Raw genomic sequence first — 71930 nt, forward strand, 5'->3', positions numbered from 1 at the left:
ACATGTAAATGCCCATGTGTGCAAGTGGATTGGTGGGCACTTGTGAATGCATGCAAGCATTAAGAAAGTTGATTTTAGCATAGACACGAGACAAAGTACAAAAGTGAATAGATTTAACTTATTTGATCCTATTAGGCACGTAGAGTTACAAAGTGGGAAAATAGAGCACAATGAAATATCAAAGGCAAATTCAAGGTTAAGCATGTAAATTTGTAGCATTGGTTGTTCTCTACGTCACTAGTAGTAACCAAATCTAATTTATACTACTATGGATTACCACCAATAAATAAGTCTTGGTCTCTTAACCAGACTACCAAGGGTCCTAACCAACCTACTAGGGGTAAAAGCATGAGTAAAAGAAGCCTTCATGTGATGCTTATTATCTCTTGGTCGAGGTGTGTATGCTCAGGTGTCTCTTTGCTTGGCAAAATTTCTCAAACTATGTGTTAGGGAATTGTGTAAATAGATAAGGCACAGTAGCGCTAGGTCTATTCTACATAGTACATGAGGGCATTGGGGCCTTTACTTCCCTTCAACACCAAGTTGGAGGAATGAGAATACATCTTATTTCTCAGAGATTGACAAATGACCGTATAAAATGTTCTTTACAATGTTTAGTTTTGTAGGCATTTTCATTCCAAAAAATTACAAGTACATTAAACCTATGTTTTTCATGTCCTTGCCTATCGAAAGGAAAGGTGATAAAATAATGTCTTAAGTGGTCTATTTGACAATGTAAAAAACTTGAGTAGCTACTGGAAATCCTTTATACAAGATTGAAAGTTTAAAAAAGAGAACACTTTTTTAGCATCCATTGGTTAAACTTTCCTTGTATGCTAAGGGACATGTTCTTTCTAAAGTATAATCTCTAAAAACAAATGATGGAAGAAATACGAAACATGGTGGTGCATTTGTTAGCAATTCCAACTAGGCCTCAACTATATTATATAAATTAGTCATACCCATACCCATATGGAAGAAATATGGGAGTGAACATGGTGGTGCATTTGTTGGCAATCCCAACTAGATCTCAACTATTCCAACTAGACTAGGTCTCAACTATGTTATATAAATTAGTCAGACCCATACCCATATAGCAACATTATATGCAACAATATGACAAATATATGCCTACCTTCTATCAAGCATTTCCCACTTCAACTCTCTGTATAATAATAGATAGTATATTTTTATCTACTTAATAGAGTAGTGTGTAAAGGTGTTTGGTGCCATAAGTTGAGCCTTCTCATGGAGATTCTAGCCTACCAATGGTTATCATGTTTCAAAACTATAGTAGAATAAAGCTACTCTTCGCATAAATTACTTTAGTGTTACCAACAAGGCACACAAGAGGATCTCAAAGCCCTCAAAGTTGAAGGGTACAATAAAATTTCATTTCGAAAGGCAATTCTTAATAGTAACTTCTTACTTGTATCTAACGGTGTAATAATCACATGTACTTTGAATCACAATAACTTGGCCTTTTGCATGTAGCTTATGCCATTTTATATTCAAGTTAATTTTACAATGTTAAAGTTTTGCATGTAGCTTACCCATTTTATATTCAAGTTCATTTAACAACATTAATGTATCTCTACACTTTTGACATAAAACTGTGTTACACTTAACCAAATGACAATGCAAGATATACTAAATGCTAACAAGAAAATTCTAGATGTATACGCCTTGCTTTCTGTATTCAATTAGAATGCTAGTAGCTTAGCATCAAAGAATAGGTGCTTGAATACATAAAATAATCGATGTCTTGTATCATGCTTAGTTTGACACCATTATTAAAGGCTATCCTTGTTCAATCTTGTACAATGCTTCACTTAACCTAAATGGTTACCTAAATGGTTTGAGATTTAGTGGCTCTTGGATTGGTGTGGTGCTACAATGCATAATAAGGAGGAATTATGAAACGAGGAGATGGTGGGGCCAAATTTAATGCAAATGAACTACCTTATACTCTCGTAGTGTTGCAAGAATTACATATCCTCCATGGATTTTTCATAGATTATGATTCAATACCTTATACTATTGAGCTCTCGTAGTGTTGTAAGAATTACATATCCTCCATGGATTTTTCATAGATTATGATGGAGACAAAAAAAGCCCCTGTCAACATGGAAATCAGAGGAATGCAAGACGCATGGAGATATATGCCACATGGCTTCAGCCATAATTTAACTGATCAATCAAGACATTAAAACTTACCAACACGGATGTTAAGAGCCATCCATCTACTTTTTTCATTTGAAGCATAGCCATGAGTGTGAGGGAAAACGTTGGAGTTAAAACTATATTGATCAAAAACCTATTTTTAAAGATCTCATTTCCACTTCTCCCCTTCTTCAATGCAAGACATGCACCAAAGTAGACTCTCTCATGGTAAGTAGCAAAGTCTTCTAGATTTCAAATATTTTCTTCTCTTTAGACCATCTAAAATTTTAATGTACATACACTCAACTATTGCAATGACATTTATTTTACTAGATTGTAATATACTAGATTCATCCCATATCTCACAGCATCATTGAAGCGAGGACTTACAAAGAGTGTCATGAGACGAACTTCTATTATAACAAAAAACCCTTGTATGTGCAATTTACTATTGTGCAAAGTCCCCTTGCTAAAGAGTAAATGGAGTTATTGTTCACCACATTTACATCTTGAGAAACTTCATGGTTTGTGAAGTAGCATTTGTGCTCTAAGATACACCATTATGGATTGTTATTATTAATAATAATATACAATTGATGATTCTCTTTATGTAAAATGTTGATTTCTGTTGCTACATTTTTATTGTCCATCTTGCACTTGAACTTTTACAATGCTTGATTGATCGAGCTAAGACGAATTCTTGAGTGCATCATATAAGCATTGATTGAGGCGTCCACTTGATATATATGTTTTGATTATTCCTTTATGGTCATGATTTGGTGATTTTGGTCTAAGGTTAAGATTTTGCTTTAACTTGCCAAAGCAAGAGCTCACATGGCCATGTTTACTTGATTGTGGGAAAAAGCCTCAATAAATTTTTTTCCACCCAAGTTTTATTTTTGAGAGCTCCCATATAAAATATACACTGAATTTGTCCCTAGGGCGGTAGCCTAATGGATAAGACTTTAGCCTAATGGATAAGACTTTGGACTTTCTTACGGAAGGTCCTGAGTTTAAATCCTTTTAGGGACACCTTATACTAAGGGTGTGTTCACGTGCAGGTGGGCATGTAGGCTGCCATCCGCACACCTTAGGCCGTCATCGTTTGATCATCACGGCGCTTGCTTCCACTCTCCCCTCTTTGGTGATCTTGCAAATGACAACGGTGTGCAATGCTTGTCCTTCAAGCTTGCGTTTTGGATCAGGGACAATGGTTGCCATGGACATGAAAGATCGCGACTCAACTTGCGACACCCAGATTGAGTGACTAACTTGTGGGGTTCGTCCCGTGGCTTGTCCACCATTGCCTACAAAGTGGCCAATATTTGGAAGGGTGGTACTCCCTTATGGTAGTGTGGTGAGTAGTATGGTGTGTGTAGTCGGGTGAAATTCAAATGTTGGCAACCAAGATGCGCCTCTTTTTTTGAGAAAGCTTGAAATATATTAAAACGAAGGGAATCTATAAAAAAAACCTTATGTTCACAATTTTTGGGCGATTTTTGTTTGAAATATTTATATATATTACTATAACTGCTTTTATCAATTTTTGGACGATTTTTCAAAGTTCTGAGTATTTCTTATAATTATCCTGCAAGTGTTGCATTGGAGGGTGGATTATAGCAAAGTTAAGATGGACGCTGCATGCCCTTACATAACTCACTGACGTGAGTTGTGTACTTAAAAAAAAGAAGGAAAAAGCAAAAAATACAGGTGATTGGGCAAACCATTGTTAAACAGAAGGCATTTGGTGAAGCTTAAACATCCTCTCAAAGTTGACAAAATGATCGTTGTCTCTCGGAACTGCAAAGGGGATCAAAGGGTCATTTCAATTGATGATACTGCTAATAAGCAACGCATGCAAACTGTATAAATAAATAAATGAATGAATAAAAAAATTTAAATATATGTACATGTACTAATCAAGCGGTTTGGGACGCTGGGTTGTAAGTTGTCATCAACGCATAGAACCGTTGAACATAAATTAAATTATTATTTCCAACAGATCCTTCGGACTTCCAAATTATTCACCCGTACACTGGAGTGATTAAAAATCGTTTAACTATACGTAAAGTGTTGAAAAGTCAGGTGAGAGAGTTATGTGTCTTTTTGGTAAAATATATATATACATGCAATATTATTCGATGTTTTAATAAAAATTCCTTCCATGTTTTTAATAATTTTGGGGGGAAATCGAAAGCGGGCGCTAAATTCATTTGAAATGAGAATGCAAAATTTGGAATGTGGGGTGCCCAAAAAAGCATTAAAAGCATTTGCAGAGAGAGCTATTCGTGCAGGCCCATGATGCCGCCCATCATCCTTTCACAATTTTGGAACCACACGCAGGCGGCCAGATTCCAGAATGTCCCCCCGGCCGCCCCTTTTTTTAATGGGGGGTTTTTTTGTGGTGCCCCCCCCCCCTCCTCAGAATTTGTACCCATTCATCACCCACCAAATTTATAAAATTAATTGGGCGGGAAACATAACTTAATTGGTAATATAATGTACTTGTGGCTATGAATCTATCCATCCAATTATTATTTTTGGAGCCAATCTAGACAATTGCTAGCAGCGGTTTGACGTGGCCGCAGTCATTCGACCTCCCTATGCTATCTGAGTGGATGCACCTCACCTCACCCTTCCACTGGGCTTCCACCACCCAAGGGGACTGGACCAATGTGATCTCGCCTTGACGTTGGCGCTCCGGCTTATGGAGAAGAGACCAAGGCCTTCTCCAACCAAGAGTCACACCAAAATTCAAATATTGCAATCAATAAACTCACCCAAGCAGGGAACTCCGAGTTCAATCAAGCATGGGAAGAAATAGAAGAAGAGATGAGGATCATCAACCAGAGGAATGAATCAGTAGTAGAAAAAATTTCAGAACTTGTAGTATTTAAAAGTTCTATGTAATCGATTAGGTTTTGTTTTTTTAAAAATATTATCAGTCATGCCTTTAAAAAAGAAAAAGCATTTCTCACTCGTTATCTGTCCCTATTATTCGCATCTCATTATTATTATTCGAATGAGTTAAATTTTAGAGTGGTTTAAATGCTCAATTTTCTCTCTCTTAATTTCTCCAAATACAAATTTTACATGATTTTTTTTTGGTAGAGGGATAAAAATGGATGCGACAATTTCAATGAGATCGATGGATGGTGAAATTTCAAATCTTTTTGCTGTTTCATAGAGATAAGTTTGGATTCGATGATGTCAATGGGATTGATGTGATACTTCGAAATTGCATTCTAGAGGATGGGATTAAAAAGATCAAAAATTTTTTTTACGGCGGATTTACACCTCATTCTCTCTGTCTCTCTCTCAACAGCGGCTTGAAGGCGTGGGCGATTTATCTGCTGCCACAGAAGCACCCATCAGCCATAGCTGTAAATGTGATGATTGGTCATGCTGTGAAGCAGGTAGAGTTCATGTGGGCGATTTTTACAGCAAGCGCCTGCCCAATTGGCAATCAGACATAGCTGCGGACTGTAGAGATCTGAGATGTGGGCAATGTTTTCACTATAGCAGAAGCATCCAGTAATGGCTACACTCTTCAGTCTGCAGGCTCTTCTTCACCATGGAATTTTTAACTTGCCGGCTATGGAATGATGAAAATCTCTCTCTCTCTCTCTCTCTCACACACTCTCTCTCTCTCTCTCTCTCTACATTTCATTGTTGTACCGTCAATAAGCAACAAAAGCACACTGCTTTTTGGGCAGGTGCCAGTCTTCCCTCCTCTCTCCTCTCTCTATCTCTTCGCCTCCTCTGTTTCTCTCTGGAGTCATGTTAGGAGAAAAAGCCCACTGCTTTCCCGTGCTCTTTGATTGCCTAGGCCTTGAAGGCAACCTATAGAGCCTGCTGCCTATCCACCACATCGAGCCCTTCATTGTCACCTCCTCCTTTTCTATGATTTTCGTAAATTATGCCCGAATTCAAAAAGAAATTTTTTAAAAAAGGGTCACTGTTTTTTTTCCCTCCCGCCGACAGCGCCATGAATCGAATCAATACAATAACAATCAAAATCCGCATGCATAGGGCCACCTTCTCTTAACCTTCCACCCACCCCCCCACACACACACAGTGACACACTCCTCTTCCAAAACACACACACCACGCACACGTACTCTGTCATGTCATTTTTCGCAAAACAGTCTGATCATAACCCCCCGTTATCGCTCCTCAATTCAATTCACCAAATTCCATTCCAGGGTTCTCTTGAATGCACTTCATTTTTGAACTCCACTTAGCCTCCGTAGTAGAAACATTCTCAGCTCCAGCATTTGAACTTTGAAGCATTGAGCTAGCAATGCTTCGTGTAGGGTAGTCACGTACTGGTAATAATGAATTGCACATGAATCCTTTGCTCTCATGAAGCTTTAATGGCGATCTCCACCTAGTCGTCAGTGTAACAATCTCTTCTTCATATAGCATTTGTATGCCCAGCGCCCACCCACCATTTTTTAAAACTAGGAATGCAGTGAGTGAGTGTGTTCAGCCCTTTCGAAGCTTCAATGGCGTCTTCTTCTTCTTCTTCTTTGAGTAGTAGAAGGTCAGGTTCCCCTTTTGGGTTTTACAAGGCCGCCTCTGTCGACGGCACACTTCCCAGCTTGTCGCATTTCAACGCCTCGTTTTCATCGACGCCCTCCGATTTCTCAGCAGGAGGAGGAGGCGGCCGGACGCCCACCGTAGCCCGGACTCCAACCCCCTCCACCTCCACTTTCAAGTTCAATTTCGGCAGCCCATCTGTAGTAATCGCCTCTGCTCCTCCTCCTCCTCCTCCTCCTCCTCCTCCTCCTCCTCCTGATGGTGCGATGGAATCCCCCCTCCAACAACAAGAGGCAGCAGAACCCAAGGAGTGCGTCTCCGTCACAGTCCGTTTCAGGCCCTTGAGGTATTCTTTTACCAAGGTTTAATTAATTCAGTAGAGGTTTTGGCAACAAATACACAGCTGCAATTTGATTCTCCAACATTAATTAATTTAGTTGGATTTTTTTCAACAAACACACATCACTTGCGGCTGCAAATCTGATTCTCCAACATTATTAATTTGTCACACGATCTGGGTTTGATTAAATGGAGATTTCGAGAGAAAATCTCGACTATCTATCTATCTATATACATATATGTATATATATATATATATTTTGTTTTGAATGCCCCCTTTGGCTAATAACCTTGCAGTTTGAGGGAGATTCAGAAGGGCGATGAAGTGGCTTGGTACGCAGACGGCGATGCGATTGTCCGCAGCGAATACAATCCGACAGCCGCCTATGCTTTCGGTGAGTTGGTTTTAGCTCTGGCCGCACAAATTAATCGATGGGTCGTTAGCATTAATGAATATAATCATGACCCAATTTTGCATTACGAGTGCTTCCAGCCTGTGGGATTTTAGCTCTCTTCAACACGTCTGGTTCTCTCTAATCCATTCCCGGGGCGCTAACACCCGTGGATAAGAGTCTTAATCCATTCCCGGGGCACTAACACCCACGGTTAAGAGTCTTAACTGGGTGTCAAATTAACATGTCAAATGGTCTGCCTGGCTATTGCCTAGGGTTGGATCTCGGGTAATTCAAGCAAGTGTGGACTTCAGGAAGCTCGCATAGCCCCCCTTAATCGCACAGGATACGGCAGGTGCAACGATCACCCATAGGGTTGCTTCACCATCTAATCACGGTTAGGCTCAGGTTCTAGAACGATCATCCCATGCCTTATGCCTTATACCTTTATCACCCATAGGCTTGCTCCCTCTCTAATCAGGGTCAAGCTCAGATTCTAGAATGATCATCCCATGCCTTGTACCTTTTGTTGCAAACACAGGTGTGGATTTGTAAGTCAGGTGGCTTGATTCCTCAAAGTCTGGCTCGAAGGTTTAAGCAAATGGGAGAAGATATACGTCAAGCTGGCTTGCCTAATCTCATATTACTTGAACCAGAACGGGGCTTGGTCACTACTCCCCCTGTCTACAACAGATCGTAGCCACATAGCAATTGTATAAGGCGATACATGTCCACATGCCATTCAAGGCATTGTAAAAAATGGATATTCAAATGGAGCTATCTTTGAGTGTACCACAAACATGCCTTGGGGTAATGCTAACTCTAGTCTTCAAATTTTTGTACCCTTGTAATCTGGGGGAGTGTGATTTGAGGGGGGGGAGGAGCCTAATGTGTCAAGGCTACCATAAGGCTTAAGTGACACTTAAAAAAGTCTTGAATCTGGCCACTTTTAAGAACTCGTGGAAGGCAAACAAGCCAAGTTTGCTTATGAATGCTCAAATTGGTTCAACTGACAAGCCACACGTTTCATATATCATTGATTGAGACATAATAGAAATTGAGGGCTACAATCAAGTCTACTGCATTTATCCCTTGCGCATTAGTTACTTAAACTATTGGCTTGGTGATTTGCAGACAGAGTATTTGGCCCTGCCACAACAACTAGAGGTGTATATGATGTTGCTGCTCGAAATGTTGTACAAGGTGCCATGGAAGGCATCAATGGTACGGAGTTCAATTTTAGCTGATTGAATGCTAAGCCAAGGGTTTCAACTATTCACTGGTGTTAGGCCCTAATCAATCAAAACCTCCATGCATGTATAAAAGTTTAAGCGTTTAAATTGATATCTTGTTTCAGGCACGGTTTTTGCTTATGGAGTCACAAGCAGTGGGAAGACACATACCATGCATGTAATCAGAATTTCTGCTTGAGCTTCCAGGCCATATTATTTAAATCAAATAGTAGATGGAATGGAGCTTCTGATTAGCAAGTCATTTTGCTTACAGTTTTTACTCTCCATATTACTTTAGATGGGCTGTAGGTACCTTGATTCTCATTGGGCTCTTTTTTATAGAAGAGGGTCCAGACGTGTCAAAACGATAGTTCCAATATTCCTGTTATTTTGATGACAGGGGGACCATAAATCTCCAGGAGTCATACCACTAGCAGTGAAGGATGTTTTCAGCATTATCCAAGAAGTATGTGCTCTCGAAACCATGGTTTTCTTTTGTGGTCCAAAAGCAAATAAATTTGCCCTCACTAGTTTTATCTCCCTAAATGATGGACTGTTTGGTGTACAGACTCCAGATCGAGAGTATCTTCTTCGTTTATCCTATTTAGAAATATATAACGAGGTTAGCTTCTCAAGAGTACACACCTCTATCTCGATCCAAGTATTAGTCACAACAGTATCTAATTCCTTTCACAAGGGCTGTGTTCTCTTTTAACATGCCTTGCGACAGGTTATCAATGACTTGTTAGACCCAGCTGGACAAAATCTTCGGATAAGGGAGGATGCCCAGGTATTTGGTTCCTCTTTGCCTGGTCAAATGAGAAAGCAAAATTATTATTGATTATTCTGATCACTAGGGTTTGGGTCATTTCACAGTGTCACTTTTAAGCAACTGACAGTAGTATTTGTGTAGGGTACCTATGTGGAGGGTATCAAAGAAGAAGTTGTTCTTTCTCCGGCACATGCTTTGTCACTGATTGCAGCTGGAGAAGGTAAATTAATGGAGTTGAAAGATAGAAAGGAGAAAAGGAATGAACTCTCCCCTCTGCTATGTTATCTTTTGGTCTTCTCTGTATGACATGCTTGCTCTTGATTTCAATTATCAACAACATTCTGTGTTGTGAAGCTTTTTACAAAGGGTTTGTTTCTTTTGTTAGAACACCGGCATGTGGGTTCGAATAATTTCAACTTGCTCAGCAGTCGGAGTCATACAGTCTTTACCCTGGTAAGTTGTGACGGTCATTTGGAAGCTTGGTTTGTCCGTATTGGTCATCATGAAAAGTGATCAGCTTATTAATAGCCACTTGTGCAGACAGTTGAGAGCAGCTCAAGAGTATCAGATCAGTATGACGATGGTGATGAAGTCACACTGTCCCAGCTGGTACACTGCATTGGAAAGCAAATAATGATCTCTACTTGTCTGTTTGTAGGTGCATTGGATTTTTATTTGAGACTCATTATGCCATGTGCAGAACTTGATTGACCTTGCAGGGTCTGAGAGTTCAAAAACAGAGACTACTGGACAGAGAAGAAAAGAAGGGTCCTATATCAACAAAAGCTTATTAACTCTTGGAACTGTGAGCTGGCTTCAATCCATCATTCACTGAAGACACAGCATTCCATACTTGTTTTTTATGGTAGTTTTAGTGAGCTAAATATATACACTATTTGATCTGTTGTTGCTACAGGTCATAGGGAAACTAAGTGAGGGAAAAGCTTCACATGTACCTTATCGTGACTCTAAACTAACTCGGTTGCTGCAATCCTCTTTGGGTGGTCATGGGCGAGTTTCGGTAATAAGAATTTGGAATTTTGCATTATAGAGAAGGTTGTTTAAAAGTGTGCTGAGCTTTAGTTAATAATCCAATGTCTGTACAGTTGATATGTACACTTACCCCGGCATCCAGCAACATGGAGGAGACACATAACACCTTAAAGTTTGCACACAGAGCAAAGCGTGTGACCATACAGGCTATTCCTAATCGGGTGAGACTTTTGATTTTTTCCATTGCAGTCAACATGTAGTTATATTTCTCAAGTAGCAAAGGAGTGACATATGTAGATGCTCGTACGGGGGTGTTCTTGTTGTGCTCTCCCATAAAAATCCTTGAGTACATGTATCACTATAACCTAAAGAACAAAAGGGCCCATGGCACTCACTCTTGCGGCTGATCTCCATTGGTTGGTGGCAAGGCCACCAAGTAGAGAGCCAAATAAAGGAAGATACTTGTGTCCTCGTAAGAATGCCACAACCTCCTCCAAAAAGTCCTTTGAATGTCTAGTGATTCATCTTGTACAGTGAAAAAGACTAGTGCATCATCCTCCCACGGAGTGGGGAGGTCCATAACCTCTAGAGGTACACTTTATCCCCTATGCAGAACCCAACAAGAAGTCACAAATGAAGCAGTGGCCAGCAGCACTTGGTTGACCACCAAGGCTCTAGATGCCACATCAAGCTTCCTGTTTCTCCAATGCTGAAGTTTGCTTTTAATAGCTCATGCGTACAGGTACAAACTATTGTGCTGGTTGGGAGATGTCAATGCCAACCTGGCAGCCAAGGTATTTGGCAGTGCATCCTCTCTCAATCCAAGCGAACATTGAACCCCACATCCAAACCAAAATTTGTTTGCAGAGAATCACTGATCCAAAATCCCATAGAATTGTGCCAGTTAACGGTGGCTCTTGTTGCCAAACAAAACACCTCTAAAGCTGTTTGAAAGGCACACACACATGCATGTGAGGCCTCCAAAAACATCGCAGTGTCATTTGCTAGCTCCGAGTCCAATAACACTTCCTTTGTATGAAGAGGCAATCTGAGGCCCCAGACTCTTGGGGTAGCCCGAATGAACTCATTGAAAGAGTGCACAGAGCAGAAGCATACAAGCACTAGAGTGTGCTGAGAGAGAGAGAGAAAGAAAGAAAGAAAGAAAGATATATTAACGTCTAGGAGAGGCTAAAGTCGGGCCTATGAGACAAAAAATAATACAACTGTGTTCTTCCGGTCATCGGAAGAAAAGAAAGAAAAGAAAAAGTGTGCATGTGTCTGGATACAACTGTGAATCATCATGGATCGGTGGAGCCCATATACAAACAATATAAGGGGGGGTGGGGATGTGGATGGAGTGCTAAGGCAAGATGCATCTCTATATGCTGAAGGGGTAGTACAAGCATGCTATGCAGATCTATGTCTAACTCCATCCAGTGCCATAAGAGGGATATAAGATATCATACATCGCCGATGCTGAGGCTGTGAATGGCGTGAGCATGTACCCTGAGTCTGAATGAAAGCGAGCTAGCCTCTCCTGTGTCTCCATCTAGTGTCTCATTCGGATAGCTGCTCTCGGTGACGGAGTCGGGGTGCTCTATGTCCAGTCTGTCTAGGTCTCCTCTTGGCTCTCAATTCCTCTGCTCTCTGTGCGGTCACCCCACGTGGTACATCAGCTGGCACTGGCATAGCTCTCTGGAAGAAATTTGTGAGCTGGGACTGTCTCCCACCCCTAGTGGGAGCGGGTGTCTGGAGGAGTCTCTCTCGAGAACTATGAAGCTCTAGTAGTAGTCTGGCTGTCGTTGGTCCGAGGCTGTCTGCTCTGAGTCCGTGCATTGAAGTCCCCCATCAAGAAGACTTCTCCCAGTGTCGAATAGTGTAAGATCTCCTCAGATAAAAAGACAGAGTACGGAGACTCACTAGCCTCTTCTCCACCCGGCTCCTCGGTGTTGGCAAACCGCGACCCCTTCGGAGGAAAGTAGCACAGAGCGGTATAAATCCATCTGGTCTCCGAGAGGCGTAAGCTAATCCACATGTATCTCGCCTCCGAGTCTCGTGCTACGACTCGAACATGCTCATGTAACCCATGTCTGAAAAGCACTGCAATACCTCCTGAACCTCGGGAGGTAGCCTGTCTCATCCCCTGTCGGTGAGCTGACTCCCACTGATAACCCTCAACCCGTGGTAAGCCCCGGCTCTCATGTGTCTCTGTCATTAAGATGATATCCCGGCCCTCCATCACCTCCTCAAGTCTCCCTGGATGTGTCCATAGGACTCCATTACAGTTCCAGATTGCTATGTGTATCTCTTTGTCTTCATGTTGTTTCCTCCGTGTCTCATAGACCAGATGGCGCTATTCGACCCTCTTCCCATCAATGTAGATGTGACCATCCCTATAATAAGCCTTCTTCCCTTCTTTGCGTGCCGCCTTGATCTTCGGCATGCATAATCTTCTGTGCTCCAGTTGCATCCATGTGAGGTCATCATCGAAGTAGATGGGGTCCCCTGGCAAGCTCCTCAAGATAGCCCGTCTTCTCATAAAGCTCATCCTACTCTCCTCGTCCGGGAACCGTAGCACTAAGGCCTTGTCTTTGGTGGAGTCCTTTGGGGTTGTTCTCCATACTCTAGTGAATGGGAGCGGCTCATCCTCCTTTAGTCCTAGCTTGGTACATAGGTTCTGCCCGTCGATCTCGGGCATGGAGGTAGTGCTCTCTGGTATCCCTGTGACTCGGATGTTGAGGCGCCGGATCCGTCGCATCTTCTCTTCATCAAGAGTAGACTGCATCATGTGTACATCTTCTTGTACCTCCTTCTTGATGTTCTTCTTCATCACTTGTATATCTTCTTGCACCTCCTTTTTGATGTTCGTCTTCATCACTTGTACCCATCCTTCGCGGGCCGCTTCCATTTTCCCCTCGATTGTGTGGGTGAGGGTTTTGGTGATCTCTTCTTTGATTGCCTCTTTGTCCACCTCAAGAGTCTCTCCTTCCTCCCGTGGACGATCGCGTAAGGATGCCACTTCGCCCTTCAAAAGGTTGATTTCCTCCTGCATGGCGAGCTTTTCCTTCTCCCACTCCTCTTGCATGGTAAGCTTCTCTTCCTTCCATATTTCCGCTTCGGCCTCCAGCTTCCCCATGCGCGTCAATAAGTCCTTCTTGATGGCGGTGATGGTGCTGTCCAATGTCTTCTTCTGGTCCTTGATAAGATCCCTAAGGATATGATCAAGCTGGCTGATTTTATCATCTACAGACCCTCCCATTGTAGAGGGAGGGAATGTTTGAAAGGAGCAGGTAAATATGTGGGGGGGAGAGAGAGAGAGAGAGAGAGAGAGAGAGAGAGAGAGAGAGAGAGAGAGAGAGAGAGAGAGAGAGAGAGAGAGAGAGAAATGAAATGAAAATGAAATGAAATGATATATTAACGTCTTCAAAAGGCCAAAATGACCTATGAGACCAAAAAGGTTACAACAATTGGTGGATCTGATACAATGTCTGTGTAAGGAAAGCTAAAAACAATTAAACAACTAACTGAAACTGAAACAACTATGAGGAAAAGTATGGTACCAGGAGCTCCTAATGGATAACATGTGGGAGGAAAACTCCAGCAACAAAGGTAAGCATCATACACATCACTATCCAAAGATGTCTCTCATCGGTCGATGGCGGATATCCTCAATGTCCTCCATGGTGAGTACTCTGACTGGACGTCTCCCATGCCGTGCTAGTATGGTCTTGATCCTCTGTTGTAGTCTCCGCCGGTGTCGAGATGGACCTCTCATCTTGGGGCGCCTGGACCGCCCCAGCTCTATAGCCCGATCAATCAGTGTACCTCTGGTGCGGCTGTACTCTGGGGCTAGTTGCAATGCCTGCTGACCTGACTGCTCAATCTCTGGTCGAAAGAAGTCTGTAATCTGCCTCTGTAGGTGTCTCTGCCTCTCTGATCCCCTCCCTCTCAGGAGACCCTCTCAGAGAGAGAGAGAGAGAGAGAGAGAGAGATGAAGCAACTATGCTGAATATACTGCAATGAAACAGTCCTAAGCAAGAGACATAAGAAGTCTCATAAGTGAGGGATACAAAAGGAAGACTAGACAATGAAAAATGAGGGAGGCAAGCCCACCTATTTATAGGTAAATAGGGATGGCCGACTAGACACCTAGAGCTGGCCGACTGGACAAATGGAGCTGGCCGATTGGACATGAAGTACGCGACTCGGGAAAAGTGCCAGAAAAATAGGGTGGCTAGCCCACAACCAAGGGCCATGAAAAGGGACCAAAAGGGGACTCCAAATATGAGCAAAAATTGGGGATGATTGTGCTAACACCCCCTTTCAGCACCAGATGTTGGACAAGAAGCCGAAGATGAGGAGCCAAGGAAGCTTGAGAAACCGGCTTGGTGAACAAATCTGTTGCATTCTCTGTTGAAGGACAATACTCCAAACGCAAATCTCTAGCAAGAACCCATTCACAAACATAGTGATATTGTATCTCAATGTGTTTTGTATGAGCATGAAACATAGGGTTCTTGGTGATGGCGATGCAGCTATGATTGTCACACCAAAGAAGAGTAGATCCAGTAGGAGGAAAGCCAAGTTCTCCCAATAATCTCCGCAACCAAATCGCCTCACATGCAACATAACAAACTTCACGATACTCTGCGTTTGTAGAGGAAAGTGCCACAGTAGGTTGCTTTTAATTGCTCCATAAAATGGCTCTAGACCCAAGTGAAAAACACAACCAATGGTCAAACGTTGAGTATCTCGATCTCTAGCCTAATATGAATCAGATCATCCAAGAAGAGTGCACCCTTGGCCATAGAAGATGCCAAAGTCCAAAGTACCATGCAAGTACCGAAGAACTTTGAGAGCACACCGCCAATGCTGCTGACGGAGTTTGGATGTAAAGGAACTCAATAAGCTGATTGTGAAACAAATGTCCAATTAGGAGTAGGTCAATCAAACCAAACAATCGACGAGAACTCGATACTGTCCTTGATCAATCCTTGGAGAAGCATCAAGAAGAGAAAGCTTCTCACTAGTATCCATAGGAGAAGATATTGATATGCATCCAGTCATCTGAAACCTATCAAGTATCTCCCGTGTGTACTTCTGTTGAGAGAAGAAAATACCCTTAGGTCTGCCAAATCTCAAAGCCAAGAAAATAAAGCAAAAGACCAAGATGCGTCGTCTCAAACTCTATCACTAAAGCATCCATAATTGAACGGATCCTCACAAAATAAGAACTTGTAAAGATGAGGTAACATAGACCACAATGATAACAATCAACCCCCTCTCAAGGAGGATATAAAGGTTCGAATCTGCATGAGAACGACATAGGTCAAGCTTTTGAAAGAACTAATCAATCTGCTAGTACCAAGCCCGCGGAACCTGCTTCAGACCATATACAACTTTCTTCAACTGGTACACTTGATCTTGTTTGCCTCGAATCACAAATCTCGACGGTTGATCAACATACACTTGTGTAAGCTCTCCAATCAAGAAAGCCGACTTGACGTCCATTTGGAATACGGACCATCTATGATGTCTTGCAAGAGCAAGAATGGTGCGAATGGTAGTCATCCAGGCCGTCGGAGCGAAGGTCTCATCAAAGTCAACTCCAAAGCATTGAGCATAACCCTTGGCAACCAACCTCACGTCCAAGTTGCCATCAACTTGGAACTTTGTTTTGAGGATCCAACGCACACCAATTACCTTACATTGTAGTGGCCTAGGCACCAAAGTCCAAGTGCCATTCTTTTCAATAGCATCCAGCTTTGCCTGCATAGCACGACGCCAAGGCTCATGTGAAATAGCCTCGTTCATAGAAGTGGGATCAAAAGGACCACGAGTAATAGAGGACATAAGAGCATAGTTAACAAACATGTTGCCCTCATGAATTTGTTTCCCTAAAATGTTGGAAGATCGCTTGAGAGAACCAAGCGGAGGAGCAAAAGGAATCACGAACTGACTGAAAATACTATCCAGGCACAGATGTGCTCGAACTCATTGGAGGAGGAGCAGAGTCATCATCATTTGAGTGAGAATCCACAGCTGGAGGTGTAACAGAAGCAGGGAGAGGAGGAGGACGAGGCGGAGAAAGAGGAAGCTCACCACTCCCCTCAGAGGATGTAGGAGTCTCGTCGAACACCACATCATGGCTAACAACTTTGTCGACTTGTTGATCATGTAGACGATATGCCTTGGACATAGAACTGTATCCGAGGAAAGTCATGCGTTGAGACTTCGAGTCTAACTTGGAGCGATGCTCCTTAGGCACATATACATATGCCGAACAACCAAATACTCAGAAATGAACAACAGAGGGCTTTTCACCATGGAAAGTCTCATATGGAGTTTTATCTGGAAGAGCAGTTGTAGGAGACATGTTTTGAATGTAGACAACAGTAGAAGCCACCTCAGGCCAGAAATGTTGAGGTAATGAAGAATGCTCAAGCATAGCGTGGGCCATCTCCATGATGGTCCTATTCTTCCTCTCTACAACTCCATTTTGTGAAGGAGTATATGTTGTAATAAGCTGTCTCCGAATGCCATGATCCTTGCAATATTGTTGAAACTCTTGGGATGTAAACTCACCCCTTCTGTCGGTCCTGACCAAAGAACTGGTCTCTTTTTTCACCTCAACCCTCCAATCACAAACATGTTTTAAGTCTCATCCTTGGACTTAAAAAAAAAGATCCAAGTTTATTTGGAGAAGTCATTCACCATCACGAGCATGTACAACGCCTTACTCAAATACGCGGTACTCATAGCACCACATAAGTCTGCATGAACAAGAGCAAGTGATGTTGAAGATATGTGTGTCACCTCCTTTGGAAAGACGGCTCGATGTTGCTTCCCTTGTAAACAAGAGGAACAAACAGAAGATGGAGCCTTGATGGTCGGTAAACCCTCAACCAACCCATCCTTCGAAGCTCGTTGTAGAAGTTGATAGCTCAAATGGCCAAACCGAGCATGCCAAAGAGTTGAAGAAGAATCGGAAGAAAGCAAAGCAATCAACTTGTACAAACCACCATCTTGGACTCCTGAGTTAAGATGCTACCAATCTCCTTATTACGAATGGTAATCTCATAACGAGAGAAGATCACCTCCACACCATGAGCTGTAAGAGCACTCATTGACAATAGGTTAAATGCCAAATTTGGAATGTACAGAACGTTAGAGAAGTACTTCTTGTCCTCAGAGGAGCGGAAGATGGGGATGGTGCCAAGTCCATGAACCGGCATAGAAGAAGAATCACCCAGTGTGATCTCGCCTATCTTGATAGTAAAGTCCTCGAACCAATCTCGATGGGGTGTCATGTGAGTAGTAGGACCGCTATCCACAATCCACGACCACGACTGAGAAATCACAAGAGCAAGTACATGACGAGTACTTGCTAATAGAAGAATACCATCATCCTTCTTGGTTTGAGACACCGTTGTAGAGGTAGAGTTCTTTGCTTCTTCATCTTGCTTCTTGTGACATTGGGGCGATTTTGTCACATGCATCACGTACTTGGATTTCTGAGTTGGACTATGCCCGATGTGTTTCACGTCAGTTGGTTAAAGCCATATGCAGGTCCTATTCCTTCAGAAGTCAAAGATGAAGCGGAACTAGATATTGTTGATGAAGCGGAAGTTATGGTTCCAGAACAGATCCTTTTGCATCGTTTCAAGCATGGCTCAGGCCGAAGACTAAGATAGTTCCTCACGAAGTTTCAAGACCGAGGTACCCATGAAGCGGTATGGCTTGACAAAGAGTTTTTTCAAGACTATCCGGCGTTATTGACAGATTATTTGGAGGCTATCCAGCTTCCGTCAAGCTAAGCAGAAGGGGATGTCACGTGCATCCCGCACTTGGATGTCACGTAGACATATCTGTACAGAAGGTGTAGGACCTGGGATGGTGAACTGGTCCCATGTGAGCCCAGTCCGAGACGAGTCAGCCAAGGATCCATCTCAATCGTCCGAGGTTAGGTGTGCATTGTCCTGCACAGGCGTCCAAGGTCAGGTGTGCACTGTCCTTCACATGAAACAGTGCCAGTCCGCGTTGTGAGTCTTCCTTTGGAATGATGTTAGTGATTCTGTGTATCTGGTATGGTACCGGATGCCAGATCACTGTGTAGTTAGTTAGGGTTTGCTTTTAGAACAAGGGGTCAGCCCATAGGGCTACCCCAAGTCTTAGTGTGGGCATGGGGATGGTGTGAAACCACCCCCATGGGGGCCAGGAAGGCCCTGGCTGAACCCACCAGCCATGGAGGGCTATAGGAAAGCCCCAAGGGCAGACTAGGGGAAAGCATACAGGCTGTACAGCTTGGCTATGGCTGTAAGGGTAGCCCATACAGGCTGCCCGGTCCCCAAACAGCCTAAAGACTATGCCCCAGCCCCTAAGGAATCATGCGCATAAAGCCCAGCCAATAAGGGAAGAAAAGCGTAGCTTTTATTGAATTTTGCTAGCATTTAATGCTAATATTCAGTCGTGGGACAGAACTAGAACTGGCCGCCTGGATTAATGTGGCCGACTGCTCATCCTGGAGTAGTATAAGTAGATGAGCCACAATCCCACAGACCAAGAGCCAAGGCAAACAAGGGCTAGACAAGCCAAGGAGTTGCTAAAGCAAAGGGGTGAAGGACTGCAAGTCAAGGGTAGAGATTTCTCAGCCAAGAAAGGTCAAGATTTCTATATTTTCTTTTCAGATTCACATCATTCTAATAAAGCAAATACACCATCCATGGTGGGGGACCTACAGAGGGTATTTGGGACCCAATACTGTGTCCTCTCCATCTCTCTCTCTCTCTCTCTCTCTCTCTCTCTCTCTCTCTCTCTCTCTATTTTCTGCACATCTTCATTCAATTTTGTGTGTTAGTTCCGTCGTGAAAAGTGTGCTGATTTCTGAGCATTGAAGTTACTGATCTTCTTCGAAGCTTCCGCATGTTACAGTGGTATCAGAGCCTACTTCAAGTGCAAAGATTCAGCAAAGAAACCAGAATTTTTTCTCGCTCGTGTGGTTGGTTTTTAGACGCCGGTGGACTCCCCCTTTCGGAGTGACTCTTGTCCCTCGAAGGACGGTTGGTTTTCAGCCTTCGGAAGCCTCCGGAAGCCTTCGGACATCTCCCACACACATAGTGTTTTATATTGTGCTCTGGAAAGGAAGTGCATTTTCTTGCTATGGCGAGCTTCAACGACGAGAGAGACCAAGAACCATGGGACCAGAGTGCACCAGGCAGCCTAGCTAGGGCACCAGGCTTGAGTGTTATAGATATGTTCCAGCAATGATGCGAGCAATCGCAGACTAGACAACCAAGTTGGACGAGCAAAAGGCGCAGATCTTGGCTCTAGAAGAGCGTACTTGTTCTCCAACGTCGCGTTTTCCATCTCCTTCCTCTTCTTCCGTATCCTAGATTCCAAATCCTCGACACAGGGACCCTCTCGCGGGGTCACAGCCGCAGCCGCAGCGGAGCTCTTTGCTTGAGTTGTAGATGCATGCATTGGAGACCCGACAACGTGAAGACGAAGCCATGTGACGGGTGGAGCACGAGCGTTACCTAGCAACTTTGGATGCCAGATTGACACCGGCGGTGCCCTCAAATCATTTTCTTGAGAAAATGAACTTCAGTAAGTACAATGGTAAACTCGATCCCACAACTCTCTATTCATGGTTGCATCAATTTGAAGCTTACTTTGCCGCAGTTAGAAAAACAGATACTGACAGAGTGATCTTATCCAGTTGGTACTTGGAAGGTGAGGCCATTTCTTGGTGGACTCAGTGGGCTCATGCCCACACCAGATTAGGTATGGTTGCTTATGTGTGGGACGAGTTTGTCCGTGACCTTAAGCAACGGTTTCTACCGCCCCACTACCTTGAGCGACTCTAAGACGAGTTCAAGGGAGCGCGTCAGAACGCGCAACCAATTCTTCAGTTTACCAATAGAATTTCAACTTTATGTTTGCAATTAGGATTATCTGATACAGACAAGAAAGGGCAGTTTTTGTATGGCCTTGATACTCAAATCTAATGGGAGGTGCGTATGTTTAGGCTAGCCACCTTCGAAGACGCACTCTCGCTTGCGCAAAGTGCAGAAATGAAGCATAATGGTGGCAAGTCCAAGACTTCCCAGCCGGCTTCTCCCAAGGCTATCGCCTCGGGGAGCAAAAGCCAGAACCAGATGGGGTCTTCCCCAGGATAGAGCTCGGGATCCTCTGGCTCCAAGAACTCAAACAGTGCGTCTAAGCTTACTCCAGACCATAAAGCGGAGGCAGGCAAGACAAGTGGCAAATTGATTGCTGAGGAGCTTTCTCAGTACAAGAAGGAGGGTAGATGTTTCTTTTGTCATACAAAAGGACATACTTCTCGAGATTGTCCTAAGAAGTCTCCAAAGCTCATCGCCAATGCCTCCACAGCTTTCGTGGTGAGCTCAGCTCCCACATAGACCCCAATGGCTACCCCTAGTTCTCCAAACCCCGGTGCTTCAGTTGGAGTAATTATTAGCCAGGATAAGCAGAAGGGCACCCATGACCAGGAGTATGAGCGCAACGAATTGCTCAAGTTCTTTGGCTACATAGGTGGCCAGAGAGTCATTGCCTTGTTTGACAGTGGTAGCACGAAGGATGTGGTCATGGAACAAGCCGCTAGGCGTGTCCATTTCGACCTGACTTCGGTGGACAAACAGGTTGAGGGTTTTAGCACAGGCATGACAACGAGCGTCAAGTATGAAGCTCTAGGTGCTAAGTTAGTTATTCAGGGCATAGAACTTGTGCATGATTTTATGGTTGCCCCTCTTGTAGGAGCAGACATAATTTTGGGCATTCAGTGATTTCACAAGTTTCTTCCTGATGTCAAGTGGAACAAGCACACGTTCCAGGTCAATCGTAATGTGTTGAACGCCCCAGTGACCATTAAGTGTGAGCCAGGAATTCCAAACTTTTCGCTCTCATAAGCCACTTGCAGGCTAAGTGAGCAGTCAGGAAAGGCGCACATTGTGCAATGATTTACATCCAGACAGCCAGATGGTGGCCAGTGCTTTCGAGAAGTACTCGGCTCTCCATGAAAAGTTCTAGAAGATTTTTCTTCGGGACAGTCTCCCTCCCCATCTCCTCTCGTCCAGACCAGAGGACCACAAGATTGACCTCCTTTCACGCTTGGAACCCCCGAGCAAGTTTTCGTATCGCCTTTCGAAGACAATGGAATCGGAGTTGACCGCTAACTCCGAGAATTGTTGCAATCTGGCTTCATCTGCCCCAGCGTATCACCATTTGCAGTCTCGATCTTATTTGTCAAGAAGAAAGATGGGTCTTTCCGTTTGTGTGTCGATTATCGTGCACTCAACAAGCTGACTATGAAGAGCAGATTCCCGATGCCTCGAATAGATTATATTCTCGAGAGACTGAATGGAGCAAAGGTGTTCTCGAAACTTGATTTAAAGAGTGGGTACCACCAGGTGCGGATTGTGGAGGGGGACATTCCCAAGATCGCCTTCTGTGTACAGACTATGAATTTGTGGTCATGCCATTTGGCTTGACGAATGCCCTAGCTACATTTAACCGCATGATGATGCGTGTTTTCCGGGATTTGATTGGAAAGTGTGTGTTTATATTTTTGGACGACATATTGGTATTTTCACCTACGGTTGAGCAGCATGACATTGATGTGGAGAAAGTTCTGAAGTTGCTGGAAAGCAACGAGCTCTACGTCAATGAGAAGAAGTCGGAATTTTATCTGTTCCAATTGCATTACTTGGGATACATAATTATTGCCGAAGGCATTCGACTTGATCCGGCTAAAGTGGCCGAGATTGTCAATTGGGAAATATCTCAGACAGCCTATGACATCAGATCCTTTGTGGGTATATGCCAAGCATACTCCACCCACATAAACAAGTTTTTTGATCTCTTGACGGATCTCACCGATTTGCTAAAGGGTGTGAAGACACGAAGGCAAAAGATTCGAATGACTCCACGAGCTTTAGAGGCATTCAAGAACCTCAAGTTGGCTTTATCAAAAGCACCTTCTTTAGCACTTGCCTCGTGGGATGAGCCATTTCATTGTGCGAGTAATATTGCAATTGGTGGTGTGTTACAGCAGAATGGTCATCCAATAGCTTACATGTCTCGTAAGTTATTGCCCGCAGAGAAAAATTACTCAGTCTCCACGATCGTGAACTCCTAGCAATTATACAGGCCTTGAAACATTGAAAACATTTTCTTTATGGGCGTGACTTTGAGGTTCGCAGACCATCAGGCATTACGCTGGATTCAGACAATGCCAAGTGCACAGTGGAGTGATCGACAACACCGCTGGAGTCAAATATTCCAGCAATTCGGTGGTATGATTGAGTACCTTCTAGGAAAGGCCAATCCAGTGGCCGATGCTTTGAGCCAAGAAGGGACAAGTGACTATGATTCAAACCACTAGACTCGATCTTATTGGTACAGGGCTAGATGACATGAAGCACATAAACGCGGATTTTGAGGAATTCGGTACACAGTGGGAACAAGCATTGGATGCCATAGGACCATGCCACTTTTTGATGCGCGATGGTTGGCTTTTCTACAAAGGCCGACTCTGTGTCATGAAGTCGTTCAGGGCAGCTCTTCTCCATGATGCCCATGATGCCATTACTGGTGGTCATAGGAGCATGAATTTGACTCTAGGAAAATTAGAACGGCAATATATTATTGGCCAAAGATGAGGCGAGATGTGTTTACATATGTACAACGCTTTGATATTTGTCAAAAGGTGAAAGCTCCTCGCGGAAAGAAGATAGGGTAATTACAATCCTTGCCAATTCTTGAGCGTCCTTTTCAAGACATTTCAATGGACTTTGTCACGAATCCACCTCCTAGTCCGAGTAAGCGTAATACGCAGTGCTTAACTATTGTTGATAGATTTAGCAAATTTGTTATGCTTATTTCTTGCAGGGCCAATGTGACCCCCCTGCTGAGGATGTTGCCCAGTCGTTCATTCGACATTGGTACCCGATTGGTAGGGTTCCTAGGACCATAGTGTCAGACTGCGATGCCAAGTTTACCAGTCATTTTTGGAGGGCATTGTTTGATAACTTTGATACTAAGTTGAATTTTTCGAGTGCATTTTGCTCACAGACGGACGGCGAGACAGAGATTTACAACTAGTTGTCCTTTGATGTGCTGAAGTGTTATGTCCAGGGAGTCATATTTGTCTTTAGTTCAAGCTATTTTGAATGATTCTTTTTCTTTAGCTATTGGCAAGACTCCATATGAGGTAGCGTTTGGAAGACCTTTCCAGTCATTGTTGACCAGGACCTCGTCTTCAGTACTTGAAGCGAACAGAGTGACGAAGTCTTACCAGGAGATTTTAGAGTCACTAAAAGACAGATTGGCTAAAGCGCAGGAGGCCTACACTCGATAGGCCAATAAAGACCGAAGGGATATGAAGTTTTCGAAAGGGGATTGGGTTTGTCTTCGTATTATGAAGCAAAGGTTGAAACAAGTGGGCAAGCGATGCCCAAAGTTGTCTTTCAGGAGCTTCGGACCTTTTCCCACCATCAAGAAGAAGAGTAATGAGATTCTCTCATGGTATCAAAGCGTTGAGGTTCTCAAGCTCTTGCTTCTACACTCTATAGAAAGACTATCAACCAATGTTTTCTTTTTTGCCATCCCTTCCTCCTTGCAATTTAATGCAACTTTTTTGTAGCATTCCTAATTTTTGTATTCTGTCTCTAGTGGTAGCACTGTGCACTTGCTCCATAACCTCTCCCCCCCTTGCTTTATCGCGCATTGTGTGCCTTGATCTTTGGAAGACGTACAATTCTACGTCTTTCTTTCACCTCACGTAGCGTCTAGGGAGGAGTGGGCAATCCCTAGGTACCTACTTGTAGCCTTTTCGTTGTAAACTCAAGAGGAGGATTCCATGGCTTCTACATGGAGTGTCATCTCTTCATCTATTTCCCAACTTCTTAAGGAATCCATCCTAGATGGGACCAACTATCTTGATTGGTCTTTGCAGATGAAGACTTTACGTCGGTATCATCGACTATCGGGTATTGTTACCGAGGTCAATGCCCAGCCAGCTCTGCTGTAACTTCTCCTCGGGTTGAGATTGATGCTTGGCTTGATAAGGATGCTTGGGCACGTGCGTTTATCATCTTCAACATTAAACCATCTATTGCTCATTAATTTGATGACAATGATGATGAGCCTGCAGGAGAATTGTGGGATGCCATTCAAAGGAGGTAACATCGAGAGAACTCCTTAGAAGATTGCCTTGAGAATCAGCTTGCCAACTTGAAGATCTTCAATGTTGCCAACATCATGGATTCCATCATGGAGTTTGTTACCATCCCGAAGCAATTGGTCTCTTTGTGGAGCAAGGCTATTGATGAAGACTTTGTTCAATGGCTTCTTGCCAAATTTCCCGAAACTCTCTCATCTTTTTGTGATACTATTTCACTTCTTCCATCTACTCCCAATTTGCATATTGTTGTTGGCATGTTTGAGGATAGAGCTACAAGGAAGAAAACAAGCCATGGTGCTTTCGAGACTCTTCTTTAGGTCAAGGGCAAAGGCAAATGACACAAGGATTCCACCAACAATAAAGTTGACTCTAAATTTGCTAAGAATCTTGCACATAAGAATCTTACTTACCATTATTGTGATCATGAAGGTCACATTCAGCTTGATTGTTGGAAGAAGAAGAGAGAAGGTGGTTTTGCTAAGAAGCCTACCAATCAAACCTCTTCGACTACCAACCAATCCTAGAGTTTCTCTTCCGCCAAGGAATCTGTCTTCATTGACATTGAGGAGCTTCTTGTGGACTCACATGTTCTTGCCACCTCATGTCTTACGGATCGGGTGGTCGATAGTGGGTACACTACTCACATGACTCATGACAGGTCCACTCTGCATGATATTCGGCCAGCTCTTTGAAGGTGTCCTTTGGTGATGATTTCAATCTTGAGGCCTCTTGTGGGGGCAATGCTCTTTTGTTGGCAAGCCTTCTACCAATCGAGATGTACTTTATGTTCCCAAGCTCTCTAGCAATCTACTCTTAGTGTTTCGGATTGCAGAGAAAGGCTATGAAGTGTAATTTGATAGTTTAGTTCTTGAGGTCATCGACACCAGCACCTTGCAGATTGTTGCCATAGGTATATAGGAAGGTGGTCTTTACAGGTTGAAGGACTTTGGTGCCTCCTTGAATGAGTCACATTCTCATTTGCTGCAACTTCTTCAAAGCTATCATGCCTTGGCAGTTGAGGAGGAGGATACAACATTGTGGCATGCTCGCTATGATGCCTTGGTAGCTCATGAGGATACAACATTGTGGCACTGGAACTATGCTTCTCTTCAATAGTTGTTTTCTCAACAGATGGTCGAGGGTCTTTTGTACGTAGTCACAGAGAACGTCGTCCCCGAATGCTTGGAACGTGGGAACGCCACTTAGCACATGTCATGTGCATCCATTCATCCCAATGCTCATAGACATGTATATTCTCATTAGCAAATAGCAGATTTAGAGTGGATTTTGCAGCCCCATAGGCTCCGAGAAGTTCCCAAGACATAGCACAATGGTTGGGACACCTTTGGGGCATAGTTTGGACACAAAATATGATTTTTGGACAATGTTTTGTGGGTAAAATAGACAAAACCGATTTGATTACGAATTCATAAAAATAGGAATCGTTGGGGACGGGAAGATGAACGATACAAAAGGGAACTAGAACGCTATGCTCAGTATGAACAAATCATCGCAAGGGCTAGGTTTAGGCAACAACTCATAGAAGAGCTTCAAGAAGAGGCGCTTCAAGGCAAGCTTTCGTAGTACGAGCAAAGATGGGTACAGCTCAAGGAGACATGGGCACAGTTCATGGAAGCATCAACAAAGGCCAAGAAGGAATCACATAGGGTTGTGAAGCAGTCCATGACCGAGAGCGTTTAAGACAAGAGTTCTCGGGAGACGCGATCACAGAAAGAGGTGTTTTCGAGGAGGTGCCAGTACTCGGGATGCACATGCCAAAACTAGAGCCAAAGCTAGAGCTAGAAGCCAAACCAGAACTAGAACCAAAGATCGAGCATGTGGATATTTTCAAATCCTATTTGGAGGAGGATGGATTACGGATTCATATAAATAGGATCATTAGGCATTCAATAGAATGATCATTCAAAGATCAAGAGGATCCATTTGTCAGAGTTTGCAAGGCAACAAGGACACAGTGGTGGATCAACAGGAGCTTCTCTTGTTTGATTGCAAGTAGAGGGTTGTAGGGGTCTTTGGTATGCATCATGAAGCTGTGAATCAACAAGATCATTGTATATATAGCATGTTTTGGCAATATACAGTAGATTAGGTCTCTCTCTCCTTCTCTTCTGTGTCTTTGCTGAACGTAGGATTAGCATTAATCTTCTTTGCCTAACGTTAATCATGAACACACTTTCGCAACGCATGTTACAACACATGTGGGGAGCGTGGGAATGTCATACGTGTGAGGCGGTTGGTCACACAACTCACGTTTCGAGAACGGATGGAACATGTTCTGAGAATGGATTTATGTGGGGAGCGTGGAATGGAACAGAATGTCATAACCTCTCATTCCTATAGATATGAAGTTACTGAATGTCCACATTTTCTATCTTACTGACTTCTTTAGAGGGACTACCCGGGAGGACACAGAGTCGAGAGCCCAACAGTGGGCACCTTGCGGGACTCTAGTTAAAAGAGCTATCTAGTTGGGCAGATCCAGACGCCCGAGGGTTCGCAGATCCTTACATCAGAGACGGTGCCTACACCGGAGGATTCAGAGCATCATTGCGAGGCATCGGGCTCGTCCGACCAGGCATCTCACTATGGCAGATATCCAGGCCATCCGGCACAGACCCATGCTAGAGCTCCTAGGATGATTACCACTCCAGCCATATACTGTTGTACTCACTGTCACTTTTGTACTCCCGCATATTCATGTATTCATGTATCCATGTACTCATGTACCCCATTTTGACTAGTAGCATTAGCTTCCCACTCTCCCTAGTTGCTGCTTCCGGATGCTCCCTATTGATGTATTGTAGGGCTAGATACTTACCTTTAGTCCTTTCTTTTCTTTTCCAGATAGTGTATCAGATGTCACATGGTTGTAACTTTGGTCTCATAGGTCACTTTGGCCTTTTGAAGACGTTAATATAACATTTCATTTCATTTCATTTTATTTCTCTTTACTAACTCACTCTACTCTTTAGAGTTTAGACTCTCTCTCTCTCTCTCTCTCTCTCTCTCTCTCTCTATATATATATATATATATATATATATATATATATATATATATATAGATCAGTTTACACGTGAGACAGTTGGGGTTTATCGAGATGCAGTATCTGATGGCTTGTTCGCATTAGACTCGCATAGCCCTCTGGACGAGATCACGAGAGGATTGGCAGGTGTACTACATGCATCTGCCTCATATGCGTTTCCTTGCACTATGATCCCTTCCACCCACCCCCGGAGCAGTGCCCCACAGAATAGTTGGTATGATGATGAGTGTCGTGAGACACAAGTACAGCTACTATGGCGTGAGATTGCCATTGGGTCTCACACGCATAGACAGGCCAGGATGATCTTTCAGTGCCTTGTGTGGAGGAAGAAACGAGCCTATCTGGCTAAGCTAGAGGAGGAGATCTACCAACTCCTCTCGGGGAAGGACAGCAAGAGAGCATGGAAGATGTTTCAGGAGAGACAGTCTGGTACTCCGATTATTATTATTTTTTTTTTTCGAGAAAAGATCCTTTCATTAGTTATGTAAAAAAAAAACGCCCGTAGGGCTACAAAAGAGATCTCTCCTGCTCCTAACAGAGAGAGGAGCAGTGAATACATCAAGGCAGCCCGGGAGACTCTCCCTGGGTGCTGCAAAATACAAGCATCAGTCTAACGGACTGAGCGGCTAAATCATACAATGGGGGGGGGGGAAGAGCCAAACAGGTGGCCTGTAGTGCCAACGGGGGGATCCCGTGTGAAGGGTGTAGAACGGACCACAGCGCCAAGTGGTATGGAAGGCCTGGCGCCGTAAAATCGCCTCATCCGAGTCACCCCGGATGCGGTCGTACTGTCCTCGCAGGGTGTGGATCAACTCCTGCCAAATCCCCCGAACAGTCTCTGCTGGTGGCTCTAATCTCCCCTCAAAGGCCGTAAAACACCGGGCCCTCCAGGTGAACCAGATGGTGAGGCTGCTGAGGAGCTCCCATCGTAAATCCCTCTCCTGTGTCCAGCTGGCGGACGAGAAATCCGGTGCCGGAACCAGGCGAGGCTGGCCCCTAATAAATCTGATGGCCTGACTGCCCTGCTCCATCTCATAGCCCATAGCAGGCCCTGACAAAGTCGACCAAGCAGCGGCACCCCACGTAAACATACCCTCTGGAGAGAGGGGGGCCAGAATACGCAGCATCCGCAGCCAAATCTGCTGTGCCTGAGGGCAGTCCCAAAGGCAATGTCTCTGTGTCTCCATAGGGTGGCCGCATCGGACGCAGGCCGCCGGAAGACCGCTGTAAACAAGCCAAGTGCCAACTGCTGAGCCCCTGTTGGCGACCAGCCACTGAAAAGCCGAGATCCTGCGGGCCTGTCGACTAGCCCAAAGCCGAGCCCAGAAATCCTCCAGGAACTCCTGTGATAGTCCCTGCAATCGCCAATGCCCCGCTGCCGCTGGAGAAACCGTCCTCCTCGCCGTCAAAATATGCCGTCCCAGCCGAACAGTATACTGGAAAAAGGTGATCTCTGTGGCCTCAAGGGATGCATAAGGATCATGCCACTCGTACTCTCCGGGGTCCCACTGTAGCCGGGCCAAGGGGCGCGCTGCATATGCCCATATACGCCAATCCGGGAGCACGTCAGCAGGGTCGGGGTCAATGTGCCACTTCCGAGAAGCGGCAGCCACTACCCGAATCCTCTGAAAGGTGCACTCTGCGACCAAAGGCGACTCCACCTCCACTCTCTGGAGTCGGCCCTCATCCTGAATCTCATAATAGAGGCATCTGCCATCCTCAGTGCTAGCTCTGACAGCAATCAGGATCTCCAACTGTGTAAAGGCTCCCATCCACCGTGGGGCCACTGGCTCGAGAGGTGTGAACCACTCCTCTGTAAGTGCCTCCTGAATATCATCCCTTATAATCAACCCCCCTCTGAAGTGACTCAGCCTCTCCACCTGGGTCTCCTCTGGTAGATTGCAGAAAGCCTGCCAGTCTCCAAAACTACGAGCTGGGCCTGCCGCTAAAGGTCCCCAGGCTAGACGAGGCCGAGAACCCAGCATATGACCCTGCTCTGTACGAACCGCTGGGCTCCAGATAAGCGGCTGCCTGGCCCACTCCTCAACACAAGACGGAGGCCGCTGAGAGAGCCCCAGGCTCAGCAGCTCCCAAGCTCTCAGGATACTCAAAGCAAATCTGTCCTCCCATCCTCTACTGAGGCCTGTCCTCCTCATCTCTATGAATATCCAGCGAATATCTGGTGCCCAAGTACCCCCTGCAGGAGGCGCCCGGGCCTGCAGTCGCTGCAAGAGGAGCTCTTTCCAAGGCTCAGCGCCGCCTGGAAGCAACCCCCGAACAATAAGCTTCCCCAATAAGGCTCTACTCTGATCGACTGGATCTATAATGCCCAAACCGCCCTGAGCCAGCGGAAGTGTAATAACTGCCCATGCAACCTTTGCCCGAGCTGGCTGACCATCCCGCCCAGACCACAGAAAGTTCCTGATCAGCCTCTGTACCTGGCTGATGCAAGAGCTCGAGAAAATCCAGCAAGACGTAATGTACCACATAGTCGCTAACAGCACCTGATTTGCCACCACCACCCTCCCAGCCAAGGATAGTCGAGCTGTACTCCAATACAATAGCTTCTTCCGAATGCTCAGAAGAAGCGGGGCAATCTGCTGCTCAGGTGACAAATCAAGGCCAATCTGGCATCCCAAGTACCGCACTGCTGTGCCGGGAGGAATCCATCTAAAGCCGGGGTCCGGACTCCATGCCGGAGTGGGAGCACTACTGATCCAAAAGGCCACTGTCTTGCGCCAATTGATCAATGCTCCCGAAGCTGCACTAAAGATCTGGAGCGACTGCTCTGCCCGAATAAGATTGGCCTCTTGGCCATGCAAAAATAAGCCCGTGTCGTCTGCAAACTCAGCATCAAGCAAATCCTCCCCCCGGACTGGGAGCTGAAGTCCTCTCAAACCAACCTCCTCTGCCGTCAAATACATACTCATAGCCTCCGCAAAGAAGAGAAAAAGGAAAGGGGCGAGAGGACACCCCTGACGGACTGATCTGGTCAGCTCAAAACTCGGCCCCCGACCTCCTGCAATCAGCACCTGGCTGCGAGCTGTGGAGTACAAAGCTGCCACCCCTCTGATCCATCCTGGCTCAAAGCCCAGGCGTAGCATAGTGCCCTCTAAGAATCCCCAATCAACTCTATCGTATGCCTTCTCAAAATCGAGAAGCATCACGACCAAGTCCTCGCCAAGAAACCTAGCTCGGGCCGTCGCCTCCCAGAAAGTAAAGATGTTGTCAAGGATACTGCGCTCCTTGACAAATCCTGTCTGAGTAGCATGAATCAACTCCCCCAGGAAGGGCTGGATCCTCAAACTCAAGGCCTTTGCCAAGACCTTGTAGACAGTATTGAGGATCGTAATAGGCCTCCAATGCCGAATATCATCTGATACTCCCTCTCCCTTGGGGATAAGATAGATCAAGCCCTCGGAAAAGCTCTGCGGCATCATCCCAGTGTCCAAAACATGCTGAAAGCCCCTGCGGAGGCCTGGCCCCAAAAGGTCCCAATAGCGCATAAAAAAGGCCGGCGTCAGTCCGTCCTCCCCTGGGCAACTATGTCGCGGCAGGACCCTCAAGGCCTCGGCAAGCTCAATCTCTGACAAAGGCGCACCTAGAACTGTGCGCATATGGTCTGTGACCCTCCTCTGCACATGGGCCCACACAGTCTGTCTGCATACATCTCGATCCTCAGTGGCTGGCTCCGCTGAGAGCAAGTCACGATAAAAAGCAGTGGCAATGGCTCTGATCTCCCCGAGCTCAGTAGCTATCGATCCATCCGGTCTACCAAGCTGGCGAACACCTGCTCGCGCATGACGGGGTCCAGTGATCTCAAAAAACTCCCCAGTCACTCTATCACCAAGCTGTGTCCACTGAGAGGCCTGACGACGAAAGTAAAACTCATGTCTCTGCTCCTCTGCCTCTCTAACCTCTTGGCGTGCCTGGCTCAGCTGGGACGCCACCCACTCACATGCAGGCTGCTGCTCCTGAAGGCGCTGTAGCGAAGCAAGGCTGCGTCTCAGCCGTTGCTCCCGCTCGCGAATCTCTCCCAGTCGTGTCAAAGCTGCAGCGTGTAGAAAAGAGCTAAGATCAATGAGTCCCTGGGCACACTGGCCCGCTGCATCCTGGTCAGAGCACTGACTATCATGCCAGATCCTCTCAATGTCCTCAGCGAGACTGGGGTCTGCAAGTACCCTCTCTGGGATCCTCAACTGCAAGCTGGGCTCCCGTGTCCCCTCCTCCAAAGTCAGTATAACTGGCGCATGATCTGAAAATGAGGTGCCAGCAAGAATGCCGACGGAGCCCCCTCGCTCCCCCAACCAATCGCCCACATAAAAGCGATCAATCCGAGATAGATTAGTCCCTCCCTGCCGGCGATCCGACGGAGAGAAACTAAGACTGTCCTGAGACCGGGAGAAAGCCCCATGCCGCCATGCATCAGTGATCCTCAGAGTCATACAAAACCGGTCCCAAGCTGCAAGCTCCGTGCCGTGCACTGTAACATGACTGCCTCCCACCCTATCTGCCGGGTCCTCAAGCATGTTGAAGTCTCCCCCAACACACCAATGTGCGGCCTCTGGCAATGCATCTGTAACCTGAGTCCAGAACTCTGCTCTGGCACTAGCATGATTGGGCGCATAGATGTTGAGCACACCCAATAGCTCATCATGCATCCTCAGAATGACATACTGTGCTCTACCAGGCACAATGATCCCTCGATCCACAATGGCCTGCCGCCATGCATCTGCAATAACCATGCATACTCCTCCCTGTCCACCCAAAGGACCAAACCCTGCAGACCAGAAAGTGTCCCATCTACCAGGCATCACCGAACCATATCTCCGGATCCTGCTCTCACCCAAGTGGTGCTCCTGCATCATCAGAATGTCAATGCTGCCACCAACCAGGCATCTCTGTAGCTCCTGCCTCAAGCAGCCTCGATAGCGTATAAAGTGTGCTCCGCCAAGGCCCTGTACATTCCATGAGATGATCCTCATGGATGTCATACTGAGGTGGGGGCTGTCTCAGCCGTGCGGCGGGCCTTCGCAAGCGGCTTGGATGGAGAGTAGTCCCCATCCGAACGGCTGCGAGTCTGCCCACCCGGTGTACTGCAAGAATCCCGGATCAGACGCCAGTGGCTGTGACCCATGGCGACTGCCTCCTGCTCTGACATAGTAACCTCGTGAATACTCACATATCCTGGGTCGCGTGCCAGATCTGCAACTATGCGCACGACCAAATGTCGAATCCCGGATGTATCCACACTCCCGGGATCCAAGACAAAATGAGCCAACTCCCAAAGTCGGCCCAGCACATCTGTAACCTCCAAATCGCTCATGTGATGAGAAAACTCAACTGCCTGAGCCTTCAACGTGCTGAGAGCGAGCTCTAGAGTCCACTCCCGGTCACAAGGTCCACATAGAGGGAATGAGAAGGCCACCGCTGAGTCTAGTGCCTCCTCCCCGCGGGCCGGAGGTATCACTACATGCACTCGGATGGGTGCTGGCTCATGGGGACCCTCTGCTCCAAAAAGCCGTGTGAAGGTATAATCAAACGCCGCCGAGCGCTGTCGAATGCCGAGGCGACTCAACCGACTGCGGATAGATGAAATCCGTGAGGCCCTAATCGGCATAGGTCTCCTCTGTGGTGCTCGAGCGAGGTCAGTGCTCAGCGCCCTCCGGACTGCAAGTGAGCGCCAGGGAGCTGCCAGGACCTCCCGGGAAGGCGAGGCGGGCGGAGGGGGAGGAGGGGGAGGCGAGGGAGGAGGAGAGGGAGCCGCTGCCGAGACCGGAGCGGGGACGGGAGGAGGCGATGGTGGAAGCGAGGCGGTGGGAGGGGATGGGTGTGGGGGAGGTGAAGGAGGGGGAGCTGGCATCTCCTGGTCCTCGGTCGCTGCAGGGGTCTCCTCCTGAAGGGGAGCAAATCTGTTCCTCACGGGAACCCAGTGAGACTGAGACTGCGGCTGCTGCTGCAGCGGTACCTGGGCGTGCTGTTGTGGCTGTCTCCCTCGACGGCGCCCCTGTCCAGGCTGCCACTCCGAGGTCTCTGTGGCCTGAGCAGGTGTCCCTGAGGCAGCCTGCCGAGCCGAATCTGTGGGCGGGCCATCCGTGGCCTGCTGCTGTGGTGAGGGCCGAGGTCTCCTGCGAGGGCAGGCCTTGGCCAAATGACCGACCTGCCTGCAAATGAAGCACTGGTTCGGGAGCCCCGAGAACTCCACTCTCTGATCTATCCACCCCCCCCCTATCCTAGGTAGCTGAATGACCTTAGGAAGGGAGGAGATGTCAGATACCAACACTCTGACAGAAGGTAGCCCCGCTGCTCTGGCCACCACTGAAGCTGCTGAGGGGCCCGTCTCAAGAACCGAGCCCACCAATGCTCCGAGCCTGGAGAGGAGCGGAAGATACTCCCGGCGGAGACCAGGGAAACAAACTGTAATATGGAAGAGGCGCTCTCCCTGCTCCGCCGCAGCTGGGTCAAATCCATGCTGCCAAGGCCTGAAAAAAGCCCGAGCACCCCTGATATCCAGAGGACTCATGGCAAGGACCTTGGCAACGCTCTGGGCGGCCTCGAACTCGATCTGATAATGTCCCCGGCCCAAGAGCTGTACATCCAGGATCTTGCCCACATCTGCAAGAAGGCGAGCCTGAAGTAGATCCCTGATCTCCCCTCTGCTGGGGCGAGTGCCGACTATACGGCAGATGGTGGAGTGAGCCTGAAGGCGTTCCACCTCTGCGGTGAGGCTCGCTTCCTCTTCCGGCGAAAGAGAAAGCTTGATGGGGATGACCTCGGGGGCGGGCGAGGGGGCTGCGGAAGAGTCCCTCTGAGGCGAGGCGGGAGGAGTCTCCATCAGAGTCTGAAGCTCAAGCGAAGGCGAGGCGAAAGCGGAAAACCTGCAAGAAGCGGGCTGCACACCAAGAGGCGGAAAGACGGATGACGAAGAGGGGAAAAAAATAAAAAACCCCCAAGGGGTAAAACAGCACGACAGAGGAGGGAGGGGGGGGGGCGGCGAAACGCGAGAAGGAGGGGGGGGGGCGCTGCTGAATGGAGGCGGGCGAGAGGAGGCGAAGAGGCGGGGGGATGGCGAGCAGGCGGCGGCGGGGGGAAATGGCGCACAGGCGGCAGCGGGGGGAACAGCGGCAGCGGGGGGGATGGCGAACAGGCGAAGAGGGGGGGGAGGCGCAGCGGCGAGGAAAGGGAGAGGGGGGGGCGGCGCAGCAGCGTGATAGGAGAGGGGGGGCGCAGCGACGAGCAGAGGGGGGAGCAAGCGGAGGGCGGAAGGAAGAAGGCGCGAGGAGGGGGGGGAGCGATGGTGCGCAAGCAGGGTGGAGGCGGGAGCTTCAGCGAGCGAGTGGTACTCCGATTATTGCACCTGAGGCATGGCATACTTATGCTAGAGAGCTATATGATGCACTAGTACGGCCCCCCACCCTCCCTCCATTGGGAGCTAGATCGGCTAGCAGCACCTTTTTTACTATGTGGATGGTGCTAGATGCGATCAGGGTTAGTTCCGTACGTCGTACGACTGAAATCGTACGTACTTGCTATACGGTACGGTACCGTACGGATTCGTACGATACCGTACGATTTTTTTTTTGGGGGGGGGGGGTCGTCGTCGTCGTTGTTGTTGTTGCTGTTGCTGTTGCTGTTGCGTGGAGCAATTTCAGTCTTCTAGAGAGCCATTCATCTATAGGGAGCTGTTTGTCAGCGTGTGCACTTGCCATTGCCATATTAGGCAAGCGATCATATTGCCTGATGAGGAGGACGAGGCAATCTTCATGGAGCTCTATAGTGAGCTTGTGGCAACAGATACTCGCAGCACCAGGAGTCAGCATGGACGGGGGCCGAGCAGTTGGAGTTCATAGGCCTCCGCCTTCGGCATCGGCAAAGGGTGGCCTTCGCACATATGTGAGGCGGGGATCCTCGAGCTCCAATCCCCGCCTTCATGATGATATTCCATTGCCCCCTCATGATGATACCCCACTGCCTAGAGAGCCCTTGTTTGATGATGATGGCAACCTACTTAGCGAGAATGATCCCCAGAGTGTCTCGTCCACCTTCGAAGAGTCCTCTTCAGAGAACTCTCTTGATGGACACTCTAGTAGTGATCATGTTGATGATCATGCAGATGTTGGTGATGATGTAGACTTTTGATATGTTATAGCTCTCTAGGCATTGGGCATCTATCTCCTTCTAGCCCATCGATGATGTATTGTAGTATGTAGTATCATGTATGTACGCATGTTGGCGGTCGCCCATGCCATGAGTTTTTGGCCTATCCTTTTGTAGCAATTTTGTACTCTAATGGCATGATGACATTATGTTCATGGTTCTACTATTTTGTAACTTCTTGTCTACAATTTTTAAGTTTAGAAGTATTTTTTAAAAAAAAACGTACTAATATCGTACCGTACCTCAAATAATTTTAAGGTACCAATTAGTACCGTATTTTATCGTACCGTACTGTATCGTACCTTTCGTACTAACTAACCATGGATGCGATAGACAGGTTACAGAATGGAAAGGCACAGGATCATGATGGGCTAGTTGGAGAGCACTTCTCATATGCATGAGACACTTTGGCTTCGCTCATCATACATGTGTTTAATCGTGCCATTTGTGAGGGTTTCTCGACAAGCTCGACAAAGCATATCATGTACCACTCTTTAAGAGTGGGGACCCCATGGTACCAGGCAACTACAAAGGACGGTCATGATTGGTCATTACTTGGCCAAATTATATGGCTCTATATTGGAGTCGGAGTTGAGCCGATGGGCAGAGAGGCATGGTCATCGAGCACATGGACAGGCTGGTTTCAGGAGAGGATTTACCACCTTGGATCACATACTGACACTTCGGGTACTTATTGAAGAGGGCAGGGCACAGAAGAGAAGGATATATTGTTGCTTTGTGGACTTTCGCAAAGCCTTTGATATCGTACCACGTGCCAGGCTTATGCACAGATTGCATGACATTGAGGTACTCGAGGATATGCAGTGGGGGATATATGCTTTGTAAGAGTCTGTGAAACAAGCAGAGTCCGAGCTCCAGGCACACTATTTGATAGGGTGACGACCTTCACGATAGGGGTGAAGCAAGGATGCGCGCTATCGCCCACCCTCTTTGGACTGTACATTTATGCGGTCTCTGATTATGTAGACACACTGGGAGGCCCAGGGGCATGCTTGGCAGGGGTGTTGATTGATATATGCTGATGATATTGTTCTAATCTCAAACTCTCCGGGAGGGATTACAGAGACACCGGGATGCATTACAGGCTTTTTGTGCGGATAGAGATCTGACAGTGAACCTTGGGAAAACCAAGGTTATGGTGTTTAACACCACACAGGCATGGGTGACGAGATCAGAGCCTCAGTTCACTTTCTGAGGGGAGCCGGTAGAGTACGTCAGGTCATATGTCTACTTGGGAGTTACTTTCACAGGATCGTGTTTCTCCCTGAAGGAGGCAGCAACAGCTAGATTAGCTCGAGGGCATGCAGCCTTGGGGGCACTTGAGAGGTAGTGTGCACACATACAGTTTCAGGAGCCACGCACCAAATTGTGGCTATTTGATACGCTTGTCACACGGACCCTCCTGTATAGGGAGCTCCAATTTGGGGCCCAATACACATCATAGATCTCAGAGAGGGACAGATAAGGGAAGGAGGCAAATGGAGAGACCACTGATTATGATGATTGCTTGCATGATTCGGAGCAAATCATCAGTACCACATGAGATTGTTCGGGCTGAGCGGCTGGGTGCCTCACCAAGGCCCCTATTCCAGGCAGTTACCTTTTTACAGCGGCTATGGGAGCTCCCTCAGCAGAGGTACTCCCGATTGGCATTGACCTCATCCATACAGTTGACAGAGGATGGAGATACTCATTGTTGGTATGCTCAGATGAGATCATGGTTTGACCTACATGGTTTGCGGATAGAGGCACTACCACCCTTTCAGTACAGTTTGGATTGTCCATTTTTGGATCTCACCCGCTTAGTGCAAAACCGCGTGATCAGGATGGATATCATCAGAATGGACACAGAGAGGACATAGACTAGCCCCTTGAGCCCTTGGGCACGAAAAATGGCTCATTACAAGAGCCATTTTCTACACCTCTCACCGGATGATTTTATCACCCGCCTGGTGTACATGGATGTACACCTATCACATGGGATACCTTGTGCCATTGGACAGATCCGGACCTGATCACACCAGCTGCGGATTGAGACCGGGCGATATGTGCATCGGATCTTGGATGACCGCATTTGTCAGCTATGCTACCAGGAGGTAGAGACAGAGGAACACTACCTTTTTCGTTGTATAGTCTATTATGAGATCCGAGGGAGATATCACTGCCTCTTCCGAGAGGGTTTTGGGCCGTTACGTAGGGTCATGGAGTTTGAGGATTAGAGATGCTTGGGATTGTTTCTACTTGAGCTTAGGAGACATAGAGACCCTCTTGGCAGACAGGAGGCGGAGCCATGATGTACCTAGACAGAGGACCCTGATAGATTTCTTCAGCACTAGCACCAGCAACCCAGCCCACACACCTCCTGATACCTCCTCCATTGGGTCATCGGGGCACCGACCACGCTCCTAGGGAGTCACCATTGATAGAGCAATTATCTTATGTCGTGCTCGTCGGCCACGCCCACTAGGATCCCGACCACGGCATCCTCACCACCATCGCTAGATCAGAGCCATTATTACTCGGCATCGAGGCACCTACCTCGCTTCTACGACCTCTCCATTCTAGACAGCCCCATGGCGGAGATACTTGATCTAAGGAGAGGGCAACACTTCAACTGATCAGCATACATGGATCTCCCTGATATACATTTTTTTAGTATTTTCCAATATTTTCTACTCAGTATCATCTCGGAGTCTTACAGTTCTATTCTTATAATTGTAGGACAATCAATTTATTGTACTTTTTAGTCTCGTTTAGTTGTTCTCGTTGATGGGACACCAACTTCAGATGTACTCTCAGTTTTGGTCTCATAGGCCACTAGGCCTCTTAGAGACGTTAATATATCATTTCATTTCTCTCTCATGATGACGTGTTGTTCTTGTTCTCGTTCCGAGTCTAAACGTCCTTGTTCCCCGTTTCGAAATTGGGCCTCGTTTCACGTTCCATGTGACTATGATTGAAACCCTCCCACTCCCACTTGTGTGGCTTGTTTGCATGGCATGGCAACACAGAGAGCCTTTCCCTCACGAGGCTACTCATCGGGCTCCTCACATCTTGGAGCTTCTCCATATGGACTTGTGCGGTCCCATGCGGACTACTATCCAAGGGTGATGCTAGGTACATCATGATTATTATTGATGATTGAAACGCGAAAAGTTCGGGTGTATCTTTTGGTAGAAAAATCTCACGCTTTCAAGAGTGAGTGGATTTGGTCAAGAATGTGACCACACAGTAGCTTTGACAAGTTTGTTCAGGCAATGGAGGAGAATTCATCTCCAAAGCCTTTCACAACTTTTGGTCACAGAAACGTATTGGCCGTCAATTCTCCACACTTGTTAGTCCCCAGTAGAATGGTGTGGGTTGAATGCCAAAACAAGATTGTTCAGGAGATGGTCCATACCATGCTTTCTTCTTCTGATCTTCCTTCCTCTTTTTGGGGAAAACCTATGACCATTATTGTCTACATCAACCGTTCTCCTACAAAGGCGGTTGCTAATATGACACCGGAGGAGGGTTTTACACGACAAACCTTTGGTTTCATATCTCAAGGTTTCCAGCTGTGATGCTTATGCTCATGTCCTTGATTTTGCCACGTCCAAATTTGATTTCAAATCCAAGGAAGTGTAAATTCCTTGGTTATAGCTCTCGAATCAAAGCTTACACATTATGGGATCCGGAGATGAAGTCCTTAGTGATTTCCCACGATGTTCACTTTGTTGAACCCTCGTTTGATGATTTCTGGTCTCACCTCGAGCTTACCATAGAGGCTCCTCATCCTCGGTCTGGCAAGGCTGTCCATTGCCACCACCTTATGTATTTTTGTTTGTAGTCGACGCCATGAGTAGCTTTCTCTCCGCTCAAGAGATAGGGCTCTAGGGATTGTGTCTTCCCATTCGCGCGTAGGAGGAGCTACTTGATTTCGAGTTTGCCAATGACATAGCAACATACTTGTCCGTAGATGAGGGGAACCTCCAGAGGTTCGCCGAGGCGATAGAGATCTTCTGCCATCTGGAGCACAGATCAACTGGCACAAGTCGTTTGGATTTTGGGTTGGCTCATCACCCATGTTGACTTGATGTTGAGTTGAGGCTTTTCAATGGATTTTTGAGGGGCATTCTAGTTCGTTATCTTGCATGTCAGGTGGGCATCCTGGGAGCGGTAGCTAGCTCCTCTTTGTTTGAGCATTCATAAGAAGTTGTTATATTGGAGTTCAGCTAGGCTTTCTTTAGCTGGTCGGGTTTGGTGGCAAACCAGGTTCTTCTTGCCACCATGTGGTATATCACCTCTTGCTGGGTCTTCTCTCGGGCGTGCATTTGTCAGGGTCCAACGGTTGATCCGCAACTTTATGTGGGTTGGCAATGAGATGAGAGGCCTGCAGACAACAGAGCCCCCCATGGAGGACTTTAGGGGATGCTTGCTTCACTGTTTGCTTGCATCTGAAGCTCCAGCTCCCGTATCTGCAACTCAAGTGGAGATAGGGCTTGTTGTGTTAACCCTTCAGTGGAGTTAGTATAGGTGGGAATTGGGCTAGGGATTTGGGTGAGAGCATTGGCGAGAGGGGGGAACGAGGAACAGAGACTTCAGCCCTTTGTTCTTGACGATGTATATAACAATGTAATGAGAATAAGAGTGTAGAGAGAAAAGAGAGACCATGCATAGGGTTGGGTCCCAGATATCCTTTAAAGGGCCCCACCACGTATGTTGTATTGCTGTATTGAATGAGTAGAACGATTGATTGGTGCTTGTAAATTACCATGACTGAATTGACCTTGGAGACCTTCACTTGGCTGAGGTGACTCTCAGCCTGTAGATGACCCTTGATCTTCACCTTCCACCTTGCCCTTGGCTCCAATTGGCTGTCTAGGCCCTTGAAGCCTGGCACTTGCAAAATATATGAGATGAATTATGCAAGGAACTGAAGATCGCTTATATATGTTATCCATATGCTGGTCGGTTATCTTACAGCAGCTGTCGGCCTGTTTATATGCTCACGACTTGGAGAAAATAGGCATTAAATGCTATTACTTTCCTTTATGCCTGGCTGGCTGCTCTTGCTGCTGGCTGAATGGCCTTTTAGGCCTGGTCATCTGAGGGATGGCTGGACTATTGTTGGGCTAGTCCCGTAAGGTTGGCCGATTGGGGCCTAATCTCTTGGTTGACCCTTGGTTGGCCCTTGGACAAGCCCTACATGGCTGCCCATGAGAAAGACACTTCAAAGCTTGCCTCTTGAACGTAGACTGGTGCTTGTGTATACGGCTGGAGCCTAATAAATGGCCAGTATACCTGATCATCATTCCAGAGGTTTACATAGATGTGCGGAACATGCATTGACTTCATGTGCATGACATGCACACTTAACCATGACCCTCTACATCGAGCTGACTCGTCTCGGACAAAAGCTCACAAAGGGCAGTTACCCCTCTAAGTCTTGCACGTGTTGCATGGATATCTTCACGTGGCATCCGAGTGTGGGATGCATGTGACACTCGCAAAGAGAGAGAGAGAGAGAGAGAGAGAGAGAGAGAGAGAGAGAGAGAGAGAGAGAGAGAGAGAGAGAGAGAGAGAGAGAGAGAGAGAGAGGAGAGAGAGAGAGAGGAGAGAGAGATTAACGTCTACGAGAGGCCAAAGTCGGCGGCCTATGAGACAAAAAATAATACAACTGTGTTCTTCCGGTCATCGGAAGAAAAAAAGAAAAGAAAAAGTGTGCATGTGTTTGGATACAACCATGAATCATCATGGATCGGTGGAACCCATATACAAACAATATAAGGGGGGGTGGGGATGTGGATGGAGTGCTAAGGCAAGATGCATCTCTATATGCTGAAGGGGTAGTACAAGCATGCTATGCAGATCTATGTCTAACTCCATCTAGTGCCATAAGAGGGATATAAGATATCATACATCGCCGATGATGAGGCTGTGAATGGCGTGAACATGTATCCTGAGTCTCTGAATGAAAGCGAGCTAGCCTCTCCTGTGTCTCCATCTGGTGGTGTCTCATTCGGATAGCTGCTATCTCTCGGTGACGGAGTCGGGGTGCTCTATGTCTAGTCTGTCTAGGTCTCCTCCTGGCTCTCAATTCCTTTGCTCTCTGTGCGGTCACCCCACGTGGTACATCAGCTGCTGGCACTGGCATAATAGCTCCCTGGAAGAAATCTGTGAGCTGGGACTGTCTCCCACTCCTAGTGGGAGCGGGTGTCTGGAGGAGTCTCTCTCGAGAACTATGAAGCTCTAGTAGTAGTTTGCCAAGCTGTCGTTGGTCCGAGGCCTCCATCAACTGATGTAGTGAAGAGTGCTCCTCAAACAATCTTGCATATCTATCTGTGACCCCGTGGTGGGCTCTACATCTACATACAAAGTGATCCTCAGTCTCCACCTCCTCGCGGCACAATCTGCATATCCGCTCAGCTCCTGGGAACCCGTGCCGCTCTCCCAGCCTCCATCTCTAGTAGTAGTTGATGTGATGAGACTCGTAGCTGTCCAATAGCAACGCGAGAGCTGTGTGGCATGTATACATCCATGTACGCGGTCGATGTATAAACCCATCCCTTGAGATGCTCATAAAGTGGTCTCTGTAATACAGCATCTTCGGTGGTAGTGGGCTCTCTGGTGCTGTCCATGTCTCCTGTATGTAGTGCTGCCATATGTCTTGTCTCATCACTCTGTTCCTCTCATCACTATTATCTTCGGTGGTAGTGGGCTCTCTGGTGCTGTCCATGTCTCCTGTATGTAGTGTTGCCATATGTCCTGTCTCATCACTCTGTTCCTCTCATTGAGAGAGAGGTAACCCCGTGAGCAGACTGATCATACTGAAAAGGTGGCAACCGCTCAATGTCTATCCCATGATGTGAGAACCACTGTAGCATCTGTGCATACCAAGATCCAGTGTGTCTAGCCTCGGCCAGCTGTTTGGGATGCCTCAAAAGCTCGGCGGGATAATCTCTCCGTGGGCATCTCCCTCATCCTGTATATAAAGGAGATCGTCTGGAACAATGCCTCCACTGCTATAGGTGGTGCAACAAACTCAGCTCGAACAATGTCATGCGGGACGGATGGTTTGTTGCGTATCATCCTCAAGAAGCATCAAGATCTGTGGTCTCTCCAGCTGTACCCACACCCAACCAGCATAGAGAGAGAGAGAGAGAGAGAGAGAGAGAGAGAGAGAGAGAGAGAGAGAGAGAGAGAGAGAGAGAGAGAGAGAGAGAGAGAGAGAGAGAGAGAGAGAGAGAGAGATTACTGATTTTTTGTTATACTTTATTTTCATACAGATTATAGATGAAAAATCGTTGATCAAGAAATATCAAAAAGAGATTTTGAGCTTGAAGGAGGAGCTTGATCAACTAAAAAGAGGCATTTTCGAGAAACCACACATCCGCAGCACACCGCAGGATGATTTCCTTTCTCTACGTCAACAGGTGTTTCTTCGTCAACCATAGACTTGTGATATGATTAAACTCGTCTTTGAGACATGCTTGCTTTTGAATGCTCAAGAAGCAAGTTTTAAAGGAAGAACTAAGTTTCTTTGTTCTCTCAGTTCACCAATTGGTATCATACATGGGTTCAAGTTTTGGTCTTTTTGTTTAATAAAGATATAGAGACTTTTATAAGGTGGTGCACATGCATCTATTTGCCTATTTGTGCTCTGTTTGTAAGGTTTTGCACATACATCCATATGTACAGTTGTAAATATATGTATGTAGGCAAGCTCTTTCCCTAAGCTACCACTGAAATAGAAGAGAAAGGTCCAATATCGACACGATCATAAATCATAAAGCACCCAACCAGCATAGAAGAAAAGGGATGCTTAAGAAGGGATCATTGAGAGATTTTGTGTTTGCAAAAGTGGGGAAGGGCAAATATGAAAGAGGATTGAGGCGATAGCAAATGGTAGGAGTGCAGATCATCTTCCTTGTCTTTTGTTGATAAAAGTAACAACTCTATGAAGGGCAACAGGGTTTTCCTGGGCAAAAATATCAGTTGCATTTGATGTGTTTTAAGTGGCTTTCTCTTAAGAAGTATGAGAGAAACCAATTGAATCCTCTTGATTGGGTATATCCACATGCAGCTCGAGGCAGGACAAGTGAAGTTGCAGTCTAGATTGGAGGAAGAAGAACAAGCAAAGGCAGCTCTTCTGGGAAGAAATTCAAAGGCTTACGAAGCTGATTCTTGTTTCTACTAAGAACAGCACTAAATTGCAGGAACCTGAGAAGCTAGGGCACAGGAGACGGCACTCGTTTGGAGATGAAAAAGTAAGTAAAACTCTCTAAAGGTTTTTTCTGTTTATAGACAATGAGAGGGGGGAGAGTATAGAGAGTGGCCAGGGTATACGCTATGTGCACATTAAGTTGGTCTTATGGATTGAACACTCTTGTAGCAGTTGGCTTCCTTGGGAGAGAAAAGACAAGCATTTGCATTGGGTTTCAATGATGATTCGGGCTTAAATTGGACATGTCTTGGAGCATTGTTTTGAGGGTAAGATAGATGTCGGTGGCATTGAGGACACCACCAAAGAGGAGAAAAAGAGCAAACACCGGGGTATTCTCAGTTGGTTAAGCTTCGGGTAACTTCTTAAACTGAGCCCTTAACTATCAATAATGTGCAATTCTTATAGTGTGTTTGCATTCATGCATGTATATTGCTTTTGAAGAAGCAAACAATTAAATGTAGGACTATGACAATTATGATTTGCTAAAGCCACCTTGATGTGATGCATAGCTATTCAACCTAACCAAACTATCATGGGTAAATGTTCTCACACTAAAGCAAGTAGGTCTAGTGAGTGGAGGATCCCTCTCCTTGTTTAACATCTTGTGCAAATCATTAGGAGCAACTACAAAAGCGAGAGAAGTGTCACATGCACCCATGCACTGAGGTGCAATGTGGCTCATCATTAGCGCTATACTTGTATACATATAGTACCTTTTTAGGATTATTTGTCGTATGCCGATTCTTTGTCATATACCGTGACCCCATCATGAGCCCTAGTCCTTGGACATGCCAAGCATGAGCTATGTAGGCATTTCCAAGCCTTATGTGTAAGAGTTTGCCACTTAACCCACTTGGAGAGCAGTCAATTCATGTAGGTCACCCTAGCATAGACCAAGCATGTAGAAGCATGTAGGGCATAAGGCATAAAGCTTGCCTTATGGCATTGCGCATGGGCTGCCAAAAGGGACAAACAATGGCTTGCGGGGTCGGCCAACAGCAAGGGCAGGCGCACTACACGTGTGAAACGAAGGCAACATTTAATGCTTGTGAGCATATAAACTAGCTGACAACAATAGGTATTCCAGGTATTCCTCTTGACCTTGAAAGGTCTAGGCTATAGTAGACTAGGATGTTCCCAAGATTGCTCACGCGATTAGATCATTTGTGGGTCTTTGCCAAGCCTACAATACCCATATGGACAAGTCTTTCGACCTTGTAACACCTCTCACAGATCTACTCAAGGGAGTGAAGATGCATTATCAAAAAGTCTCTGTTTACGGACAAGGCTCTTGAGGCCTTCCATGCATTGAAGAAAGTGGCCTCAGAAGCACTAGTTCTTTTTTTTTTTTTTCAGAAAGGAGACTTCTATTAAGTATGAAAATTTTTTACAAAATGGAGATTTCACACCAAGTAAGGTGGAGATCTCAACCAATCAGGAGCCCTGTGCTACCAATAGGGACGTGAAAAAGATACCAATGTCCCACTCTCTCATAAACTGGCCGCGCTTCCTCTCCGCAGCCCTCGAAGATCCCTGGATTTTGGCCCAGGTAGCCATGATGGTGTGAATAATATCACTCCAAATCTTGCAAAGACACTGAGAAACAAGAACGGGAGTACCCTCAATGCCCTCGGTGCATCTAGCCTTCCAGATATTCCAGGCTGAGATGCTAGCAATAATGTCCCAAGAGCTGTCTAACCTCTGTGCCGGAGGGACAAAGTGTGAAAGTGGCAAATCCTGAAGACAACACTGCCGAGCAACTCCTTGCCTAACCATAGTGGCCAAGCTCGTGTCAGTCCCCTCGAATCTCAGCTAAGGCCCAGACTGTGTCAACCAAATGATAGAACCAAAAGAAATGATAACATCCCTCTTAATCCTACCAAAGAGGTGTGCAATCGCAGACCAAACCCTGTGTGCTTCCCTGCATTCCCATAAACAATGGTAAACTGACTCCGAAACTCTTGCACATCTATGGCATGTTGGGCAAGCACCAGTTATAGACCTCCACTGATTGGTGGCCAGACCACCATGAAGAGAAACCTAGACAAAGGAGGAAATCTGTGGCATTCCTATAAGAATGCCACAATCTCTGCCAAAAAACCCTCTGAATGTCAGTCGAAATGTCGTAAGATTCCCAATGGGGTCTAAGAGTAGGGACACTCTGAATGTGTCCCAAGATAAGATGTCTGGCATTCTGCACCGTATAACTGGAAAAAGGCATGCTTTTCAAAGGGTTACAAGCATCCTTCCACTCCCACTCACCGGGGTCCCAATGCAAATGTCTGATAGGGCAGCCACCATACAACCAAAGGCTAACACTCTCTGTGATCATCCCTGGGGGGGGGGAGGGGGGTTCACAAAGATGTGCTTCCCTAACTTGCCAACAACTCTGACTCGACGAATCTGGGGGTCCTCAATAAGGTCCTGCACGTCACATCTCTCTTGTTGCCATCCATCCTGTACAGAAAAAAAGATCGGTACATCATCCTCCCTAGGCAAGGGGAGACCCATAACTTGAAGAGGAACATCTATCCCAGAAAAAACCCCAAACCAAGAATGATGACGGCCTTCCAAGAAAGATCCAGTAATCCAATGGTTGGGAATGGCTGCATCAATCTGTGCAATCCTTCGGCTAGAGCCTCTCAAATGTTGCGTGAAATCCAATCTCTGTACCTCGGTGAGGCTCTGAAACCTTTTCCAAGCCAGCATTGTGGGGCATAGGGTCTCCCAGCCAGCCCAAAGAATATGCATAGCTTCCCCAAGAGGCCTACCATGCACATCTAAGATCAAATCATTCCACAGAATGGGCTGCCGGTTAACTTCCTCGGCTGAACGCGGGGGGATGTGTACCAAAAACCTCCTCAGCCAGTCCCAGGTCCGTAGGAGGGACCTAACCAGGGGGGATAAAGGGGAGCGGTGAACTGCATGCGAAAAAATAAAGCGTGAGCTGAGAGTCCAATCACCTCCGCGAACAGGGACACACTTCGTGATCTGTTGCATGAGAAAGTCCTTCGCTAAGTGCCTAGAAGAAAGCCCCTAACAACCAGCTTACAAAAAGCAAAGCCTTACATTGCACCTCAGGGTCAATGATATTCAATCCTCCTTCCTGCTTAGGCTTGATAATGGTTTCCCAAACAACTCTAGCCTTGGTGTGTGCATTTCCATCAAGCCCTGACCAAAGAAAGTTCCTAATAAGGCGACGAAGTTGGCCAATGCAACCCTTATGAAAAATCTAGCATGAAGCGATAAACCAAGTCGTGGCTAGCAAAACTTGGTTAACCACCAAAGCTCTAGAGGCCAAGCCGAGCTTCCTCCTACTCCAGTGATGAAGTTTGCTTTTAATGCTTAAGAGCACTGGAGCAAACTGTTGTGCAGGGGAGATGTCAACGCCCACCTGACAACCAAGGTATCTTGCAGAGCATCCTCTCTCAATCCAAGTAAAACCAACATCTGTACCCCAATCTGCAAGAGGAGAATCACTGATCCAAAAACCAATTGACTTATGCCAATTGATAGTAGCTCCTGCTGCCAAACAAAAGGCTTCCAAGGCTGTCCGGAAAGAACATAAACAAGCATGTGAAGCCTCATCTGCTAACTCAGAGTCCAAAAACTCTTCCTCCGTGCATAAAGGCAGCTTGAGACCCACAACACCAGGGGCAGCCCGAAGAAACCTACTCATAGCCTCAGCTACAATGAGGTACAGTAAAGGGGCGAGGGAACAGCCCTGCCTCACTGAACGGGAAATCTGAGAACGCTCACCGTGCCCCCCACAGGCTAAAATAGCGCTATGAGCCTCCTTGTATAGGCAAGACACCCCTTTGATCCAGTTTTGGGAAAACCCCATGTGTGCCATAGTGCCCTCCAAAAAATCCCAATCCACTCTATCATAAGCTTTTTCAAAATCAAGCAAAAGAATGGCAAGAGGCTGCTGACTAGACTTTGTCCACTCGTCGACAGCTTCCCAGAAAGAAAAAAAGTTATCAAATATACTCCTTCCTTGGAGGAAACCATTCTGGGTATCATGGATAGTCCTTTGGAGAATCGGCTACAATCTTATACTCAAGGCTTTAGCTAAGATTTTATATGCAGATCCAAGGAGGGTGATGGGCCTCCATTGCTTGATGTCAGTCTTGTCCCCACTCTTGGGGATAAGGTGAATCAGCCCCTCCGTGATGTATGGAGGCATCATACCCGACAACCACATTTCCTGAAGGGCAACAATGATAGCATCTCCAATATATTCCCAAAGAATAAAGAAAGCGGGAGAAAGACCATCATCCCCTGGGCATGAACCATTGGAAAGAGCATGTAGTGCGTGAAGGAATTCATCCTTCGAGAAAGGGGCATCCAGGGAAGAACACATAGCATCTGTAATGAGCCCTGGCATGCACTCCCAAACTTTCTACCGTGCCACATCTCTCTGAGGAGAGGGCACCTCTGCAGTCAACAAAGACCGATAAAATTCTGAAGCAATACCCCTCAATTTATGAGGCTCAATCTGAACCTCACCCTATGAGTCCTGCAAGTACCTCACAGAATTCTTGCAATGGGAAGGCCTGTGTGCTGAAAAAAACTCTTTGTTGCATTTGCCACCTAACTCGTTTGCATGAAAAGCGAACTTAGCCCTCCTATCCATGGCTAACTGCAGGCTGCAGCTCTGCTCTAACTTTGGTCAAGAGGTCAGTAATCCAAGTCGCATGTGGATGCTTTTCATGTTCCCTCCGAAGAGCAGCAATCCTAAGCCTAATAGCTCTCTCCTTGTCCAGAGCCTCCTTCTTCTTAGACAAGGCAATGCTATGATAATGATGGTTGGTCCTCTCAAGAGCTAGCACAATATTATGACGAGGATCAGGACCGTCACAAGATCTCCATATCTCTCTGATCTCAAGGGAAATGTCAGCATCAAGATAAAGAGAGTCAAGGATACGGACACGGGGAGAGGCCGAGCGATGGTGGTGCCAGGCATAATAGCAATGGTGCCTTCTCTGTCCAAGGACCAATCATCCACATAAAACCTGTCCAGACGTGCAAAGATGCTCTTTTCCCCGCTCCTGCGGTTATGCCAAGAGAAAGATAAGGAATTTGGCCTTCTCTGGAAATCATCCTCAGTCCAGCAATCCCTGCGAAAAAAGGAAAGCGTGAATCTCTCCCACGAGTGCCGAGGACCAAAAGGTGTGGCCAAAAAGCATCTTACTAGTTTTGCCACACTGAGATCTATCCAATTTGTGTTCCTGCAGCAAAAGCACATCCATAGACCCTCCTGTAATAGCAGGGTGAAGCTGGTCCTTCTAAAGGCGCTTCCTACCACGGGTGGGAAGCCCTGAACATTCCATGAGACGATTCTCATGGAAGTGAAGAGGGTTTGATCCCTGATCTAAGAAGACGACAGGCAGCCTGAGGACGCCTCTCATAATGTTGTAGGACGGGAAAATCCACAGGGCAAAGTCCACTGACATGCCCTTGTCTGAGGCCCTGCACAGTACCTGCATATGTATGAGAAACTTGTTCGCCCTGCGGGGCATCAAGGGCAATGGCATCATGCGGAAAATCCTGCAATACATAATCCCCACTGTGCTGAACATCCTGCATATCGCCCCCTCCAACTAGAAAGGACTCAACAAAATCATCCTGATTTGAGATATCATCTCTCCGCAAAGATGCATCAGCTGACACATCCCTCTGACCAAAAACATCATCTATTTGTACATGATTCGAGGAGGCCTTTCCATCAATCGCACCAGGGGGGGCGGGCGTGAGAGATAGTTCGCCACACCTGGCGGACTGAAGGACGGAAAGGAACCAAGGGAGGTGGACCTTGAGAAGCACGCTTGCGAGGCCTCCTGCGACCTCGAGCCCGAGGACAATCTCGAGCAAAGTGACCCTGTTGTTGGTGACAAACCTGGCACTGATCGGGTTTACTTGTAATCTCCATACCTTGCTTCAAAGGGCCACAAGGGCCAGGAAGCAAAACATAGTCCTCAAAGAGCTCAATGTCACGGGCAAGAACCATGACCTTGGGGACAGCATCCGTCGAGGCAGTGAGACCACCTGGGCAAAAGATGTCGGCAAGGCGTGAAAAGGGGGCACTTGAAGAACCAGCCCAAAGTCAGACCCGATGGCCTCTAACATAGGCCAATATGCGCGAGGAAGACATGGGAATCTGAGAGTAATCCGGAAACGGTTCCGGTCTTCCTCAACAGGGTCAAAATAGTTGGAGTAGGGAAAAAAGAATATCTTCCTCGGGCCCAATGGCAAAGGGTTGCCCTTCAAAACCTCTGAGGCTGCGTCCTCAGAATCAAAATCCACTTGGAAGAAACCTCTTCCAAGCAACCTGACATCTTGAAAGTGTAGAGCGAGGTCGGAGGGCAGAGCCGCCAGAACCCAGTCCCGAGCTTGGAGATGGGACGGGTGAGATCCAAAGATTCTGGCAATAAGGGTCGTTTTGGAGTCTCTCTCTATTTCGGCGTAGAGGACCGCAAGCTCGGCTTCGGAAAAAACAATGGTTCACTCGGCCGAGGGAGAATGATTAGCCATGATGCTAATCGAAGAAAAAGGCTGACTTGAACCCATATGAGGAGCAATCCGAACCAAGGGGGGAAGAGGTAGGCAAGGAGGTGGAGGAATGGAAGGGAGGGTGGAAAATGGAAAAGCAAAAAAGGAAAGGGAAGCAAGGGGGAGATGGTTGGACGCAAAGGCGAAGAAGGGCGGGGGAAGGGCAGCACAACAGGGTTGCGTAGAGGGAAGAGGCGGAGGAAGGAGGGGAGGCGGGGAGAGGAGGGGAGGCGAAACAGCGCAAACTGGAGGGCGAAGAAGGGCGAGCAGAGGCAGGGGCGAATGGCGATGGAGGAAGGATGGGAGGCGGAGTGTGGATGGGGGCAAAGCACGCACAGAGGCAGAGGGGCGCAGCGATGGAGGCCACAGAGGCGGAGGGGTGCAGGTCAGGGTTCGGGGAGCTAGGCGGTCCTCACTCTCTGTTTCCCGCTGTCAGAAGCACTAGTTCTTAAGTTGGCATATCTTGTGAATGGAGACAAACTGTCTCTTAAACACATGCTGAGAATCAGGTCAAGTTGTTGGCTTCACTCGGAGGTCCTTCCACTTGGCAAACACTTTTATGTTGAAGCATAATTTGAATGTGACTAATACGTTGAGCATGAGTGTACTTGTACAAATTAAAAAAAGTGGTCCACTTCCCAAGCCAGCTATCCAAGTAAAGTTCCTCACTCTCTTTCCATCGGATAAAGGTTCTGGATGGAAGGAAACTTGCATAGGAGCACACAAGGCATCCCACACAACTTGATTATATATAACGGCATGTCTAGATGGCTAGAATTTGGAGGACGCTTTCCACACTGAGGAAGAAGTAGTACAGTGGACCACTTGATGGGCTCTCCGGCCTTTACCCCTTACATACAGGATTTCATCATAGCCCCTCCCCCGATTGGAGCTGATGATACATATCTTGCCTTCACTATCTCAAATCTCCCACATTCGGTGCCATATCCCATACAACCCTTCCCCTACACGAAGGTGCACTTCCACCATGATCTTGACCAGTGTTGCTAGGCGTTTCTGAAACGGCAGGTATGAAACGGGTTTCATACGTTTTGAAACGTTTCATAAAAGGTAAGAAACAGTTACAAAAGGGTTTCATATAAAATAGAAAAAGCATGTATATTTTTAACTTGAAATATACAAAAGGAAAAATTGTTTGACAAAACTTATAAGAGACCACATTGAATTCATTTCAATAAAAACAAAATACATGTAAGATATGATGATATCACAAATCACGTGGGTGATGACTAAACAGAAATCAAAAGGATCACCACGTGGGTGATGAGTCATGACTCAAAATCCAAGATCAAAATAAATAACATGTCCAAAGTTCAAATTAAATAACATGTCCAAATAAAATGATGCTGGCAGTTGCTAGTTGCTATCTGCATCCCCATCCTCATGCTCATCCTCATTTGCATCTTTTGCCTCTACTGCCTCACTCTCAGGGTCACTGCCGGTAGCCGAGTCCTCAAATGCCTCATCCTCTAGAGGTGCAGGTGCACCACTAGTACTAGCCTCTCGAGAAGATCGTGTAGTGCGAGCCAGAGCCATGATCTCCTCATAGAGCATAGAATAGATGTCTCTCTCCTCGTGAGGAATGTCGGGAATCTCCTTGCACTTCATGATATCAATCTTATCTAGATTCACTTGGCGAGGCTCAATGGGATGACCCTTTTGCTTTAGCAATCGGAGATTACAATGACAAAAGACAAGCCTCTCCAATTGTGCTATGCAGAGTCTGTTTCTCTTTTTCGTGTGAAAAAGAGCCCATGTACTCCAATTCCTCTCACAACGCCTTGAACTGCAATCTTGGGAGAGAACTCTCAATGCAATCCGTCTCTACATTGTACAAAAAAGAATGTTAAGTTAGAGTCAAAAAGAGAGTAGCATTTGAATGTAGATTTTGAAAGAATAGGAGACAAAGATACAAGATTCAAGAATCAAGAACCTTACCAAGTTGGGTGTCCCAACACCGTATTTCTCCCACAAGACACCGGCTCCAACTATGTCTCCCTCAGCAATGCAGTAGCTCGCCCAAACATATGGCTGTCGTTGCGGTAAATGAGAAGCTCATCCTCAAGCTTTCTCATAAGCTGTATATCACCTCCCAGTCCCACCAATTTGGTAATGTACTCGGTCCATCCTTACTCTAGCTCCTCATTGAGGTATTGCTCCTCATTCCTCCAAAGGAGATGCAAAATGTGAGCAACAGCATGGATTGGCCTATGAAACCAATCCCAACGCCGATTAGGCTATCATAGATTTCTTGTCGCACATGCTTACATGGCCCAATGCTAAAACCCTTTGTTTGTGACAAATGTGCCTTCAGCAACCTGGTGACACTGCCATGGTGCTTATTTGCACAAAAGTTGCATTTTCACTTTTTGGAGCCCGAGCCACCATATCTAGTCTCGAAGGTGACATTGTTCCAAAGAGAATCACCTGTTCGAGGCATCCTACAAGGCGGGGATAAATGTTGATTGTTGGCCTTGCAAGTGGGACACACAACATAAAGTAATCTCATTTTATGATTCATGAATTTAACTGTCATCTTGGCCAACAATAGAGTAAGGGGAAGAGAAGTAGGTAGCCTTAGGTCTCAATAGAGCAAGGGGAGGAAGATATGCCATAAATATTGATGGAAGAGAACAAAACGTGCTGCTTTGTGAGTTGTGCAGAGAAAACCAACATAAAGCAAAACATGACATTACCCCTTTAGAAGACCTCCACAAGGCCCAAGGACACCAAGGAGCAGGCGGGTTGACACGGGCGTTGATTCGATGGCAAGTTGGTACACAAAATGGTGAAAAAGTACAGGCGGCCGCCATTGGAAATGTGCACGGAGAAGGTACGAAACAATGTGATGTGATGGGCTGTAGGGTATTAAAATATTCAGGATGAATAAAAAACGTGTTTTGTACAAGACGAAACGTTTCAAACCTGTACGAAACGCGTTTCTATGCAACATTGATCTCGACAACATCTACAAGGATCACATATGGCGTCGTCGCCTCTCAGCCATTGACTTACATACCACCCCCCTTGCCAATGCCACCACCCAGCTCTCAGCTATCCTACATGAGTCAGCTCAAGCCACCTACTTGGGCACCACCCGTCAGCAAAATCGAGCCTCTATTGGAATTTTGATCCCAAAATAGCTCGTATGATTAGGAGTGCAAAGCCTATTGTGTGTAGCTTTGCCAAGGCGGGGCATCATCATGGCACAACAAGCACAATAGAGATCTAGGTGATTTACCAAGCGCAAGAAGCAGGGATTATTGGCTCAGAGGGAGGAGTTCTATAGGTGTTTCTTGAGTGCAGATAGCTCCGAGGCATGGCGGATGCTAGAGGGGAGAGGAGGGCTCTATGATGCCCCAGATTATCCCAATCACATGGCATGGGCATGCCCAAGGGCTCTATGATGCCCCAGATTATCCCACCTTTGATATGTCACAAATCCCCAAGTCAGAGAGATCTTCGCTCTTCACGATCGCCAATGTCACAAGGGCCATACATAAGCTTAAGAGTGGGAAGGCCAGGGACCATGTGGATCTCCAAGCTGAACACATCATACATGCATGTGATACCCTTGCACCTTTGCTTTTCAACCATAGTAGTTAGGGGGTAAACCCATGGTTCTATTTAGAGTAGCCTTGCCCATGGCCCATTATTTACACATTTTGGACCAACCTCGAGAATCCATTGTTTGATTATGGCGTCACCCAACGGTGGCAACGGAGAGGGTAGCATTGGAAAGTTAATCAAAACGGAATTTGTTGCTTGCCACTCGAAGTACTTTCGCAAACGAATAGCTATTCTTTTTTGAGTTGGTGCCATGCGGTAAGTTTTTGTATCGGGGGTCTCTGACCACACGATCCTCTAAGCTTATCAAATGAATACAGTCTCCTACAACTCCCAACATCTACAAAATAGAGCTCCCTATACAGAAAGAATACTTAGGCAGTCTACCTTGCATCTGCGGAGGATTGACAGAAACTCACTACGAAGGGCTTTGTGTGAATATATGCTCTTATGTGTGTGTGTGAGTGGAGTGCGTGTGAGAGCATATCTTGATACAGAGTTCTACACCCACTATTGGGCACTGATGACGTTAGTGGGGATGTCGTAGTATCTAGTCCATACTATGCATAATGGAGTTGATAGTTATATAGTCTTGTGGGTTGACTACCATGAGTATATAACATGCACGTTCTTAAAAGGTGAATTTGGGCATGTTCTTGGATTCATCTAGGTATATAATTCAGCCGTATTAGTGGACATGCAGATTTCACATTGTGAAGTTTTCATCCGAGTTGCGGCCAGTTGATATGTGCTTATTCTTTCTATCTTTAGTGGTGCATTTGCCCTATTAACTACTTATTTGCTAACTAATTCTTTCTATTTGCTACTTCCCTTAGTGCTAGGCTTCATTATGACTGAGTTTGCCGTGCATCTCCGGAGGTTTGACAGAAACTCAGTACGAAGGGCTTTGTGTGAATATATGCTCTTATGTGTGAATTTATGCTCTTATGTGTGTTTGGAATGCGTGTGTGAGAGCATATCTTGATACAGAGTTTTACACCCACTATTGGGCACTGATGACATTAGTGGGGATGTTGTAGTATCTAGTCCATACTATGCATAATGAGTTGATAGTTATATAGTCTTGTGGGTTGACTACCATGAGTATATAAAATGCACGTTCTTAAAAGGTGAATTTGGGCATGTTCCTGGATTCATCTAGGTATATAATTCAGCCGTATTAGCAGACATGCAGATTTCACATTGTGAAGTTTTCGTCCGAGTTGCGGCCAGTTGATATGTGCTTATTCTTTCTATCTTTAGTGGTGCATTTGTCCTATCAACTAATTCTTTGTATTTGCTACTTCCCTTAGTGCTAGGCTTCATTATGATTGAGTTGCCTTGCATCTCCGGAGGTTTGATAGAAACTCAGTACGAAGGGCTTTGTGTGAATATATGCGCTTATGTGCGTGTGGAGTGCTTGTGTGAGATCATATCTTGATACAGAGTTCTACACCCACTATTGGGCATTTATGACGTTAGCGGGGATGCCGTAGTATCTAGTCCATACTATGCATAATGGAGTTGATAGATATATAGTCTTGTGGGTTGACTACCATGAGTATATAACATGCACGTTCTTAAAAGGTGAATTTGGGCATGTTCTTGGATTCATTTGGGTATATAATTCAGTCATATTAGCGGACGTGCAGATTTCACATTGTGAAGTTTTCGTCCGAGTTGCGGCCAGTTGATATATGCTTATTCTTTCTATCTTTAGCGGTGCATTTGCCCTATCAACTACTTATTTGCTGTACTAATTCTTTCTATTTGCTACTTCCCTTAGTGCTAGGCTTCATTATGACCGAGTCTGCCTTGCATCTCCGGAGGTTTGATGGAAACTCAGTACGAAGGGCTTTGTGTGAATATATGCTCTTATGTGTGTGTGTGGAGTGCACGTGTGAGAGCATATCTTGATAGAGTTCTACACCCACTATTGGGCACTGATGATGTTAGTGGGGATGTCATAGTATCTAGTCCATACTATGCACAATGGAGTTGATAGTTATATACTCTTGTGGGTTGACTACCATGAGTATATAAAATGCACGTTCTTAAAAGGTGAATTTGGGCATGTTCCTGGATTCATCTAGGTATATAATTCAGCTGTATTAGCTGTATTAGCGAACATGCAGATTTCAGCTGTATTAACGAACATGCAGATTTCACATTGTGAAGTTTTCGTCCGAGTTGCGGCCAGTTGATATGTGCTTATTCTTTCTATAAGTTGATAGTTATATAGTCTTGTGGGTCGACTACCATGAGTATATAACACGCACGTTCTTAAAAGGTGAATTTGGGCATGTTCCTGGATTCATCTAGGTATGGATCACGTGGAACATGGGAGGGTAAGCTACCACATACCAATAAAGAAGAACTTTTTCACCAAAAACACCATGGAAAACTAGTGTAATCCTTGATGATTCTCATAAGGGAAGTGTATGAAAGGTGTGACCAGACTTGGTGATTGACTGCAATGCCTCGCCCCTCAAGGAGGGAGTACGTCTCGCATGCGTAGCCACCTGTGGGCCCCGTGGAGGTGAGGGTAGGAAAGAGAGGATCTAAGATCTTTGCAAGGGCGTGGGAGGCAAACTCTCCCTCCGATTCATGAGAGAAGCCCGCTAGAAGAGGGAATGCACTAAGAACTATAAATCATCTCTGAGGACTCTGTATCCTGATCGTCAAGAGAGGCATAGGGGTTGGGATGTTCCACAGTGGGCCGGGGGCAGAATGGGGGTTTCTGAGGTGTCTGCCATCTCTACCCACTAACCAGTGCTAAACAGATTGCTTGGATGGAGCGGCACCGATCCGGTTTCTTGGCAATCTCCCTCCTTTGTCTAAAGTGCGAACCATCCGGTCTCTGATGCATGATAATGTCCGAAATGGATGGATCAGGGACAAGGACAAGGACTTTGGGGACCCTGTTAACACTGGCTGTGACCGCTGCTGAGGCAGAGGAGGATAATCCTGGGAGCTCCTATGGAGTTAAGCAACTTACAATAGCCCGGGGGAGGCCTGGGGATCTGAGTGAGATAGAGGTAAGTCTGTGGTCCCCTGCCACTCACTGGATCAAAGGCTGGATGATATTGAAGAAGAAAATTCTTTAAGCTGAGGGGGAGAGGGCTGTGAGCAAGTGCTTGGGACGTGGCCTTGGGAGAGTCGAAATCAATAGCCAGCTCCATCCACACTTGAGCGGGCAGGGTGAGAACCATAAATCCGACCGATGAGGTTTCTGAACCTCGTTATCAATGTCACACTGGAGAGTTTGGAGCTTGTCTTGGGAAATAGTATTGTTTGCCTGGCTGAGGTTAGTGAAGGTGGAGGTCATAATGCCAATCAATACGGAAGGCTGACTTGAACACAATAAGAATTTGGAGAGGGCAGGAGGATAGGTGGAAGAGAGAACGGCGGGTGGAGGAGCGAGAAAGGGCGGAAGGCTAAGGGAGATGGAAAGAGAAGGGGAGTAGAGGGCTGGGCAGGTAGCAGCAGGCAGGCGGAAGGGCCCCCCGCCGCGGGGGGGGGGGGGGGGGGGGGTGGGGGGAAGTGTTGGTTAGGAGGTGCGGTAGGGTAGGCTGGGAAGGTGCAGCAGGAGGGAGGGTGAAGTGGGAGGCATGCACTATCTCAATGTGAATCGCTTGGGTAGCTCCTTTCTGACTAGTGCTGGTTATAACAGAGGTTGGAACCACAGTATCCCTTCTTGGTTTCATCAGCAGTAGTTTTAAAGAGGAGGACTTCCTTAAGTCTTTTCTTTGGAAAGAAAAACACCTATGTAGCCCTTTGCACTATATTTCACTGTGTAAATTACTGCTAATTATACTTGCTTCATAATGTCTCCTGCCCTGTTCTTATGGCTGCTAGTAATTGCTGCCAAATTGTTGTACATTCCTTTCCTTGGTATGCAGCCCATATGATACTACCCAAACTTACTGTTCATTCTTTGGCCTTCTTTTGTCCCAGACCTTATATAAGCTTACTCTTTCTTAGCGTGTAGTCATGCATCTGGAGGAATGATGCATGTGGTAGTCCTATTCATGCATAGTAGCTATAGATAATAGGGTCAAACTGGCTGTCTACAAGAGGTGCATGGTGTAAGTAGTGGGCTGCTGAGATCGCCAAAATGCTTTTGGACTGTCTCAACTTTTACACCAACTGCTGCAAGAATTGCTCCTGCTACTAACTTTTACCTTGTAAGCATGCTAGCTGCATTCCCAACTTCATATTTTTATGTTGTTGAAAGTGTTCTCAATATGTACCATTGCCTGCACCCCTCTATCCATTTTTGAGCAGATTGCGAGTTAGATATGTTTGACTGTCGGACCATTAGTTAGAATGCTCGCCATCATTCTCATTCATTAAGGCTAGGCGTGTTCACTGTCAGACCATTAACTTTGTGTATTACTTCTAGAGTGCACACCCTATTCAAAGATTGTAATCTGTATGTCTTACAACTCAGAGGACTGATAAGCTGACAAGGCATTTTCACTGGTTCCCATTTTCATTTTGCTCATATGCTTACTGACTATTTGCACAAGTTTTCCACATATGCTTGGGCTTTGCACCTTCCTCAATCACTTGCACATAGTATTTTTCAAAATGCTGTACTGGTATTGTTTGCTAGTCAAATTGCCCTTCTATTGAATGCAGCCATATAAGTGCACAACGGTTAGGAGTATTTTCTATGTGGGAAGGCGAGGGTCAAATATTCATTGTCAAAGGTCTTGTGACTTGAATGGTGATGCAGAAAAATGAAAGCTTTGATGCTGAACCTTCTCCAAATGGATCTTGTTCTTTAGCTGCCTTTGCTCCAGCTCAGCTGGAGTCATTGACAAGCCTAAAAGGAGGACAGGGGAGTTCCTTCATCCAGAAAGATGTAGATCCGACAGTACCTGTAGAGTCTTTGACAGATCTTACACAGGCTGGGGAACTTTTTAGTGCCACACAGCAAGGCCAAAGGCCCCCACCTGTATGTGTTCTTTTCAGCAGCTGTTGGTACAGTTCAACATTTTTGTGTGTGTGTGTGTGTGTGTGTGTGTGTGTGTGTGTAGGAAGAGGGTTCAGGAAAGTCACTAGGAATGTGAAAACAGTTTTGTAAGGAGATACTTGTAAGCGCGATCACCCCCCCCCTCCCTTTCCAGAACACACGCGCACATAAAGAGGTGTTTTGGGGGGGGGATTGGATCATCATGACTGCCTTGTGAGCAATGTTGCACTTCCAAGGTCCTGCCTGTTGCTTCGGGATTTGCTTGTATCCAGCCTCAAGCACCCTTTAATTGTCTCATTGGGGCAATACTTGTTGAATTTTTGCAGAGTGGGCAAACCATGGCTGATCAAATGGATCTACTTAGAGAGCAACTAAAACTGCTGGCCGGAGAGGTTGCACTATGTATGAGTTCTCTGAGTAGGTTGTCAGAACAAGCAGTAAGCAAACCTGATGATGTACAGTTGCAAGTAAGTTCTGCAAAATTGACTTGCATTTAGATTCATTGAAGTTACTATAGTTTTTTAGCATATGGGGAATAACTTCTCTCTTTGACCAAAACATCAGATTAACAAATTTGAAGGTTTATGAAGGCCCAAATGGAGAAAGCACACGCTGAGATTGAAGAAAAAGAAGTACAGATACGAGTTCTTGAGCAGCGTATCATAGGGACTGGACAAGCCGCCTTGAAAAAAGCTTCTCCTGTTGAAATGTCAGAGGTAGGAAGGTTTGGGGATACTTGATTCATGTGTGTGGATAACTCAAAGTCATATCATCTCCCCCTATAGATATGTGCATCAAAGGTTGGTGTATTAATCTTTCCACAGCTGCTTGTACACATCAACGTTTCTAATTCTGAGTTCTGTTCACGTTTCAGACAATCTTGAAGCTGATAAGTCAACTGAGTGAAAAAGAGTTTGAGCTGGAGGTGTGTAGTATTATTGTCTATGCTTCCTTCTATGTTTCAATATTTTTGTTATATGCAGGAATCTGAACCTTTCAAAGACCTAAATTGCTTATTTCTCTGGAGTTTGATTGTTTATTTCTCTGGAGTTTGATTGTGCAGATAAAGGTTGCTGATAACAGAATACTTCAAGAGCAATTGCAAACAAAGGTAATTCCGAAAATAGCTTGAGATAGGACTTGCTCGTACATAGAGATGTGAAGTAACCCTATGACGCCTCACATTTAGATTCATGTATAGTCACTAAAAATCACCTTCAGTTTTTTCATAAAATGAAATTTCAAGGTGTTTCCTTTCTGTTTGTAGTTATTGGAGATTAAGAAGCTGCAAGATACAATTACATCAATGCAGCATCGGAATAACAACATGCCATTTGAGGATTCAGCTAATCAAAAAAATTTCTCTGTCCAGCCATGGATCCTTTCCAAGAGGAATACTGTACTAGATGTTTCTCAGCTTAATGGAGGGCTGTTGAACTCTGCTGGTTCAATAGGTGACTTCAAGGGCAGAGGAAGTGAAGCTGAATTCTCAGATTCGGAAAGTTACAGCTCAAAGGGAAGTTCTCGACATGTCAGCCGCAATGCCAGCAGACAGAATCAGATGCTGATACAGGTCTCTTGTAGGCCATTCTTGAATCTATTTTATGTTCATATGTCTGTTTCAAAGCATCAATAACCTTGGGTGTCTAATTGACAGGTGGTGGAAATTGAACGCCTTAAGCAAGAGAAGGTTCGCTTGGAAGAAGAAAATGGGGGCTTGCACATACAAAGTCAGAAGCTGGCAGAGGAGGCATCCTATGCAAAGGAGCTAGCATCAGCTGCTGCTGTTGAGTTGAGAAATTTAGCAGAGGAAGTTACTAAGCTGTCTTTTCAGAACTCAAAGCTTGCAAATGATTTGGCTCTAGCACAGGAAGCTGCCTTTTCAAGTAAATCAGGAAACCACTCTGCAAGTGGTAACCGCTTCACAAACATGAGAGGTAACAATTACCATAGGGATGGTCATTTCTACATGGTGAATCAGGCAGGAAAAGCTTTAAGAGAGGGAGATTTTGACAGTGACATTGACATGTATGATGACATTGATTCATGGAAGCTTGACCCTGAAGATGTGAAGAGGGAACTGTATGCCAGAAAGGAGAGAGAGACATGTTTGGAGGCTGCTCTTGCTGACAAGGAGCAAACAGAATCAGAGCTACGAAAGAAGTTAGAAGAAGCCAAGAAAAGGGAGGCTGATCTAGAGAATGATTTAGCTGGGATGTGGGTTCAGGTGGCTAAGTTGAAAAAGGAGAAGGGGATAATGGATACTCCCATAAGGTCGGAGGTGCAGAATATTCTTGACAGTGATACTTCAAGCATTGATAGCTGTGGAGGTATTCAAGAACAAGATGTTAATGATACCAGGATGGCCAGAGGAAGGCCTCAACAAGGGCAACTTGCCATTGAAGAGCTACGAGCCAGCCTGGAAGAGGAAAAACAAAGGACTGTGGAACTTAAAACTCTCGTTTCTCAGCTCAAGGTAGGAATGCTTATTCTCCCTGTAGATGGGCTTTTTAAGAAAGCCATACGAAGAAAGTGTGTTTCTGTTGATACTTAAGTCTCTTATAATAATCATGATGATTCCATTTTGCTGTTTATTCAACATCTTTTTTGTTTCCAACAGAGTGAGGAGTTGGAAGGTCTGCAGCTGTCTGCACTTGAAGAACTACAACATCTTCATGTTGAAGCTTTGACAAAGATATTTCAAGCCAAGGTCTCACTCACTCTATGTGTCTGCATGTTGGGGGGCGAGGGGGTGCATGTGCACGCTCTATGCAGTCCTGGTGTTTTATGCATCTTAAGTGCTTGTATCAAGCAATCCCGGGCTCAAGTGCCACCAAGTTTCATTCCCTGCAGTTTGGTGCTGTCATATCAATCATATGTGGTCTGCTGGCTTGGCTATGGTGTTAAAAGATTTATCATCATCATCTCTCTCTTCTCTCCAATACCTGTTTTTGTCCTTGGCCTGATGGAACCTCAAACTATTTGTGCTATTGCATATGCACATAGACATGTAGACATGCATAGAGGGTTGCAAGATGCCTACGCCCGACAAAAGCAAATACACTTCTATGTGGTATCACTTACTGGAAATCTAAGCAGATGTCAAATCTGAATGAACCTATTCATGTTGCAGGCAAGAAGCCAAGACAAAGTAGACATTGAAAGGGAACATGGTCTGTCTAGCGATGTTGATCAACAAGATGATGAAAGAAATGGCCATGTTTGCAAGATCTGTTTTGAGGCTCCAACTGCTGCAGTTCTTCTTCCTTGCCGACATTTTTGCTGTAAGTAAACCTTGATTTTACAAAAGCAATTACATTCCTTATCTCATGTCTCATAATGCCGCTGTTTTTCTGTAGCTGGAAGTTTCTTAAAAAAAAAAAACTAACGTGAGGAATTTACCTCAGTGTGCAAACCTTGTGCGGTAGCATGCACAGAATGCCCCCTCTGCAGAAGTGGTATTGCAGACCGGATCATAACTTTCACATCGTAACCTCTAAGGAAAGAGCGTATTGTGCATCAGGTGATGCACAGTTTTCTTTTTGCCCCACCTTCTCAAATTTTCTGTGCCTTACTGGTTGGTATAAGGGCTTTTGGAAATGTAGTAAGCATTTCCTTTTATAAGGTTTACCACACATTATGTCTTTGTGGTTTTGTAAGCTCTTTTGTGCTCCCTTCCACCACCCCCCTTCTCTCTCTCACTCACTTGCTCACTCTCAGCGTTGGGATCCTAATTAACAGATTCCTCATATGGATCACATGTGGTCTACTGGCTTGGCTATCACTTTAAAAGCCCTCTCTCTCTCTCTCTCTCTCTCTCTCTCTCTCTCTCTCTCTCTCTCTCATTCATATTATAATCATTGTTATCAGTATCTTAGATGGGCCGATTTAACCTGTCTTTAAAAACACGCTTTCTCTCCATCTAGTTTTGTCCCTTTTGACTCCTTGATTTGCATATTGCATGCTCATATAGCATTGTCTCAACGACCCTAATGAAGTTATTCTGCATTTGTAGAGAAACATATCTAGTGAGAGATGTGCAAAGCTTAAATCAAACTTGTTTTGCAACACAATACTATGAAAGCTTTTAGTTAAGCTTTGGTTAATTTAAGTGTATAAAGAGTGACACTTTGGCAAATCAGGGGACAATATTCCTTGCCGTCCGTGCCGTTAAGGAAGTAATGAACGCAAGTTCAATGCTGGTGTAACAAGGCACATCACATGGTGCCATAATTATGGCTTGATGCTGTGAGTCCAATATGAACTTAAGTCAAGCTTTAAGCGCATTTTCTGCAAGAGTCTTGGATTGAGTCTGGATCATCAATTGGCTTCATCTATGTACACAAAATCTGGCAGCTGTACATGCCTCCTGTGGTTGACACTCTTGAGAGTTGCAGTGTCAAAAAATGTTTTAGCCCAAGTGAAGAAACACCTTTCCTCATAAGAGGTTGGAGGTAGTTTTTACTGATTTTTAGAAATTTGAATGTTTTTGTGATCAAAACCTCACAATGATGAATTTTGTAGAATTTTAAAAGCTGAAAGAACTCTCAATCCCCTGGGCTTGATCTCACCCAAGTCTTGCTTTGTAATATTTTAATTCAGAATAGAGAGAAAATGAGGATTTTGATCTGGCCAGTAGATGCATTCAGGAAACCTTGAACTCTCTTTTTATGTCCAGGGTACAAATCTTTTGGATTAAGCTTCTTTGTCAGTGATAATGTTTTGACAGCCTAATTATATTTAGATGTACAAGAACATGGCACAGCAGGGGGACCATGGCATCTAAGCCTTGGCCAGTGGAAACAATTAGAGGAAGTCAATGCAAATGCACTTAGATTAGTTTCAAGCATTGGCAATGGCTTGCATCAGGTAGCTAATTTTGGCATTCATTTTCTCTCAAAATATTTTATTAAAAAAAGCAGAATTGCTAAAATTTCCATACACGTGTCCATTGTTTTAATTGATATGTCACCAACTTTGTCTCTCTATGTTTTTCTCGACTCTTTCCCAATCTTTTCTTTTTGTTTCCTTTTCATTTTCTAATTAGCTAGCCAAATATACTACAAACTTGAATTACATTCTCTCTCTCTCTCTCTCTCTCTCTCTCTCTCTTAATTAAATCCCTTGTTATGTCTATTTCTACTCTTCTAGAATATACAACTGTTGTAGGATTCTTATCTTGCTTTTGTCTTAGGATCTCTTAAATTTCTCTTTCTAATTCACATTAGCTTATCACTTAATTATCTTAATCTTTATTAGGTGTCTTCTAATCTTTATTAGGTGTCTTTATTAGGTGTCTTCTAATCTTTAATGGATTTTTTTGATCACTTTTGCATCCAAGCTAGGGTTTTCACTTGTGCACATTCACATCCTCTTTAGCATGGCCTTACGTGAGTCCATTGAGGATCTTATGGTTGTGATTGATTGTGAGCTATTGACGTGACTCGTGGAAGTGCAGGTGACACATCATTCTCTATATAGCATGGACTCACGTGAGTCCAATGAGTCGTGATTCACGGTGGGCTATTCATGACTCGTGGGAGTGAAGGTGACACATCATCTACCTTGCATCTGTACATATGTACAATCGATATGCTGTATAGCTCATTCGTGTTTTCTCTTTCGCGTAGACACCACCTGCACATATACGGAGTGAGCATTATTGGAGACAATGCAGAGGTGAAGCATATGAGATTAGAGAATGGAGCAGATGAGAGAGCACAGATGGTTCTAGAGAAGAGCAGGTGCACAGTACTTAAGTGAGTTGACAGTGCTAGTGTGGTGGCACATCGATCGAGTCTTATGAGAGAGTACTGAGGAGATGACACGAGACTGCATGCAGTACGACGTCGCTCCTTGGCTGGAGAGATTAGAAGCAGTATGATACGCAATAGAGGTCGAGAGGGCTCTTACTGAGGCAGTGCAGAGATAATAGGCATACTACCACCTCTCGTGGTGTATTTTATGAGTGTTAGACTTGGACAATGATAGTGAGACTAAACCAAGAGTAGAGTAGTTCCTATAGCACGCACTTATTGTAGTCATTATATGATGTTTTTTTATAGTTGTTTGGTGGCTAAGTCTAGAGTAGATGGGCTAGCATCCTTATGTTGTAGTATCATGATTGGTCTTATATATTATTCTCTCATATTAATCATCTATTTTAGTTCCATGAAAGTGTATGATTTGTCTCTCTTGCTCACTCTCACTCACACACACACACACACACACACATATGTATTTACTAATATACATAACATTCGTGCACACACAGACACACATGCATCTACTAATATACATAACATTCGTACATACTAACTTAACTAAATATATCTTTTTTTGAGCATGTCTCTTAAGAGCTTTCTTTTTTTAGTGTTTTTGTCTCTTAATGATGCGAACGTGCTTGGAGGTGACTAAACTTTGCAAATGTGTACATATTGATTCACCCATATTATTGTAAAGTTTTTTCACCATCAGAGCTCATTTAGTTATAGTGCGCGAACTAGATGTCTACTTTTTAATGTGGTCTTATAGAGTTTTCTCAAAATTAGGTCTTTGGTTACAACTTGCAACCAATTGAGCTCCGACGGTGATCAAACTTTGTAAAAGTAAAGGTGGAGTTCATATGAAAACATTTGTTCAAAGTTTGGTCACCATTCGAGCACATTTGATTACAATGTACGCGTTAAACATGTACTTTTTAATGTGTCTTGGTCTTAGAGAGTTTCCTTGAAATTGGTTCTTTGGGCTGCACATTTTAACCAAATAAGTTCTAATGGTGATTAAACTTTGCAAGAGTGAGGTTAGGGTAAACACTCGTAAAGTTTGGCCATCATCTCAACGTATTTGGGTAGAATGTGAAAGCTAACTGTCTACTTTTTTATGTGTCTTGGCCTTAGAGAGAGGCCTTTGGTTTGCACATTAATACCAAATGAACTTACTTTGTAAGAGTGAGGGTGGAGTCCATAGGTTTATGCTTTCAAAGTTTGGTCACCATCTGAGTACATTTGATTGGAATGTGTGAGTTAGATGTCTACTTTTTAATGTGTCTCAGAGAGTCGTCGAAACTCAGTCTTTGGTTTGTACATTGCAACCAAATGAGTTGATGGTGATCAAAATTTATAAGAGGGTGGGCTCTACATGTATATACTTGCAAAGTTTAGTCTCTATATCCAAGTACATTTGGTTGAAATATGAGAGCCAAACGTCTAGTTTTTAATGCGTCTTGGTCTTAGACTCCTTAAAATTGTACCTTTGCTCTGAACATTGTAACCAAATGAGCTTCGATATGGTGATCAAGATTTGCAAGAGTGAGGTCTGGGGTATACATGTACACACTTGTAAAGTTTGGTCACCATCAGAGAGTCCTCTCGAAATTGGGATGTGTGGGTTAGACGTCTACTTTTTAATGTGTCTTGGTCTTAGAGAGCCCTCTCGAAATTGGGTCTCTAGACAACACATTACAATTGAATGAGTTCAGATTGTGACCAAAATTTGTAAGAATGAGGGTGGGATCCTCACGTGTACATTTATAAAGTTTGGTCACCATTTAAACACATTTGGTTGGAATGTGTGGGTCAGATGTCTACTTTTTAATGTGTCTTTAGCTAGCTCTTTTAAAATTGAGCCTTCGGTGTACACATTGCAAAACCAAGTAAACTTTGCAAGAGTGAGGGTGGGATCCACATGAACACTTACAAAGTTTTGTTATTGTTCGAGCATATTTGGTTGGAAATTGTACGGGCTAGATGCTTGCTTTTCAATGTCTTTGTAAATAGAGAGACAAATGCCACCAAAAAAATAGTCCTAATGATGGAACAGTTAAATAGAGAATACAAATAATGATGAAAAAAGGTGAGACACCAATAATACAATAATAAAAAGCCAAAGTATAACTCACGATGAGAGTAAACTAATTATCAACATCCTCTCTAACTCTTTTCAAAACATGTAATATGTTGTCATGCTCATGTACATGAAGTTGCCTAAGAGGTTGACACCATTTTTACGGCTTTGAACTCAATTAAGTTGAAGCTTGATCGTAATCGCAAGATGAGAGAAGATGTAGGGATGTAGGTCTTGTGATCAGCCTCGTATGGCTTGAACTCAACGTATATTCCATGCTTACAAACTTGCTAAAAATATTAACCTCTGACATGATCATGTTGTGTGCATCAAACTGAACCTATAACCATCCATGGCATTTTCATTGAGAATGCACTTTGGCATAGAGAATCTTAAAAAACAGTAGTCTACTTGCTCCTTATTACCATTTGGGGTAATGGTAGCAAAGATATCATCCATGGTTAATAAATCTATACGCTTGTTCACATAGTCAACTGCAAACATGGCACCAACATCATGTCGCAGCAAGTACAACATGCATTGACAGGTGGTCTGGTGTTATCCCCTGCTCGCTCAAATAATCTATCCAACACTCACCCCACTCACCATCCATGTATGCTTTATAGAAGGATACAAATCATTATGTGAAGAAAATGGAGTCGATGCTACAAGAGGTGTTGCAAATGGAGTGAAGCCCAAAGTGTTTGGAACTGTCAAGTAGTCGAATGCCATTGAGCGATCAACAATGTTACATCCACACCTAAAAAATCTCATGACTATCCTTGCATCACTCCACCACTTGTTTTGCATCTCTAAACCTCTTTGCATCCTGTCAAAGTTGGTGATACCGTAAAGTATGCTTCACGCATGCATTGACATTGTCATACTCTCCCTTTCCATGGCCAGTTTTAAAATAGCTCCAAATAACCTTTCCCTCTTTTCATGGCTAGTCTAAAAATAGCTCCAAAATAACATGTTTGCTAGTTTGTGAGTGTTAACTACATAGTCAAAATAGAACTGTCTCGAAGACTTGAATTGACCATCCATCGGACCAAATCTGTCGCTTATGCCATGTGACTCCACGATCTCTCATAAATACATCTTGAAGGGAGAAACAATGTTGTACAAAATGTACATCATGCGAGCAATCATCAGTAATGTAAAAATGTTACTCTTTGATAATGATGCAAGCCTCGGGATTGCTAACAACTCAATTCAAGTGTATCTCTATGTAACGATAGTAGTAGATATGCACCAAAATAGCCAGCTAAAGTGTAATACAATTTGATCTTAATTCAATGGTGGATAGAAGCTATTTAATGTTATATCACAAAGTAATTAAATATATCATACATGTTTTGAAAAATATTTCTCAGAATGTATCTCTTAGTACGGTGAGAATGTGTAGTTCTCAGCAAAGTCCACCACTAAGATAACCACACCAATGGGAAACTGATCCAAGCATGCATAAAACTGGTAGTCCTACCACTTGGCGTAATGTGTTGTGTATAAGGGTAGATGTGCTCTCTAAAAGATGTAGTGATTAATGCATGTGGAGTATGTTTCTCCATGAGCTACAACCTCCTAGATTGCCCCCCCACCATCGAGATGGCACACCACATACTCATAGCACCACGCCAATGCATTACCTTGATGTTACTGACATCTTCCTCAAGCATAGGTAGTGCTGCCAACTCTCCACATGCACCACACATTGCCGCTAATGCACTACCTCGATGTCAATGACATCTCTGTCAAGCATATGGAGCTCTACTAATCTCTCCACTACTTGGATGTCACTCACATCTTTGTCAAGCATAGATAGTGTTGCTAATCTCCCCACATGCACCACACGTCTCCTCGACATACGAAAGGTGATCGTATAAGGCATTTAGCTTGAGTGGATATAAAAGAGAGCATGAAATCACGGGCTAGTAGGCCTCCCATTTCTTCCACTAATAAGGGAATGAAACACATCATAGTAGAGTTGACACTCCACATAGTATCGATATAATAACATGTGCCATGGGTTGGGAGTGGCGAGAAACCATGGCTTGGATTGCTCAAATGATCTTTGGACAATCTTGAGGTGAGTGTGTTGAGTATATAACTTAGTTTGACTCACCTCAAAGCCCCATCTTCAATGAACACATCCTTTGAGACTCTAGTAGTGGTGCTATCGTTCATCAAATGATTACACCTCGGAGCATGACCACTATAAGCACACAATACCCCACCAATATTATTTGCATCTAGACTTTGCCTCCTCAAGGACCACCTCTCTAAGAGTGAGTGGTGCTATGCGAAGAATGCGAGATATAGCTCTGATCTCACTACCACATGGGGTCTACATATGGTTGCTATAATAGCGCGACGAACGACCAATGCATCCAAAGCATTCCTCTTCTTGAGACGGATGTTGTGAGGGCATGGCCTAATCGAACTCTTCTTGGTTTGAGACCCCGCTTCATCTACGGTTTCTTGTGATGTTATGGCCTAATAGGAGTCTTCTTGGTTTGAGACTGTGCTTTTTCTTTTCTACTCCATGCTTGCCAAAATCTCTTTCGTGTTGGCAATGAGGAAATTTGCTTGCTCTAGGTCCTCCACCACATCTTTTGACTAATCTAAGCATGTTCCATAATAAGTTCCTCTTCTATGGGGAGTGGGATACTTGTAAAATGACTTAGGACCTTAGTGAGGAGGTAAGGATTCACTACCTTGTTTTGGTGTTGCAATGTAGCATTTATATGGTAGTGATGTGTGGACGTAGGCTAATAGTGGGTTGGGGTACTTTTTCTCTCTTTCAAGGTTTTTACCCTCCTCGAGCGTATGTGCGTACTCTTATGAGAGTGTGACCATATCATGTCACTTCACTTGTACTTCATTCATTCTCATCAATCTACTTTGAGTGTTATGCTTTCATCTATCTTTCCTTACTTGCTGCATCTATGCTGCTACATTGATCTCCACTTCAACAATTAGTATCAGAGTAGGTTCTCTTGGCTCTCACCCCCTTGTTACCTTCTCCTCGAGTTGCTCTTTTGCTTATCTTAGACTGAGCTATCCTCTTATGTGAAGAAGGTATACCGTATAAATTGTTGTTAACTACATTAACAATTAACCATGTTAATAGAGTTTTTATGTATTTTGGGCACATTTCGGGACTTGTTCGCATGCTCTAAGGTTTTCACAAGCATCCCAACATGCGCCTTGGTGGAGTGTTAGTTTGAATTGTTTTTGTTTGATTTTGGGTCAACGTTATTATCGGTTTTTTTATAGACTTTGCACGTTTCCATTATCATCAGTGATCTACTAGCACTAATAACGATATTACATATGTAGGCTATGCTTTATATTAATTAATTAAGGTTTCAACTTGAGGACCTTCAAATTGCATGCACAAACCTCTCCCCTCCCTCTCCCTCTCCCTCCCTCCCTCTCCCTCTCTCTCTCTCTCTCTCTCTCTCTCTCTCTCTCTCTCTCACGCGCGCACTAAGCACATGCAATGGATGTGTTTTGTTCTTTTTCTCTTTGATTAAAATCATAGTCTGTCTGTCTCTCTCTCTCTCTCTCTCTCTCTCTCTCTCTCTCTCTCTTTGAGCACATGCATTGGATGTGTTTTTCTCACACACTAGAGGTGTATTATCTTTTTCGCTTTAATTAAAATTGTAGTCTCTCTCTCTCTCTCTCTCTCTCTCTCTCTCTCTCTCTTTAAGCACATGCATTGGATGTATTTTTCTCACACACTGGAGGTGATCTTTTTCGCTTTAATTAAAAATGCAGTCTCTCTCTCTCTCTCTTCACGTAGGCACACAATGTCTCGCTCTTTCCTCTAGCTTGAGAACTTATAGGTGAGCTTCTACCCTCACAACTGCCTTAAAGCATCTAGATATTTCTCATCTAGATCTTTTATCGGTATAGCCTAAGGTTTTAATTCCCAATATAGCCTAAGGTTTTAAATGCACTTGCCTAAGGTTCCTTCTCTTTCACCTAATTAATTAATGTAAAAAAATATTTGGGACCCATATTGGCAGCAATCATTTTGGTTGCATTCAGTGGGCATTCACAGTACATGTTGGGATATTTGCATTCTGTGTCAATTATTTGTAAGTAGTTGGGATATTTGCATTCTATGTCAATTATTTGCAAGGTAAAATGGCAGGTGTAGTAATGTAATTGAGGTGGCATCTACTAAGGACAATCTTAACAGGACCAACTATTCGTTATGGTCCTATATCATACGCCTTGCATTGGTTGCCAAAGTGCCTTAGAAATTTTTTATTGGCATTGAGACATGCCTTATCTAGCCAACACAAGATCATAGTACATGTACTTTGGATGGTGATACATGTTCTCTGATGTAATTGTGGCATTCGCCTCCATACCTCTATAGATGTTATAAAGAGTAAGAGTAGGAGAACCAGAATGAAGACATGATTATTAGCAATGCAATTCTCCACCAGTATCTATATCTAATGTTGCTTAATTATAGATTAGTGAGGAATTAGGGGGAGGGTTTATATTCTTGGCTCAAGGTTGCTATTGAAAGGAAGTTTTTCACATTGCAAGGGCATTGGCAACACTCTTTCTCTCAACCGTGCACCTCAATAAAGTGTTTTAGAGGTATTTTTTCTTAATTAAGCTTTGAAATGTCCATATTTAGCGATTATCAGGATTTTTAATGCACACTTAAGATAATTTTAATTATAAAAGTTATGATAAATCATAATGTGTTAATTTCATAAGTTATATCACTAATCAAATATGTTTAATGTCTTAATTAATCCACTTAATTAAAAAATATAAAATGGAAGTTAATGAAAGAACCTTAATTTTTAATGATATTTTTTTGAAGTTCAAAAAAGAGAAACAACATGAT

At 45.1% G+C, this 71930-nt stretch overlaps 2 protein-coding genes across 3 annotated transcripts; both read left to right on the forward strand.

Moving 5' to 3' along the window:
* Positions 1-6346: 6346 nt before the first annotated feature.
* On the forward strand, positions 6347-44439 carry LOC147616079 (kinesin-like protein KIN-7E, chloroplastic). Of its 2 annotated transcripts, none has more exons than XM_086778718.1 (16): positions 6347-7051; positions 7342-7439; positions 8571-8660; positions 8794-8846; positions 9069-9134; positions 9237-9290; positions 9399-9458; positions 9582-9660; positions 9826-9893; positions 9981-10049; positions 10141-10245; positions 10357-10461; positions 10547-10654; positions 43148-43294; positions 43945-44128; positions 44254-44439. In XM_086778718.1, exons 1-15 carry the CDS (start codon positions 6672-6674, stop codon positions 44056-44058), a joined length of 1596 nt encoding a protein of 531 aa, XP_086634844.1. In that variant the 5' UTR covers positions 6347-6671; the 3' UTR covers positions 44059-44128; positions 44254-44439. The 2 variants fall into 2 exon arrangements, with proteins under 2 accessions (XP_086634844.1, XP_086634843.1); XM_086778717.1 differs by having other exon boundaries at positions 44257-44439.
* A 12668-nt stretch (positions 44440-57107) lies between these two features.
* On the forward strand, positions 57108-63839 carry LOC147616080 (kinesin-like protein KIN-7E, chloroplastic). Its single transcript, XM_086777929.1, has 11 exons — positions 57108-57263; positions 58967-59188; positions 59533-59673; positions 59797-59922; positions 60081-60131; positions 60270-60317; positions 60474-60779; positions 60864-61682; positions 61827-61916; positions 62340-62490; positions 63349-63839. The coding sequence occupies exons 1-11, from the start codon at positions 57108-57110 to the stop codon at positions 63378-63380; spliced, it is 2142 nt and encodes a 713-aa protein (XP_086634055.1). The 3' UTR covers positions 63381-63839.
* Positions 63840-71930: the final 8091 nt, after the last annotated feature.

Source organism: Cibotium barometz, chromosome 39, assembly GCF_041138505.1.
Source record: "Cibotium barometz isolate CiBa-2024 chromosome 39, ASM4113850v1, whole genome shotgun sequence".
Classification (NCBI taxonomy): Eukaryota; Viridiplantae; Streptophyta; class Polypodiopsida; order Cyatheales; family Cibotiaceae; genus Cibotium; species Cibotium barometz.

What these genes read in the sequence shown, in the direction of transcription:
- LOC147616079 (XM_086778718.1), top strand. Translation starts at nt 6,672, where the DNA reads ATGGCGTCTTCTTCTTCTTCTTCTTTGAGTAGTAGAAGGTCAGGTTCC. An exon ending in GGATAAGGGAGGATGCCCAG is followed by an intron (nt 9,459 to 9,581) that starts GTATTTGGTTCC and finishes GTATTTGTGTAG; the next exon opens with GGTACCTATGTGGAGGGTAT. An exon ending in TCCTTTCTCTACGTCAACAG is followed by an intron (nt 43,295 to 43,944) that starts GTGTTTCTTCGT and finishes ATCCACATGCAG; the next exon opens with CTCGAGGCAGGACAAGTGAA.
- LOC147616080 (XM_086777929.1), top strand. Translation starts at nt 57,108, where the DNA reads ATGGATGGATCAGGGACAAGGACAAGGACTTTGGGGACCCTGTTAACA. An exon ending in AAAAAGAGTTTGAGCTGGAG is followed by an intron (nt 60,132 to 60,269) that starts GTGTGTAGTATT and finishes TTGATTGTGCAG; the next exon opens with ATAAAGGTTGCTGATAACAG. An exon ending in CAAAGATATTTCAAGCCAAG is followed by an intron (nt 61,917 to 62,339) that starts GTCTCACTCACT and finishes TTCATGTTGCAG; the next exon opens with GCAAGAAGCCAAGACAAAGT.